Source organism: Rattus norvegicus, chromosome 2, assembly GCF_021556685.1.
Source record: "Rattus norvegicus strain SHRSP/BbbUtx chromosome 2, alternate assembly SHRSP_T2T, whole genome shotgun sequence".
Classification (NCBI taxonomy): Eukaryota; Metazoa; Chordata; class Mammalia; order Rodentia; family Muridae; genus Rattus; species Rattus norvegicus.
This window is the reverse complement of record NC_141535.1, coordinates 198,750,165-198,822,253: the sequence shown is the minus strand read 5'-3', so window position 1 is coordinate 198,822,253 and position 72,089 is coordinate 198,750,165. Positions and strand designations below refer to the sequence as shown.

General features: G+C 44.7%; 1 protein-coding gene across 2 annotated transcripts; it reads left to right on the top strand.

Moving 5' to 3' along the window:
• Positions 1-13,012: 13,012 nt before the first annotated feature.
• On the top strand, positions 13,013-67,947 carry Eeig2 (EEIG family member 2). Of its 2 annotated transcripts, XR_015666924.1 has the most exons (12): positions 13,013-13,435; positions 35,541-35,661; positions 38,835-38,864; positions 43,649-43,765; positions 50,228-50,274; positions 53,037-53,140; positions 58,300-58,395; positions 59,231-59,435; positions 59,534-59,661; positions 60,395-60,464; positions 63,557-64,359; positions 64,438-67,931. XR_015666924.1 is itself a non-coding variant. In NM_001163568.3 (11 exon segments), coding segments are annotated over 11 exon segments (1,098 nt in total). In that variant the 5' UTR covers positions 13,013-13,298; the 3' UTR covers positions 63,600-67,947.
• The last annotated feature ends 4,142 nt before the right edge of the window (positions 67,948-72,089 follow it).

Below are 72,089 nucleotides of genomic sequence, written 5' to 3'. Positions count from 1 at the left end.
AAAATTTACCTGAAGGATTTCAGATAAGTGAATTTTAATCCTTACCTTCCTCATCCTAGTTGATCTGAAGGTAATGTAAGACCTTTCGCTCTTGTCAACTATGTTTACCCAATCACATTGGTCATTCTTCAAACATACTTTGGTAAAGTATTTCTGACACCTTTTGGGAATGGTTACGTCTTAGTTACAGTGAATACTGCTGTGATGAAAACATCATTGCCAAAGGCAGCTTGAGGAGGAAGGAGCTTCCTCGGCTCACAGTCCACTGAGGGACCAGCGCATGAACCCAAACAGGGCAGGAACCTGGAGGCAGGAACTGATGCAGAGGCCATGGAAGGGTGGCTTGCTCAGCCTGCTCTTTTTCTGTCTGTCTGTCTTCCTTTCTTTTTTAATTATTTTATTTATTTACATTCTAGCTGTTGCCCCCACCCCCTCCTGGTCCCTCTCCCACAGTTCCTTATCCCATTCCCCCTCCCTCTTGCCTCCAAGAGGGTGCTCCCCCAACCTTCCTCCCATTCCTCTTCCCCGGGGCCTCAAATCTCTGGAGGACTAGGCACATCTTCTTCCACTGAAGTCAGGACAGAAAGTTTTCTGCTGTATATGTGCTGGGGGCCTTGGACCGGCCGGTGTATGCTGCCTGGCTGGTGGCTCAGTCTCTGGTTAATTTAAACTGCTGTTCTTCCTGTGGGGTTGCCATCCCCTTCAGCTCCTTCAGTCCTTCCCCTAATTCCTCCATTGGTTGGGTGTAATTATCTGCTTCTGTCTCAGTCAGCTGCTGGTAGAGCCTCTCAGAGGACAGCCATGCTAGGCTCCTGTCTGCAAGCACATCACAGCATCAGTAATAGCATCAGGCCTTGGTGCCCCACACCCCCATGAGATGGATCTCAAGTTGGGCAGGTCACTGGATAGTCTTTCCTTCAGTTTATTTTCCATTTTTGTCCCTGTACTTCTTTTAGATAGGAACAATGCTGGGTCAGAAATTTTGACTGTGGGTTAATAACCTCCATCCCTCCACTTGGGGCCATGTCTTTCTATTGGAGGTGGACTCTTCAAGTTCCCTCTCATCATTGTTGGACATTTTTGCCTAAGGTCACCCTCATTGAGTCCTGAAAGTCTCTCACCTCCCAGGTCTCTGGGATTTTCTAGAGGGTTCCCGGACCTTCCATCCCCAGAAGCTGCAAATGCCCATTTATTCTCCTGTTCCCCTCACCGCCTCCCACCCCATACCTGCTCCTGTTCCTCTTTTCCCCTCCCCCTCCCCTCTCCCACCCAGCTCTCTCTCTACCTGTGCCTCCCATTTCCCCTTCTAAGTGGGATCGAAACCCTCACTTGGGCCTTCCTCCTTTTTAAACGATTTAGGATCTGTGGGCTGTATCCTGGGTACTCTGTACTTTCTGTCAACCTGCTTTCTTATAGAACCGAGGAGCACCGACCCACCCACAATGGGCTCAGCCTTCACACAGCCATCACTAAGAAAATGCCCTACAGCCTGATCTTATGGGAGTGTTTTCTCAACTGAGGGTCCCTCCTCTCATGTGACCCTTGCTGTGTCAAGGTAACATAAAAATTAGCCAGCACAAGGGACATGGGAAGTTACAATGATTCTGGTCTCGTTCCTTTTCCACCCTACCGTCCGACCCCAACCTAGGGCTGATACCCAGCAAGTCCTCGCTACACCCACGCCACAACCCCAGCCACTGTTTGCTCATCCCCACCGTTTGTTTCTTTGGTTTGCTTTTTTAAATTGTGTTACTCTAAGACAAAGTCTTGCTGAATTTGTAATCCTCCTGTCTCAGCCTCCCATGTAGCTGAGATTACAGGCCTATGCCACCCGGTTCAGTTCACCCTTGCTCCTGCTGGCGACGACGTTGCTTCTCTCCAGGTGAAACTGCTTGAAATTGGCAACAGCAGCTGGTCCACCTTCTACAGGAAGCAGGCAGTCAAGGTGGATGTCACACCTGCCTTTGTCTCTGCCTTTGTTTCCCAACCCCTCTTTTACCACAAGCTTTTTCATGGGGGTCACAATGACCCGATGGTAATCTAAATTATTGTAAGTATTTTTCTTTTGAAGATTTGTGCGTGCGTGTGTGTGTGTGTGTGTGTGTGTGTGTGTGTCTGTGTGTGTGTCTGTGTCTGTGTGTGTCTGTGTGTGTGTATGTAAAAGGTGCCCGTGGAGACAGGAAGCTGCCTCATGGGTACTGGTATCTGAAGGCCAGCCTTCTGACCGATGCTGCACCATGTCGTCAGCCTCTGTAGTATGTTTTCTACAGTAATATTAAACTTAAGCTGAATTTAGCTGTATCAAAATGTTTATATAGCCATAAATCACTATAAATTTGTAAATTAAATACAATATAATACCTTAAACAAATATTACAAATTAACAACAATTGGAGGTTCACTTAGGCAATAAACATTTCTTTGAGAAGTTACTACCTGGTCCAGGCACACAATATGTATTTTAGTGGCTTGAAAATGTAAGTGATTCATGAGCACTTTGGATCTATATACTGCTATTCTCATAAAGAGATAGAAATGATATACTGTGTTTAATTTGTGTAGTGGGCATGTTTTTAACACAATACAGTTTATATTTCTGCCTTTACATTTCTAATGAACCAGTTCTGCAGAGGCTTTTTGAGTTTGTTCAGCCCATGACTTTGTGCATGACTTTCCTCTGTTCTGGACACTTGCACCCTCCACCTACTGCCTTTTAAAGCTGCTTCATGAAAAGGATCTAGAAGTTTCATGAATCACCTTTCCTCTCCTTGACACAAGTAGATGAAATGGTTGGTTCTTTATTTTTGGTTAGGCTGTTAAACAAAACTCAGTTACATCCCCGCCCCCCTCCTGTCCCCCACTGTGTTCACACGGCTGTTTTTGTAGTTTGACCAGGGCAAAACTGACAATCCAGACCTCTGCTGATGTCATTTCCAGTTGTTCTTGTGTCGTTACTGTTTCCAATGGACTGTATGAAGAACCTTAAAGTCCTAAATCATCTTTTAAAACAAGAAGAAAGAAAATGTTTAAGCACTGTGGTAGAGCTGTCATCCTAGCATGAGTGAAGTCCTGGGTTCAATCCCTAGGAAGACAAAAAGAAAAATTAAACATTTAACAGAAATAAGCTAGTCACAAAAGGACAAATACCATCATCCCATTTTATAAGCTGGCTACTCTAGTCAAATCTGTAAAGAAATAAAACAATGGTCCCAGGGGCTGTGGGAGGTACTTCGGTTACGATTCAATAGATACAAAGTCTCCTTTCTTCAAGAGTTCTGGGAAGAAGAGTGGTCTGCAATGATGAACTATATGTTTAAAAGATTTAAGATTAAAATGGTATGTTTTATGTATATTTTACTGTGTCTTAATAACAATTAAAGCCCTGCGAATATTGCTCAGTGTTGACCCATTTTCTTAGCAGACAAGACATCCTAGGTCCAACCTCCGGCACCACTAGTGATAACTTTATTACTGCTATTTTAAAATTAAGTGATAACGTCTCACTCCTTCCAGACCAATACTCTGGTCAGCAGGATTGGGAAAGCAAGTAGGGTCTTTGGGGACCCAGATTAGTGGAGGCTGGCTTACCTTGTCTTCCAAGGGTATCCTTGATAGCACCGTCTAACCATCGGGTAAACAAAGAACAGAAGGATCACATGCAAGAGGTTTGTGCGGGCCAAGCCTGAAACTGGAAAATGTTGTCGAACTATCTATTAAAACAAGCATATTTCATGATGACCCAGAAATTTATGCTATAGTCTCTCCATTTTTCACTAGAGGTAATGATTTGAATAGGTTTGGCCCCCATAGACTCGTGTTTCAGTTCCACAGGGAGTTAGCGCCATCATCAGGGTTGTCCTTGTTGGAATATGTGGGGCCTTGTTGGAAGGAGTGCATCACTCTGATGGTGGGTTTTGAGGTCCTATGCTCAAGCTCCACCCAGCCTTCAGATCCAGATCTCTCAGCTCCTTCTCCAGCACCATGTCTGCCTGGATGCTGCCATGCTTCCAGCCTTGATGATAATGAACTGTACCTCTGAACTTGAAGCCAGCCCCTTAAACGTTGTCCTTTGTAAGAGTTGTTTTTGTCATGGTGTCACAGCAATGGAAACCCAAACTAAGACACCAGATAAACATTTCATCCTCCTGACAAAACAAACAACACCCTCATTCCGTCACCAAGCGAGATGGCCTAAACTCTCATGGTCGTCCCATTTAAGCTCAACAGCACAGAACACTGAGGTAATGCCCAAGACTTTCCATGAGGTCTCCATATAATTCCACAACATACTGTGGTCCACTTCTTCTTGATGGGAGTGAGTTTGTCTCATAGTAGATATTAGGCAACATCTGGAGATACTTTTGACTGACGCACTGAGAGGGAAGGGCAGGCTCAGCGGCCAGGGATGTTTCTGAACATTCTACAGTACACAGGGCAGTCCCCACGACATGCTGCTTTGGTACGACATATCACTGGCTCCTGAGCCATGAGCTAAGGAAATAGCTTTCCCCACTCCTAAGCAACAGGACACGTGTAATGTGGTAAATACTTCAGGCTGTGAAAGCAAAGCATCTGTAAGCTCTAAGTCTGCCACCGTGACAGCATAATAACGAGGTGACTTCTTTGTCCATGGCCCTGGATGGCCATTTTTCTAGCCTCTGGAAGTTTCTCTCTACTGTTGGATTTGAAGTGAGTGTTAGGAAGCACAGCTTTCTTGGGGGAAAGCACGGCTTTTAAAAGCAGATCCTTGGTATGCTTAGCAGTGTACTCCCTCAAACACTGAGACTGCTTATCAGTTTGTTCCAGTCAGTTCCATGATCCAGTGACATGAAAGTACCCCACAGACACTCCTTCGTCTTGATTTATTCCTTTGCTGCTTTGTTCCCCGAGACTTTCCCTTTCGGTTCCAGGTGACTCCTTGGAGACCATTAGACTCTAATGTGGAGCCACATCCTAATCTAATCTTTACTGCGTGGCTGGGTCTTAATGGGCCTTCGTGGCCCAAAAGCCTTTTCAATCTTATTTTCTATTCTTTGAAAAATAGAGCAGCCAGTTTTTCCAATCCCCCGAGGCTTCGGGTTTCCAGTACTTTGTTTCCTTTTTATCGGTGCCTGGAAACCTGCTAATTATTGCCTGAGTCCATCTCATGTCTGTAGGATCTTGTTTGATGCAGCCAGGAAGCGTAACCTACTAGCATTCTCATTTTTCCAGCATTTTATAGAGCTGTGGGATTTGTAGGCATCACGGTCTCCTTCCAAATCTTTGCAGGCAACTCTGATCAAACGCCTTGTGCGGTGGTTTAAACTGTGCATTATTATGAAATATTAAGAAGGGGGACCTTTAAAAGAGGATTAGAGCACTACCCTCATGAATGGATTTATTCAATCATGTAATTAATGGATTGATGGATTAATGGGCAATCTAGAGTGAGTCTGCTATAAAAGCCAATTTGGCTAGGTCTCTTCCAAGTTTCTGGGCTCTCGCCACGCAAAGGATGCCCTGTACTGTTTGGTACTATGTCAGCATTTGACCTTGGACCAGAACTATGAGCCAAAATGAAACTTTATAACTTAGCCAATGCGGCAGCAACAAAAATGGACCAAGACACTTACCAAGAATTCCTATTTTTCAATCTCCAATAGGTTTCGTTGTTCCTGCCCAAGTAGTTTGAAATTTTTATAATTATACACTGTTTCTGTAACCGTTTTTGTATAAAGGTATTGCCAGCTGTTTGTCACAAAAGTACTTCAAACATTTTTATTAAAAAAAAATATATTTCTTGTCTTGTTAGGGTTTCCAATGCTATGAAGAGACACCATGAACAAGGAAACTTTTTTTTTCTCCATCTTTATTAACTTGGGTATTTCTTATTTACATTTCAATTGTTATTCCCTTTCCCAGTTTCCGGGGGCCAACATCCCCCTAACCCCTCCCCCTCTCCTTCTCTATTCCCCTCCCCTTTTATATGAGAGTTCCCCTCCCCTTACCGCCCTCCCCCCAACAATCACATTCACTGGGGGTTCAGTCTTGGCAGGACCAAGGGCTTCCCCTTCCAGTGGTGCTCTTACTAGGCTATTCATTGCTACCTATGAGGTTGGACCCCAGGGTCAGTCCATGTATAGTCTTTGGGTATTGGCTTAGTCCTGGAAGCTCTGGTTGCTTGGCATTGTTGTTCATATGGGGTCTCGAGCCCCTTCAAGCTCTTCAGTCCTTTCTCTGATTCCTTCAACGGGGGTCCCGTTCTCAGTTCAGTGGTTTGCTGCTGGCATTCGCCTCTGTATTTGCTGTATTCTGGCTGTGTCTCTCAGGAGAGATCTACATCCGGTTCCTGTCAGCCTGCACTTCTTTGCTTCATCCATCTTATCTAGTTTGGTCGCTGTATATGTATGGGCCACATGTGGGACAGGCTCTGAATGGGTGTTCCTTCAGCCTCTGTTCTAAACTTTGCCTCCCTATTTCCTCCCAAGGGTATTCTTGTTCCCCTTTTAAAGAAGGAGTGAAAGGGAACTCTTATAAAGGCAAACATTTAACTGGGACTGGCTTACGATTTCAGAGGTTTAGTCCATTATCATCATAGCAGGAAGCATGCAGGCAGACGTGGTGCTGGAGAAGGAGCTGGGAGTTCTGCATCTTGATCTGAAGGCAACCAGGAGAGCATGGCATCCTTAAGCAGCTAGGAGGAAGCTCGCTTCCACAGTGGGTGGAGCCTGAGCATAGAAGGAGACTTCCGAAGCCCATCCCCACAGTGACACACTTCCTCTAACAAGGCCACACCTCCTAATAGTACCACTACCTATGGGCCAAGCATATTCAAACCACCACATTTCTTGCTCACATTACAGTTCGATGTAAGCATTCTTGGCTAGGGGTGGAAAGGTAAGGTTAATCTCTGCCACCCAGTCACCTAGGGACCTAGGCTCTGTTATCTTTATTATGTAACTTCCAAAGTTTCTCTTGCCTTCAAAACCCAACCAACAGATTCCAGAAGTAAAGGAAGAGCACCTTTGGGCAGTTTTGGTGAAGCCTGGCATTGGGACTATGATGGGATTTAAATAAAACCTGACTGTGTATCTTCCAGGAAACATTCTCAGGGGAAGAGAACATACCTCTCTTCCTTCCACCTTCTTGTGTCCCTTTTGAGTCTTATTGACGACTGAACCTAGCTTTAACCTCCATAATTTCTACGGCTGCAGGTACTTTTCTTCAGCCTACCTGTGTGCTTTGGATAGGAAATGCTCTCCACAGGCTTAGGCTGGTAAGCACTAGGTCCCCAGCTGGTGGCACTATTTTGGGAGGTGGGGGAACCTAGGAGTTGGGTCTGGGAAGAGGAAATGAGTCATGGGAAGAAGGGTGGCTTTGTCTCTGCTCCCTTCTTGTTTCTTTCCGTCTGCTTCATGGCCACTGTGAGGTGAGAAGCCTCTACCGCAAGCTCTCCTACCACAATGTCCCAAGGCAATGGATCTATCTGTGCACTGAAATCATGAACCAAAATAAGTCCTTCCTTCTTTCATAACTGTCCTCCTTGGGTGTTGTCACAGAAACAGAAAGTCTGACTAACACATCACATCCACCTCTTTCTTTTTAGTGACCACCACACCCTTCTTTCTTATAGTAGAGGGCACTGTAAAAAACGGTCAACCCTGTAGGGATTGGATGGCCCCTCAAAGTTGATATAAGACACACCCAGACACCAAGTTCTCAGCAAGAAGATTTATTACCCTGGAGGGGCAATTGGGGGGTGGGGACAGGGGCTACATCTGGATCAAATAAAGACAGACAGCAGGCAGCAGTAGCAGCAGCACCGGGTGTTTGTTGCAGGAGTGGGTTTTAAGGAAAAAAAGGGGGAGCCTGCAATAGGGTGAGTTGGTGAGTCCTGATTGGATGTGTTAGCCAAATAATGAATTTTGATTGTTGGGCCTTGGTGTTTTGTCTCAGGAATGAGTCAGAGACCAAATAAGGTAGTGGACCTCAGGGACTAGCTTTAGGAATGTAACCTAACGGTTTTGAGCAGAGGAGAGGGAAGGGGGGAGAAGAGCAAAGCCTGCTGCTGGTACTGTGTTTGTCATGCTCGGGCCTATTAGAGAGCGGGTCACAACCTTTGGCAGCAAACAGCCTGGGAATATATCCTGGAGCTCTGTCATTTCACCTAAGGTGAAACACAGCTTAGGCCTGGTTCATAAACCCAAGTAATCTCGAGAAACGCTTATGGATATAAAACTTCACAGAACATACCAAGACGACTAACTCACCTAAGCATCTCTGCCTTTGAGGAGCACGCATCATGGGTGCTGAAGGTTGTAACTTTCCATTCTACTGTGCTATTAGAAGAGTTTGGAAAGGTTTTGAAAGAAAGAAAGAAAGGAAGAAAGAAAGAAAGAAAGAAAGAGAGAAAGGAAGGAAGGAAGGAAGGAAGGGAAAGAAAGAGAGAGAAAGAGAGAGAGAGAGAAAGAAGGAAAGAAAGAAAGAAAGAAAGAAAGAAAGAAAGAAAGAAAGAGAAAGAGAAGGAAGGAAGTTCACCCATGAGATGCCTTTGGCATTTGAAGCACCGGTTCAGATCAGTTCTGCTAACAAGATGCACTTAAGATAAAAACAGGTATAAGTAACTGCAGGCTATTTCCTGGTGTTTGTGGCCATTTGCAAGCAAATTACAGTGACATGGATATACTATGTAGTCTCCCCTTAAGGGCCTCATAAAGTGAGGGTCAGTAGCAGATTCCTGTTATCAGCTCCTCACCTGTGTTCTAATCAGAACAGACCTGCCTGGTGTCATCATAACACACAGTCTCCAAATCTCACTGGCCTGATCAAATTTCTCCCTCAACCCAAAACATTTCCTGGTGGTGTGGCAGTCGCTCTCTTGTTCTTAGTCAGAGGACAGAGCTCTTGCACCTTAGGGCGAGATGTCCCCCGTAAATATCATGCCAAGGGAGAAACGGTCCAGAAAGCTGCTCTAAGATTTACTCCCTCTCATCCTGGATGTGGTGCCTTATTTCTCATATAGTTGAGGCTAGAACAGTGCTTTTCAACCTGTGATTCGTGACCCCTTTGGCAAACTTCTCCAAAAAAACATTTATATTACAATTCGTAACAGTAGCAAAATGACAGTTATGGGGCAGCAACACAAATAAGTTTATGGTTTGGAGGAAACCATAGCATGAGAAACTATAATAAGTGGTCACTATATTAGGAAGTTGAAAACCACTGGGTTAGAACAAGACACATAGCCATACCTGCCTGCAAGCGAGGTGAGAAATGCAAACTTTCCTAGGTCAGCAAATGACAGAGGACCAAACAGGTGGTGTGTCTTGGCATCTAATATCCTGCAGATTTCCAAAAGGCATCTTATAGATCTCACAACACACACACACACACACACACACACACACACACACACACACACATTTGTGTTGGATTTCAGTAGGGAATGCTGGCTGAATGAATTGTGTGCTCACAGCTTTCTGGCCTCTTGCTTGGTTCTTTTACTACTACATGTGGTATTTCCCACGTGTCTGTCTCCTCTAAACCACATTTTTCAGGCTTGGAATCATGGGAAGCACCTGCAGGAGATCAGAACAGAGGAGGTAAGGAAGAACAGGGTTATTTCTCTCCGCCTCTCTGCCTGGGGTTGGCTCTGTACAGAATCCTTTCATTGAGCCTTCCTCTTTTAAATACTGGGAGTGCTGGTCTGTTTCCTGCCTTCATCCTGACTCATGCCAGGTGTTTAATAATCGAACTGTAGGCTGCCTTCCAGTGTTACTACAGCTGGAGAGCCTTACAAAATGCAGATCTGAATATATCCCACCTCTGGTTTAAGACAACAGCGGCTCTCCATTGCACGGTTTCCAAGTAGGACTCTAAACTGCAGACAGACGAAACTAATTTCAGTTCCCTCTGCAACATAGTATCTCTTCCTCTGAGCCTCCCAGCATGAGGCTAGGATAGAAACTCTTCCCCACCCCTACCATCACCTTCAGGCTTCATCTCTAACGTCACTAATCCCAGAAAGCCTTCCATAAGCCTACTTAACTGGTTAGCCCTCTTAACTTCTACCACAGTCAGTGTTATTTCCCATCACAGCAGGCTCCCTTCTCCATCACTCGCAGATAACTACCTGTTACACTGCACTCCACCTCTGCTTATTTTTCTATGTCCTCCATAGGCTGTAGCATCTGGGATCCACCTCTGATCTACAAGGTGCTCAACACGCAATAGGAACCCAGTAAGTACTAGAAAGTTCCTGAATACTGCTGCAAAGTCTGAAGCCTCCTTGAACTAATGTCAACCCTCATTCAATGACAAAGATTAGAAAAAAAACCCTTTTAGTTATCCTTCCTCATAGCTACATTCTACTTACTTGCAGGACCATTTTAATATCACTTTGCCAAGATCTTTTATGGAAAATTCTCTTGCCAAGGTTACCAATGACCTATGAGCTCTTCGATTCTATAGCTTCTTTTCAGGATTTGCTGTGCATACACACACACACACACACACACACACACACACACACACACACACACAAGCATGTATGCATGTGCAAGTGCATGTATGCAGGCCAGAGGGCAATATCAGGTGTTTAAATCAATCATTCCTCAATGCCTTTTTAAGACAAGGTCTCTCATTCAACCTAAAGTTTGCCAATTTGGTAATTTGGTTAGACTAGTTGCCCACAAGCACCAAGAATGCTCCTGTCTCTGCAGATCCATAACGAGTGTTAACAAGGTTTGAACTCTCTCTTGGCTTTCAGGCTATCTCTCTTGGTCTCTTTCTCAGGCTGCTTGTTCTTGGAAGCCTTCACAGTCACCTCCCCCTCCATCTGCCCATTAATACTCTCCAGGGCAACTCACTCTTACCCACCTTTTGGGCTCCCGCCATCTGCGACTACCACAATTCCCAAATGCATATTTTCAACCTTAACCTTTCACAGGCACAGAGGCTGAGCCTTCCTCCCTAAAAACAGCTCAGATTATCTCATTGTTTTCCCGATCCCCAGTCTGCCCTCCTGCTTGCAATGTTCAGTTCCCTCTGCTTCTGCAAGCTACAAACATCAAAGTCCACTAACTCTTCCCCCATCTCGTTCTGTCCCGGGAGGCAGTGAACTTCCACTACCAAATTCCCTACCCAAATCGTAAACCCTCTCTGGGTCTTTATTTCTCCTAGTTCTTCACCTGGAGCACCTCCTACTTTCTCCCAAATCCTAGACAGTCTTTAAAATTCATAAAGTCAGCTAATTTTCAATTCATCATGTCTTATTCCAACTTCAACTTAGTTTGAATTTAAGGGTTTTTTTCCTGTCTTAGGTTTTGTCTTTTTTAAATTGCTGTGTATTGTTATTATTGTGTAAGGGTGAGAGATGCGTGTGTGTGGAAGTGTGCATGGGTCTCAGAGGACAACTTTGTGGAGCTGGTTCTCTTTCCATTTTTTTTACATGGGCTCTCAGGATTGAAGTCACACGGCGGAAACTCCTGAGGTCAGGCTTGCACAGGTTTATCCACCAACATTTCACTGCAGCCCTGTGTTCTCTTTTGAATCTTTTAAAACTGTATTTATTTAATGTGAGTGTATTTGTAGGTGCGCTGCCTCACAGTGAGCCTGTGGAAGTCAGAAGTCAACCTGAAGGATTAGATAGTTGTGTGTTCCCACCATGTGAGTTCTGGGTTTCAAACGCATGTCACAGGATTGGCCGCAGGTTCCTTTGCCCGCCTGATCCATCTGGGCCAGCCAAGGACTTTAAAACTCTTACAAGCAGATTTGGGGTTTTGATCATGGAATAGCCAGTGACTGATGGTTTAGGCGATTAAAATATTTTATATGAATAAATAAATAAATGGGCTGGAGAGATGGCCCAGCAGTTCCTGGTTCAATTCTCCAATCCGCAGGGCAGCTCACAACTGTCTATAACTCCATTTTAAGAGTATCAGACACACTGTTTATGGTCTTTGCAGTTACCAGACACACATGTAATACACAGGCAAGGTACCCAGACACACAAATTGATTTTTTTAAAAAAGGTAATGGAGTGATCTACGAAGAAGAATATTTTTAATTATACCTTTTCAAAGAGTAAAAAGGCTGGGGATGTAGCTCAGTTGTGAGGTAGCTTGCTAGCTTGCATGGAAGTCCTGGGTTCGATTCCTAGAACTGCAAAAACATGACACGGCTGCCATGACTTTAGACCTTGACTAAAAAACAAAACACACAACAGTAACTATAAGCACTCCCTCTTAAAAACATCATGCAGCTAAGTTGATAACATGCATTTTAACAATAGTTACTCTGTGTGTGTGTGTGTGTGTGTGTGTGTGTGTGTGTGTGTGTGTGTGTGTGTGTGTGTGTGTTGGCAATTGTTATTCGTCTAAGAAGAATTTTTTAAAGTATGCTTTCAGAATCTGACTTCATGTGTATGGTTCACAGTATGGACAGATTTTAAAGGGAAAAGTATTTTTAACTCCTCTGGTCCTTTTTCTTTCTTGGGTGACAGAAATTAAATGAACAAGCTATCAATGACAGGAAACACAGGCGCAGCCCCTTGCTTGGGCATTTGCAGCGGCCACAACACATTTTAGCCGTTTCTCCTACCCGGCTTTCATCTAATGTTTAAGAGCTAGTGGATTTTAGAGACCCTACAGAAGATTTTTAGGTTTAGGATTCCATTTGTCTCTATTTATCTTCAAACCCAGAGGCCGCGAAATCACTGGAGGGGGAGGGGAAGAAAGGGGGGGGGCGGTGCAAACCCAGAAAGGAAAGGCGCAGAGGAAGCTGCAGAAGGAAGCTTTTTCGGCTGGGTTTGTCTTTTTTTAACCCCGGGGAGGCGTGCCGAGCTCGCTGTTGTCGCGTGTTAGCTTGCCCAGCTTCCCTGGCCGGGCGCGCGCCCGCCCCGAGCTCCTCCGCCCTCCGCGGACCGCCCGCTTCCGCGCTGGGTGCGCTTCCCGCACTGGCCGCTGGAGGCGCCCCGGGCCGGGAGGAGGCGGCGACCGTTCTCCTAGCGGCGCCTCTCTCCCTGTTCGCGATCAGACGGGCGGCGGCGGCGGTACGGAAAGGGCGCCCACTCCCCGGACGAGCTGCAAGGCGACCGCTCCTCGCGGGCGGCCGGGGTCCGCGCTGCAGCTACCGGTGCTCTCCCGCCCGGGCTGCCGCGACAGGCGGCCCCGGCTCCCGCCGACTCGCGGCGCCCCCCGGCTGCGCCCCCACGCGCTGCTCGCGGCCCGGGCCATGGGGCTGGGCGGATCCGAAGCTCGGCCGAGCTGAGGCAGCGGCGCCCGTTCGCGCAGCCCGCTCGCCGGCGCCTGACCCTCACGATGATGAAGAAGAAGAAGTTTAAGTTTAAGGTGGACTTCGAGCTCGAGGAGCTCTCCTCGGTGCCCTTCGTCAACGGGGTCCTCTTCTGCAAGATGCGGCTGCTGGACGGCGGCACCTTCACCGCGGAGTCCTCCAGGTAACGAGCCACGGGAGCTGCTCTCCCGCGCCCGCCCGCAGGCAGGGGCTTCTTCCACGGCCAGCATCCCTTTCCTTGCTTGGCCCCTTCTCTCTGTCGAACTGCCAGCTCGGTGAGCTCATCGTCCTCCAGAGACGAGTCTGAAATCAGTCAGGGCATCCAACAAACGGCACCAAGTGCTTCTCAGTGGGCTGGGCTGGTTGTCCGGCGCTCCTATCTCAGGTGGCCCCAGTTCAGAAATGGGAGTGGTGGAGACACAGAAAGGATGCTTCTGGTTTCTCCGAAGATATTCCCGTATTTGCAAAATACAAAGTAGAACTTAAAGCTTTGAGAAGCAAGAGCTCTCCACTCGGAAACGCCTGTGGTTGACACAATTCCTGAGACTTTACCGGGACTTAGGGTGACCACGATAGAGCTTGGGATACGCCTGGTCGGGCTTGGCTTGAGTCAAGTGTTCCTGGCAGACGAGGTTATGTAGTCTTTGGCTTGACCTAGAGCTACCCATCTTCGAATGGCCACTAGTGGGTCTCAGTGAAGGACTTAGAATCAAGAGAGCGCAGACCTTGTCCTCCTTTTAAAATGAGCACCTAGGCACTGGGAAAGACTCTGGCAGCAGGTGACAGAACGCAGTCATGTGTGCCAGGATTCCTTGAGAAATTTAAGGGCAAGTTACAGATTGATAGATTTGCTCTTAGATAATTTTCTCTACAAGAAAACAAAAGAATTGGAAGAAGTTTTGGAGTGAACCTTTAAGTTCCTAAAGTCAAGGAGAAGGACTAGTCGTCAGTGTATATTCTGTCTATATATACTTCATTTTAACCTAAAAAAATATTCTTCTTATCTGTTGTCCCATTAATAATGTAAAGGAAATAATGTCAATGGGTTGTGGGAAGGAAGCCAGAAAACTGCCTCCTATGGCAGTAATGAAACCTATGGAAGCCAGGAAACGCCTAATTGCCTAAATGAACAGATGTTCGAGGCGCTATTGATCCTCAAAATTATTTTTAAAAAAAATCCACCGAGGATAATTTTCAATATTAACCTGTGATGACAGACCTGTAGGCATTCAGCTCATTGATTATACAACCATTTTAACAGTCCTGTCAGAGAAGAATGTACTGTGGGAAGGAAAAATACACACATACATAGAGTACATGCACACATAAATAATATATGTGTGTATATATATTATATATATATTTAAATTAATAGCTCTTGCGATGGAAATCCTGAACGCCATGTGGGGGTCAAGTGACAGCCTTACCCTGAGGCCTAGACAAGGTTTCTGGAGGGTGCTTACCCCTTCCCCCAACTTGGAACAGATAGACTTAAGCCACCACCTCAACGGTGCCACCTGGTGGTCAGAACATGGCCTACCACCTTCTTTCTCTTCTACGTCCTTTTCCGCCTGGAGGGTTGATTTGGCTTGCTTCACCTCACAAGCCAGTTAGTCATCAAAAGCAGTCTGTCTGTCTATCCCCCACCCACCTCACTCCCAGTACACATGTCCACTGGGCCTTTTAAACATACTTTCTTATTTACTACCCTAAGCGAGGCTATGAGGTGGAGAGTCTTATTATCCTAGTAAATGAATTGAATCTTAGGAAACATACCTTCCCAAGATCCCCTCCTGTGTGATCACGTAATGCCAAGACTCTGGCCCAGGCCTAGCTTCAGACAGCATTGTGCCAGACAGGTGGAAAGGGTGAGTATACATTGTTGAAGACTTTCTCAGTAGGCAGCTGCCTGGTCATTTAAGGTACAAGAACTATAACTGATTTCTCCACACAGGAAAATTAAAACAAATACCTCCTCCAACTAAAATCTGGCTTTATCAAGAGAAATAAGGTTACCGTGCCCTAACTCAGGCTTAGAATGAGGTGGCAAACCTCAGTTCCACTGCGATGAATCTGCATGGGTTTGCTTAGGCATTCACAGCTAAAGTTTGGGAAATTGCAACAGTCGGTGGTTTGAGGCCATCCTGAAAATTTCTTAGGACAATGTGCTGAAACATTTAAAGTACTTTGGCATTCGGTGATGAAGAAACTTGTTGGATTTTCCACTAACTCCTTTGTCCTACTGAAGTGTTGCTTTAAGAATCATCCCTTGAGCCAGGGATAGTGGTGCAGACCTCAGACCCAGAACCTGAGGTGGAAGCAGAAGGATGCTAGCCTGGACTACATGAGACAGCCTTAAAACACACGTGTGTGTGTGCACATGAGCACACATATACACACATCAATAAAGAACACACCTTCCTTCACAGGGAGAATTAGAAAACCTGAAATAAGCAAAATTATGTAGATTGAATAGCGGGTGCCAGTCCAAATGTACCCCTGAGTGCTAGATTTTTTTTTTCCTTTTTCTTTTTTTCGGAGCTGGGGACCGAACCCAGGGCCTTGCGCTTCCTAGGCAAGCGCTCTACCACTGAGCTAAATCCCCAACCCCTAGATTTTTAACTTAGACAATTTATTCTAGGGGACCTGTTTGAATCATAATGGTTGAGACCAGCATTTCTCCCATGGCAATATGAAATGACTTCTGTGACAATAAGTTAAAGCAAGCTTAGAAAGGCCTGCTGACAAGAGTACTGTTGATCAGTGTCATGGTCTTCCGGTCTTCCTACCTGTATGACAAGCAAGGCTTACAGGGCTTAGACTGTTTGACCAACTTTGTGGTTCATGCTAAATGCCTTCCAAGAGCCTGGAGGCATCCCGCTAAGCAGAAGACACTTGCCTAAGCAGCCAGTCCTAGTTAGACATGATAAGCATCCCTGTTAGACGGCACAAGGCCCCAATCTGTTGTTACAGAAGCTGTGAGCTGATTCTGCTGCGTGTTCCAAAACTTTAATGTCTTCGGCAATGAGTACGGCTGTATGCTGAGTCCACTGAGTTCTAAGGCATTGCCAAACCCTAGGCAGACCCCACACAAAATAATATCTATATTGTTGGACACAAAGAAGGTTATACACCACACACGCACGCACGCACAACCTGCCTTTGTTCAAAGACTAAATGTGCAGATGATTCATTGCTCACCAAACACCACTTAAGCACTTAGCAGGTTTCGAGCTCTCTGTTGAGGGATATGGGGAGTGAAGCAAATACAAAGTCCATGGGGGAATTGACTGTAATTAATGAAATTAGATCATAGATGTCTAGTTGCTAAATGGTGGGAGACAGATGGCTTACTGTTAATCAGTGGGTCAGACACCGTGTGTTTTGAAAAGGAAAAGTCTTTTATTTACAGCTATGATGGCTGCTGAAATCTGCATTGGTATTTCAGCTGCACACCCCCAAGAGGATGGATTTGCACTGAGAAGAAAGAGGTGAGAGGCGAGCTTGAGCAAGCCATTAATAGGTTGGTGCTACATCAGCCTGATGGCAGAGAGTTCCCATGAACAGAAGCAGCAGATACTGTTAGAAAGGGGCTTTGAATGGCAAAGTAGGGATTGATTTCCCTGCTCAAAGGATAGATTTCAATGCCGGATTCTCGAACTGCATCGTAACGTGATTAAAGTAGGATTTAAGCCGTCCGTCTGGCTGGCCGGCAGCCTGCTGCTGTTTGGATTCAAGTGGCAATAGTAGATTAGTGACAGAGTGACAAATGAGAGGCTGTGAAACAAACCTGGGCCCGGTGAGACCTGAATGCAGGCTTTCCTGTCAGTAACTGACAGGTGATAATGCAGTGGTCGATGCCTTATGTCACTGATGGAAGTCGGGAAGTCTAGGGGATGGATAGCCTTTTGGTTTTGCTTGGGGGTCGAGGAGGAGGGGGACATTGTACATGGCCATAAAGCAGAGGTTCTTAACCTGTGGGTCATGTCAGATATCCTACATATCAGATATCTACACTGTGGTTCATAACAGTAGCAAAAGTATAATTACAAAATAACAATATACATACATTGTGTGTGTGTGTGTGTGTGTGTGTGTGTGAGAGAGAGAGAGAGAGAGAGAGAGAGAGAGAATTTCTCTGTGTAGCCTAGCTGTCCCGGAACTAACTCTGTAGGCTAGGCTCTACTCAAATTTAGGGATCCGTGTGGTTCTGCCTCTGCCTCCCAAGTGCTAGGATTAAATAGAAAAGGCATGTCCCACCACACCGATCGTAATGAAATCATTTTTTGGCTGGAAGTCACTACAGCATAAGGAACTATTAAAGGGTCACACCATTAGGAAGGTTGAGAATCACTGTTATAGACAAGATCAAGAGTTAAGGTGAATGTTTAGTATAGTCCATCTAAGCTGACAGGGGTCTGACAATTGGTCAGAGAGTTACCTCAGTACGTGTATTTCTTATATTCTTGGCCCTGTGGGGCCACACAACCCTGTGTATTCCCATTAGAAGATACATATACTGGTTTGCCTGTTTATAGTTGCTTAGTGAAAATGAATTTAAGAAGGATCTAGATTCTCCTGTGAAAGTTTAATAAGTAAAAGAAAGTTAGAAAAATTTCAAAACTCTTTATTTTGAGTGACACTAAAATGGTTAAGGCAAGTGGATAGGTCTCACCACAGTTAACAAAACATTTGGAAAGTACATTGCAAAGTTAGAGCAGTCCACTCAACTGAAGCCAAGCTGCTGCCTAATAAAATATTTTTGAAGACCTTTCAGAAAAACAGAACCTTATTTGAATTATTTGAATCTTTCCAGAACTCCCCTTAATAAAGCATGTAAATCACTTTTAAAGCTTATTGGAGTTATGAGGGCGTGTCTTAATTCTGGTCTGTTTAAGCAGAGGAATGATGGGAAGGAAATTTTCTACATACCTGTGATTTCCCAGTTTGCCTCCCCACCCCCGTTTGTGGTGTGTGTGTGTGTGTGTGTGTGTGTGTGTGTGTGTGTGTGTGTGTGTGTGGTGTTTGTGTTGGTAACTAAATAAGTTTCCAAGTTTCACATGAGCTTGTGGAAAAAACACATGTGAACTCAGGGAGTATCCGGGAAACGAAGAGCACATCTGTGTATTGTATCTCTGACTTTGTAAACAAGCTAAAAGGATTTCTTTTTTGTTTTTGCCAGAGAACATCTTTGTTTTCAAGATTTTAATTCACTGAACATCGTGTACTACTTTCTAGTTAATTTTTGCCATATTGCAAAAGTAAAAATGTTTTCATGTTAGAAAACTTAGAGAAGCAGAAATAGCAAATATTTTCCATAAATTAACCATGAAGAGCCTAGTATGTAACCTGGCCTCCATTGGTGCATACATGCATGCATGCACACATACATACATACATACATACATACACACACACACACACACACACACACACACATATACATACTACTGCCCCACAGTGGTCACTGATACATTTTTATTTGTTCATTTATTTATTTATTTTTAGACAGGGTCTCACCATGTAACTCTGGCTGGCCTGGAACTCAATATGTGGACCAGACTGACCTCCGACTCACAAAGATGCCTCTGTCTCCCAAAGGCTGTGTTTAAAGGCATACACCACCAGGCCTGGCTGTTGATCTTTTTGAACCAAAACGAGATCATGCTGTACCTAATATATTTTCAGATAATATATTTTCACGTTATTATTCAACTACAAAATATTTTAAATAGCTACATATTATTCCATTGTGTTCATTCCAATGATTGAACTAAATCCCTCAGAAATAATTTTCTTCCTGCCTTTTTATTAATAATTTTATAAACTGTAGTAAGCATCTTTGTAACCAAGATAGTACACATCTTTTCTCATTTAGGTTGGTGTATAGAAATGGAGTTAGCGAATTTCATAAGTTTTTTTTTAAAGATTTGTTTATTTTCATGCACATTGATGTTTCCAACTTCCCTTCCATTGCATTGAGCTGATTTTTAGATGAAGAAGCACTAAGAAGCAGCAAATATAAAAAAATAACTGAGATTTATTGTTTGGTGTGGTCTGGTTTTTGGAAACAGGGTTTCACTATGTAGTTCTGGCTGGCCTAGAACCCATTATGTAGACCAGGTTGACCTGGAAGTCACAGAGATCCCCCTGCCTCTGCCTCCCAAGCACTGGGATTAAAGTTGGGTAGCACCAAGCCTGGCTAAAGTTTTGTTTTGTCAAAGTCCTTCTTCCACACGAAGATCACAAAGTAACCAAAAGTAACCAGTATTTTCAAATGCTATCTGACCATAAACTAGGAACTCTACGCCCTGAACTCAGCAGTCCCTCTAGGTATATATCCCAGTACAAGGCAAGCAATATGTTGAAAAGATCCCTGTCCTTAGTAGCCAGGACATTGAAACAATGTAAGTATCTACAAACAGGTGTCTGAATAAAAGAAAGGTAGCACATCCAATGGAGTTTTATTCCGTCTTCAGAGGCAAAGAAATGCTGTCCTTCGTGGCAAGGCAAATGAGCCTGGAGAACATTAGGCTAAATGGGGAAGGCCCGATGCAGAAAAACAAGCACTGTAGAAGGTCATGTCCGTGAGTGCAATAAAAAAGGTAAGGTGATCTCTAATGGAGGCAGCCCAGTCTACATAGCAAGACTCGAAACGAAGCAAATTGTGTTCATGTTAGGGTGTTCATTTAGCATCATTTAGAGGACACTACCAAATAGAGACCCAGAGAAGATGCTAAATTCTGAGGGATCTGGAATATTGCTAATAACAGAGGACTTGGGTTAGTCTTAAAGTTCATATCGTCAAAGACTAAAATGGTGAACATGTATTTGTGCATATCTTACCTTCTTTTTTGTTTAATTCTTTCAGAACTACTTTAATAGAGATGGGAAGTCTATGCTCCTCCTCTTGGCTCAGGAGATGTATGCAGATCTTTTTAAAAATAAGTGATTAAATAAAATGAGTTCTGTCTCATATGACTTCCAAGCTGCTAGTGTGGTTCTCCCCTATCAAATTGTCAGGTACCTGGACCTACCTTATATTGCTGCACTTGGGTATCGGTTCATCCCTGGGGACAATGGCTCACCCCGCGTCCCAGTCTCAGCCATGGGAGAAGAGAAAAGGGGGGAGACCCTTCTGTCCACAGTCTATAGGCCTGATCTTAAACATGTTTGACTGTAAGGATGGCTGGGAAATGTCATCTTTATGGGGTATCACTGGACCTGGCAATAAATAAAATAAATAAGTGGGGTGGGGGGCAGATATCAAGGGGTGAGAATTTTCAACATCTAAAAGAACACAACAGAGAAAAGCTACCACAGTAGTGCTAACAGTCAGATGGCCTTGTCTATTTATTAACCCTGGTGTTTTTATTTTTTAAGATTTCCTTTTTAAAATATGTGTTCATTTTATTTTGTGTGTGTAAGTGTTTTTGCTTGCATGTATACAGGTGCACCATGTGTGCACATTGTACTTGGAGAGGCCAGAAAAACAAAACAAAACAATCATCAGAGTCCCCTCCCAGACCATCTCATATAGCCCAGGCTGGGCTGATCTTCCTGAGGTCCTGAGTTCAGTTCTGAACAAGCACGATTCCGAGCAGTTCACAACCATCTGTAATGGGATCTGATTCCCTCTTCTGTTGGGCATGCAGACAGAGCGCTCATATACACAAGATGCACAAATCAGTACATCTTTTGAGAAAACATCTCCATGGGGAATGCGAGAGGAAGCTGAGCAGAAGTGAAGAGGCAGGATGAGAGCGAGTCAACCCTGGTCAGGGGCTGGGGTGGAACGGCAGAATGAGTTGGGAGGGGGAACAGTGCCAGGAGAATGGGTCACCAAGAAAGACGAGCAGAAGTGACAAGGGCTCTCACTGCCATCTTTTTCTGTGGCTTGTATGGGTGAAAGATACAGACAGAGCTGGGCTGTAGTCCCAATGATTCCGGGGGGGGACATGTAGTGCTTCAGTGTCCCACCTCAGCTCAGGCTGTCCAAGGCAGTGCCTCCAGTTCCCAGTGTCTCCAGCCTCCTCATGTATTTTGTGTATGTGACGCTCTGTCTTCATGCACACCAGAAGAGGGCATCAGATCCCATTAGAGATGGTTGTGGGCCACCACGTAGTTGTGGGATTTGAACTCAGGACTTCTGCTCTTTTTTTTTTTTCCTTTCTTTTTTTGAACTGGGGACCGAACCCAGGGCCTTGCGCTTGCTAGGCAAGCACTCTACCACTGAGCTAAATCCCTAACCCCAGGACTTCTGCTCTTAAGCAGGAGAAAAGTCAGGTCACTTGGGCCCTGTCTACTCCCTAGGAGGTCTCACCTCCTTTTATTGCCTTTGCCCTGACTTAATAGTCCTCAGCTGCAGCCTTTTCATTCCTTTCCAAGGAAGGAATCAAGCAGAGCAGGAATCTGGAAACGGGAGTTAATGAAGAGACCATGGAGGGGTGCTGCTTATTGGCTGAATTAACAGCCTTTCTTGAATTTTGTAGATGAGATTCCAGGGTGGTTTATAAAAAGGGTAGATTTTTATATTTATTTTACATGTATGAGTGTTTGGCCTCCGTGGATGTATGTGCACCATGTGTGTGTCTAGTACCACAGAAGTCAGAAGGAGGCATCAGATCCCCTCCTTTAGATGGTTGTGAACCATCGTGTGGATGCTGGGAATTGAACTCAGGACCTCTGCAAGAGCAACAAGTGTTCTTAATCAGTGAGCCGACTCTACAGCCCCGGGTTCTCTCACTTTTGTTATCTTGTTTGTTTGTTTGTTTGTTTTGATTTTGGGCACAAGGTCTCACTGTGTTGCTCTGGCTGGCCTAGAACTCAGTGTGGAAACCAGGCTCACTGATTGGCTAGACTGGCTGGACAGGAAGCCTTGGGCATCTTCCTGTCTCTTCTCCCCCAGTGCTGTGACTACAGACACACAGCACATCACCACGCCTAGTTTTTACACAGGTTCTGGGATCCCACATTGAGGTCCTCACGTTTGCACAGCAAACTCTTTCCTGACTGAGCCATCTCCAGCCCCTGAACAGAGGTTTCCTGAGGAGAATTCTGTAGTCTGTACAGCCGGCAACAGTAAGCACCATCTTAACCCACCCATGGTGTTAGAAATACAGAATTTACTGGGTTTAGACCCACCTATAGTGTTAGAAATACAGAATTTACTGGGTTTTAAAGATTGACTACCATTTTGTTGTGGTTATATACTGTATTTGTGTAGAATGTTGCTAGCGACTGAGGTGATTTCCATGTCTTGGCTATTGTAAGTGTGGAAACAATATGGAGAGCTTTACAGATGCGGATGGCATATGCTCACCAATTGACAATAGAGTCTACACAGGAAGGCAAGCATAGATGAAAGTGGTTACCGGCTCAGTGTGAAAAACTCAGAGCCCGGTTCCATTGGATCTAAAATTCATCCATTAGAGATGATTCAGTGAGTATGACCTTGGCAACCCAAGTGTCCAAGGGCCTGGGTTTAGATCCCTAGAGCCTACATAAAGCTACATGGGAGCACATGTCTGTAACATAGTGCTCCTGTGGCAAAATGGGAATCAGAGACAAGGGATCCTCAGCCTGGCACACGCAACATCAAACTACAGAGATGGAGGGTGCTCACCAATACCGGAAGTCGTCCTCTTACCTCCACACCTGCACTGTGACGTGTACAGCTGCACACACACACACACACACACACAGTCACACAGTCACACACACACAGTCACACACACACAGTCACACACACAGTCACACACACACAGTCACACACACACAGTCACACACACAGTCACACACACAGTCACACACACAGTCACACACACACAGTCACACACACACAGTCACACACACAGTCACACACACAGTCACACACACACACAGTCACACACACACAGTCACACACACACAGTCACACACACAGTCACACACACACAGTCACACACACAGTCACACACACAGTCACACACACACAGTCACACACACACACAGTCACACACACAGTCACACACACAGTCACACACACAAACACATACACACACAGTCACACACACAGTCACACACACACAGTCACACACACACACAGTCACACACACAAACACATACACACACAGTCACACATACACAGCCACACACACACAAACACACACACACAGTCACACACACAGTCACACACACATACACACACACACAGTCATACACACATACATACACAGTCACACACACATACACACAGTCACACACACAGTCACACAGACACAGTCACACACACAATCACACACATACAGTCACACACACACAGTCAACACACACATACACATACACACACAGTCACACACATACATACACAGTCACACACACAAACACATACACACACAGTCACACACATACATACACAGTCACACACACAAACACATACACACACAGTCACACACATACATACACAGTCACACACACAAACACATACACACACAGTCACACACATACATACACAGTCACACACACAAACACATACACACACACAGTCACACACACACACACACACACACACACAAACACACACACTGTATTAGAAAAGAAAACCTGTCCTCTTTCCTTTATACCACATGGATGAGGGTTACAGGCACCCTAAAGAAAAGGAATAACATGAGGTTGGACAAGCAGGTGGATAAGGGACAGTGGGTAATTCCAGTAATGGAGGGATCAGAGATCCAATTTACAAGACAGTATGCAGAGCCAGGCCTGGCGGTGTAAGTACCAACTACTTGGGAGCCGAGGCCAAAAGGTCATGAGTTCAAAATCAGCCTAAACTATACAGAGAGGTTATGAGCAGATGAAGGGTTGACCCTTAGCCTATATAAAGAGTCATATGTTTCTTTTATATGTGTGTGGAGAGGGATATGGCTATGTAATGTGTGCACACATGCGTGTGGATGTCAGAGGTCAGTGTTGGATGTCCTCCTTCATTGGCCTCCACCTTAGTGTGTGAGCATACATGTTCATGTGTATGTGTTTGTGTGGATGTGTGGATGAAAGAGGTCAACGCTGGGTGCCTTCTTCAATCACCCTCCAGTTTGTTTGTGAGACAAAGTCTCTCGGTGAACCTGGAGCTCACCAGTTCATCTAGACCGGCTAGCCAGCAAGCCCTGTGGATCCCGCTGCCTCTGCCTCCTCAATGCTGGGACGTGTAACTTTTCACATGAGCCCTAGGAATCCAAACGCAAGTCCTCAAACTCTTGTGGCAAATACTGTTTACTGACCCGGCTGTCTCTGTAGCCCTAAAGCCATAAATTTCTCTATCTGAAACTGGTTCATTGGATCCACAAGTTTTAGAAACTGTTTGTAGCCATTTTTCTACATTTTTCGAATAGTCACAAATGGCACAAAAAAAAAAAAACCGTTTTGTTTAAAAGGCATAGCCTAGTAATTCAGTTGCTACACTTTATCTTAAAATCTAATTTTTGTAATCATTCCTGCATTTGCATTCAGGAAGATTATCTGTGTGGTGGGGGGGGTATATTTAAGTGGTAGTCATATTTTTTCTCAGTTTTCATCTCTAAAAGAGAGAGTTCACCTTTTCAGAGACAGTGCAAAGTTTTGACCGTGTATTGAATCTGTAGTTCACAGCGACTCCTAAATTCTGTAAAGTTATTATTCCCTTGTTTTAAGGGATATGAAAACATAATTTTGTTCCTATACATATTGTCAGGTTTGGGGCAGACTTTATTTTTAGAGTAGCTTTAGTTTCACAGCAGAATTGAGCAGAAGGCACAGACATTTGTCATGTGGTCTCCTCTAGTATCCACAGAACACAGCATTGTCTGCTGTTCCTTCTGGAATACAATGCCCTCATCACAATCGATGTTGTTACTCTACAGAACACGCAGAATAGTTTTGCTGCTTAAACAGCCTTGCACCCCAGCGATTTACCCCTTTCTCCTTCCCTCCAGGCCCTGTCTTTTCACTCTGCATACTTTTGCCTTTTTCAGAATTCCGTAGTCCATAAGTGATTTTCATTTCCTTCCATTATTTTTACCTTATTGAATTTGGGGTTTCATATTGTTTTCCTAGACTGTGATATATATTCCTGAATTCCCCACATGGGGTCTTTTCTTAGATTATTATTATAGAATTTTTTCCTGTTGCATTTTTGTGTGTCATCTGTATCTATATTGTTCTATCTAAAAAGAATGGAAGTGGTGGCAAGTGGAATTTATAGTAACAGAAAAAGAAATTTATTTTCTTGAATGAATTTGAGAATTTTTAGATTGTACATGTAAGAGATGTTCGATATTTCTCTTTCTTGTCTGGGTATTTTCACTTAGCATACTGTCTTCAAGGCCACATTACAAATGGGTACATTTCCTTTGAAATAAATGTAGTGTGTGTGTGTGTGTGTGTGTGTGTGTGAGTGTGTGTGTGAGTGTGAGTCTGTGTGAGTGTGCATGTGAGTGTGTGTGTGAGTGTGTGTGTGAGTATGTGAGTGTGTGAGTGTGTGAGTGTGTGAGTGTGTGTGAGTGTGTGAGTGTGTTGAGTGTGTGAGTGTGTTGAGTGTGTGTGAGAGAGTGTGAGTGTGTGTGTGTGTGTGTGTGACATTTTCTTTACTCTTTCATCTTCTTCAGGTTTTTTCCTAATCTTGTCTATTACAAATAATTCTAAAGCAAACATGGGATTGCAAATGTCTCGTTAAAATACTAATTTGAAGTACTTATCCGGGGTTGGGGATTTAGCTCAGCGGTAGAGCGCTTGCCTAGCGAGCGCAAGGCCCTAGGTTCGGTCCCCAGCTCCGAAAAAAAAAAAAAAAAAAAAAAAAAAAAGAAGTACTTATCCATAATCCAAGCACTTGAAACCTGGAACAAGAGGATTATGAATTCAAGACCCAGCCTGGGCTACATACAAGACCCTAACTTCAAAACCCAAGCCAAATATAATCAACCAAACCAAGAACCTTGATTCTGCTTGCTTTGGATACGCACCAAAGGTATGTGTGGTTGCTGGATCATGTCATGGTCCTGTTTTTAATTTTTGAGGAACCTACATACCATTTTTTCATAATAGCTTTACCAAAACCACACCCCAGAGTTCTCTTTTATCAACTCCTGTCCTGTTTGAACTCCTTGGTGACAGCACCTTAGTTAGCGTGGGTGCCATCTTGTTTGGGTTTATGTTTACAGTCCCCTGACATTAATGGTAAGCACGTCTTCATTAGCTTATTGGCCAATTGCACACACGTTTGAGAAATGATCACTCAAGCCTTTGGCCCATTTTTAATCAAAGAGCTTTTTCTTCTTTCTGTTGCTATGATTGAGTTGTGGATCCTTCACATGTTTTATATATTAAACATGTATGGCTGATAAATTTGCTTCCATTCCATACAAGGAATGTGTTTTCTCGTGTGTAGGGGGGGGTACACGCACACGCACGGACATACATTTTCACATGTATGGGGAATGCACATGTGTCTTCGTCAGGATAGCTGTCAGCCACTAAAAGCAACTTTTTTCTTTTCTTTTTTCTGGAGCTGGGGACCGAACCCAGGGCCTTGCGCTTCCTAGGCAAGCGCTCTACCACTGAGCTAAATCCCCAACCCCACTAAAAGCAACTCTTACATGAAATTTTAGAGGCTTTTTGCAATATTTATAGCAGATTTTAAGTAAGCTAGTATTCGGCAAACACTTGTTTGAGTGCCTACTATGTGCCAAGGAATGCTGCATTTTATATGGAATTTCTCACTAGAACAATTCAGGACAATAAAGAATTACCTGCTGACACCTTTGTGTGATTCAGTCTCATTCTTTGCTTCACGTCAAGAGGTGACCCCTTCCGCTGGGGGCCGGTCCCTAACTATAGTCTGGTTTCTACTATTTCTGACATCTCGGGGATCAGTCTTCTCTAAAGACACGATTCATACCCAGCCAGATGCTCAGTTTGGTTCCTACACTATTCTCCCCTATCAGTACTGAGGCATGCTTGTCTTCCCTCCATGCTGAAGTGAAATCTTCCTTCATGACATGTGCTCAGCTGGATGCAGCCCTAAGTTCCCTACTCTCGCTTCACTCCTAACAGATCTGAAATGACTTGCCCACGTCCCTGTATCTATTTTCCATAGTAACAAGCTTCGGTCCCACCTCCTCACCAACACTGCACTCACCAGCATCATGGGTGACTTTTTACTGCTAAACCCAGTGACCCGTTTTTGGTCTCTGCCATAGCTGAGGTTGCCGAGGAGGGCTTTCTTAAGACTTCCCCATCGCCATCGCTGATACCCTGCTTCTTTTCTCGTCCTGTTGGGATGCCACCTCCTTGCCTCTCCAGCCTCTCTGCTGCTCTGATATTAGGCTCTTCCCTTCCCTTTCTCCTTTGCCAGTCTCCTCAGTTGACTTCATCCTTTCCCGTGGTGAAGACTCACGTTCACGTTTTCAGTCCTCTTGAGTTCTCCCTAAACATCTGTCTGCAAACTGAGTGTTTCCAAGAGGAAGGATGTGAACTGGGCTGGTCCCTCCCTCACTACCTAACCCACTAGTAAAATGAATCAGCGAATGAGTAACCAAAGCAAAAGCGACTGCACAGTCTTCCTCCATGATGTTACTGCCCTGCATTTACTTCAGCTAAAAATGCTGCTGGAGTTGACACATTCATGTATCCTTTGTGTTGCAATTCAAAGCCAGTCCTACAGATCCAACTACTCTTTACAGTCTGAAAATGCTTGTTTCTGCTTCAGTTCACAAAGGTTCCTTCTTTGTCGGAATCTACATGTCTTTTAAAATAGACAGATCTTCGGTGTATCAAGGAAAAGATCTCTATAAAGTTGACCATTCTTCCACTTTGGCGGGCAGATTGAAACAGACTCACAGGTACATGGAGCCTTGGGTATAACAACCGCTAACATTGATTAGCAAGCTACACTGTACCCAAGGCACTGTTTGGAGCAATGTGTAATCATTTCCTTGGTCTCCCCGGGTTCCCGTGAGGTGTAGATCCCATGAGGAGAAGACACTGTACATATGGCAAATTCACCAGAGTGGCAGCTGGCAGGAGCTGAGCCAGGGTTTGAAGCCAAAGAGACTAGTGGGATAAGCACCTAACCTGCACGCCGCACGACCTGGCAAGCAGCTCCCACTCCTCAGACTTTCTTATATCTGTCTCTGAAAGATGGAAAGCATCTTGAATAGTCAGGACCTGGTGTAACTCTAAATATGTGCCTGGAGTATGCATTTGCTGGTCCTCGGGAAATGGATGACATTGGTATAATACTTAGTCACAAAGACTGGCTCCATCGACTTTCGTTCCAGTTTATGTTTAAGTTTTCAATAGCATCCTAGATTCCTTTTGATTCTTTGAACCATAAACAACGGTCATGGCAACTTTATCTTCTTCCGAGTCCTCTGCTTACTTCGAGTTCATTCCAACAGCTTTATCACGTTATCTTTGAAATGTTTGGCTTTCCGTAGTGGCAACACAAATCACATTCCTTTGCTTTCTTTCTAGACAGTGGTTGAGCAACCGTCCAAAGCTCATAGGAAGTCAGTGACTCACCCAACAGAAAGCAGTTAGTAATGTGACTTTCATCTCAGTTGCCAAGTAGTTTGTGTGGGTTTCCATGGTAACCCATCAGTATAACAAATGTCACAAACTCACTTTGCAGCTTTTTGGATTTGTTTAATTTGGACAGCTTTTTCCCAAGGTCTACGTGTACACATGAACGATTGCCACAGAAAACTCTGACTAACGGCCTTAGGAACATAATACACTTTCTTTTTTTTAAAAATTGGTTTGGTTTTTTGAGACAAGTCTCTGTAGCCTAGGCTGGCCTCAAAAACAAAAAAAACTCACTTAAGCTTTTTTTTTTTCCTGCCTTATTTTCCCAAGGCTGGGATTGCGGATTGCAGGTGTGAACCACTCTCACGAGGAGATCTGAGGGAGATGGATTTGAGCAGGAACCATTAAGGAGGCTCTTACAGTGATTCAAAGGAATGATGTTGAGAATTTGAATTTTGATAATGATGCTAGACACAGAAAGGGCTTGATTTCCTAATAATTATAAAGTGGTGTGGCAGGAATTTATGGCTGATTTTGGACTCCTTATCAGATGCTTCCTAGGGCTGGCAGAGTGGACTCATGGGATTATGAATACTATTCTTGTATCTATTTTATGGGGCTGTTTGTGTGTTGTGTCCAGTTCATTGTCTTGTTTCAGTTTGGTTTGGTTTTGGGTTTTCAAGACAGGGTTTCTTTGAATAGCTCTGGCTTCCTGGAACTCACTCTGTAGGTCAGGCTGCCCCCAAACTCCCAGAGAGCCACCTGCCTCTGTCTCCCAAGTGCTAAATTGGATTAAACACATGTGCCACCACTGTCCAATTTGGCCTCTTTTTTTTTTTATCTTTTTTGGGTTTCTCTTCAATAAGGTGTCTTCGTTAGACACAGCATGAAGTAGTTAATAGACGTTGCATAAATCCAGCTCATACGAGCCTGATCTCCTGGTTGACTAAACAGCCCTATACAAGGACCTGCTCCTGCACATGTGCTGCTGCTCTGATCTTGGAGACAGAATCCAGGCAGCTGGAGTTTTCATCTACAGGAAGTGAACCTGGCTTGTTTGTGGGTAGGGCTTTCCTAATAGGCCATTTGTAAGATCAAAGCGTAGATCCATGCAGCAATCTTAGAATATCGCTCTGTGGCACAGACTAACCTTGGCTCATGATCCTTTCGCTTCAGCCTCCCAAGTACTGGGACACAGTGATCCTCTATGATGGGGAAAGGACTCTGGATTCCGAGAGCACATTCCACAGGGAAAGAGTAGTGGGACTCTCTGGTTTCTAAGTATAGGAGTGATCAGACTTTGGGTGTGCAAGAGTTTAGCTCACCTACACAGAACGAAAATTAAGACAAGCATTTTAAATGATAGATGTGGGAAGTGTGAATGGGGACAACTCAGGCTTCATGCTTATCCACCTTCCATCACCAAACGGTTTTTCACGTCAGCAGCCTCATGATCCAATATGGCTTCTGACTCTCAAAACCGTTGTCATGACAGTTTTCAGACAGAGAAAGGAATAGAGGGTCAAAGGACAGTCCCCACAGGCTCTCCCTTACTCTGCCTGTCCAGAAGTCCCAGCCATTGGTCTCTAAGGATTCCACCTTAGCATAAAATCAACTCCCTCCTCCCCAGAGCTGCAAAGACTTGTAAAATAGGCTTAACTGAATACACATGAAATTACATGTTAAAAAAGAGAGACACTGGATAAGCAACTGATGGTCTCCTCATTGCTCCTGAACAAGTGACTTGACCGGTTTAATGATCTAGCTCATGTCAGTTGACTGCTGGCGAGTACCATGATAAACAGGTATGTGACGTAAGTCCTAGGCCAGGGCACCAGGTAAGCCCAAGAGTTAACAGAAGATTCTGTGCATCCAAGCACTAAGGAAAGAAGCTTAGCTGTATATGTGTGTGCATATATAATATGTAAGTGTGTGTATAATACTCAAAACATTGGAGTAAAAAGGCACCAACATGTTAAGGAGACAGGAACATGAAGTTAAGAACAAATAGCCACAAAATTAGGAAAGGACAGAACTCAGTGAAGAATGTATAATAAAGGTCAAGATGACGTCAAGAAAGCACATCAGGGGCCAGCAAGATGGCTCAGCAGGTAAAGGCGCTTGCTGCCAAGGGAGATAGCCTGAGTTCAAACCCTGGAATCCACATAATAGAAAAAGAGAACTGATGCAAGTTGTCCTGTGATCTCTAAACACATGGTAGGGCATGTTTATGCTGACATACATACACTCAAAGACACCAAATAACTAAAAAAAAATTAAAGAGCCCATCAGACTAGGCAATCTGTTGCTCACTAGTTTCACTGAGGAGCTGGGGTAGAAACCTGATGGGATGTTGAAAGTTAACTGGGAAGTGGAATGGATCTACTCTACACAGTGCCTTAAATTCAATTTAACTCTTTTTCCCCAGTAGTCAAGTTGGATAAGCTACTTAGTTTCTCTCTGTTCCTATACTAATGGAGTGGTGTTACAATGTGTAAACCGTGTAAGCACTCAGTAACTACTGTCAACATTGTCATTAAAGCGGAAGTCAGTGGGTAGGGATGGAAACCAGAAGTGTGGCTTTCTCCTCTAAGATGTAATACCATACTCTTAAAATCCGTTCCTTACATGCTACAGTTCCTGCCCATGTTTATACTGCTATTATTAACCTGGTTTTTCCCCAAGTCTACCAGACTTCCTGCTGGTTTCCTCCACTCTCTAGATAAGCTAGGTAAATATGAAAGACTTCCCACTTAATTGTTTAAGAATCACAGGTACATGCAGAATCCACTTGGTATCTTTAACGTTGTCACTCAGGCAGAAGCTGTACTCTGTCTGTGCAAATGGTAGCGATGTATGATTTGGTACATGAAATCATTATAGATTTGCCACATTGTAAAAGTGTTTTAAAACAGACAGAAATGTAGTATGTGTTTCTAATTAGATTAGTTGGGGAATTGCTGATATTTCATAAACAAAAAACATAAACCAAGGTTCTGGGGCTTTGAAGTATTTGTTTTGTTTTTATTTCTAGAATAGTTAGCTCAGTAACCTTTTAAGGCCCAGCTATGAATTGGATCCAAAGGACCATGTGGTGCACCTAGCTCGGCACTCTTAGGAGGTAATGGAACCTTTAAAAGGTAGGAGGGCTTTAGGTCATTAGGAGTCATGTTCCCAAAGGGATCGTTTAAATCTGGCCGTTCCCTCAGTTCACTTGCTAGCTGTGGATAGGGAGGCTTTCCCTCCAGCACCTGCTTCCACTATGATAGGCTGCCTTGCCACAGGCCCTGCCCAACAAAGCCAATCAGTTGTGGACTGAAACTCCCACACAATGAACAAAGTCAACCTGTCCTCTTTAGATGTTAATTTGACTCAGACATTGGTTATGGTGACAGAAAGTTGACCAAAATGAGGTTATTTCATTTTCATATATTAGACAATAAAGAATATTCACCGGGTGAGTATTTAAAGCAACTGGAAAATAATGGCTTTCAATGTTAAATACTTCTTTTTGAAAAAGGTGGTCTTGGAGTGCAGAACAAACTGGTATCAAACAAGTATTCTTTCTCCTCCAGTCTCCTTCTCAGTGCCGGAATTACCGGCACGGTCTCCATGCTGGTTCTCCCTTACAGAACTGTGTTCCATTTTGAGATTTTTCAGTACTTAGTAATATTCGTAATTTTCCAGTTTTTACTTTAGCAGAGGTCTACATGTACTTATTTTAAAGTCTAAGCTTTGTCATTAAAGGGGAAGTCCACAGGTAGGGGTGAAAAACCACAGTCCCCTACAACTATTCATTTCTGATCCACCTAGTAAGGAGTCAGCCATCGGATGTCTGCGCTGTCTTTGCTCCCAACCTGCCCTCAGCCTTCTGGTGCTGCTCCTTTTTCACAGTGAGAGGCAAACGGCAGGAAGCCTGGTTGTGCAGTCCTTGAAGGCCAGTCTGGGCTATGACAATGGTAGAGTAGGTCCAAAATGACTAGTGAAAGTCTGAGCCCAGGACTTTTGTTTCCATTAACATGTTTAAGGGGTCCTTGTTCTAGTTAAAGAGCATCCTAGTCCTGTACAGTAGATGTGATTTCTTTTTGTTATTACATATATCTGTGCATGTACGTGGGGTCTGGGGGGTGGGGGTAGGGTGCGTGCACACGCCTGGGTGAAGAGTTGAGATCAAAGGTCAGTGTGGGAGTTGAGCCACCCCTTCAGCCCATAACTTCTCATTCGAGAACTTCTCTTCCTCTAGCATCAGCTGTTTGGACAAAGTCGCCTTTTGTGCTGTTCACTTTGGCCTGTTTTTCCCAGCAAGAGCTTCTCCTAGGATGCCGGTTTAGGTGTGACCGCAGCTCTGAGGCTGACAGAAACTCTGTGCTGGTGGAGGGGGCTTGGCATCATGGGTCTTTACTACAGTTGAGATGGCGGAACCATTTTGTTGGGAGTCCTCAGTGTCCATCTCGTTAGTTTTCCTGATAAATGCATCCGGGTCTCCAGCATCGCCAGAGCCAGCTAAGGAGGAAGGGTCAGCACTGACTCATCTTTCAATATGTTGTCGTCACACCCCTGAGGCCTGCCTCGGGTCAAAGGCCGGAGAGACATCTGTTCCCTGTCGGGAGAATAAGCTGAGCTTCCTCCCGAGAGAGTCCGAGTCTGGCTGCTTCTAAAACAGCGTTCGATCAACCCTCCCACCTCTGGTCCGTCCTTCATTTTGTTTCAGGACCAATTTAAGATTCCACTCCTGGCTTCCCACATTACAGCGTCAGGTTCAGATTTCCTCGGCTGCTAAATTAGTTACTACTCATGTCTGCCCCTGACTGCTTGTTTTTGTCTTCCAATGAGATGATGCCTTAAAAAAAATCCAAAAACAAACAACAACAAAACAACAACAACAAAAAACCGAAACTCGGTAACTTTTGGGGAAAAAGCAGTAGAAGGTATCTCTAGTTAGAAGTTTATCTGTGTTTTTCTAAGGGCAACAAACTGTCCTGCCGTTGTTTTTTTAAATCCGGTTCTTGATACCTGATCCTACACCAGTGGTGTTAGTGACAGGCACAAGCATACCTGGAGGATATTCCTGAAGGTCCCAGGACACCAGCATATCTGCATGCCTGTTTTGGGAGCTCCGGACACATGGCTGATGCTGTGAGGAAAGCAAGAGCTAAAACTCCTGCGGCTTTTTTTTTTTTTTTCATGAATCTCTCTGGGCTTCTTACAAGTTTATCTACAAACCCAACTTTCGGAGATGTTGACGCACATCCGTTTTCTTCACAGAGGCAGCCACGAGCTGGCCCGCTGTTGTATTCATTGCATTTGTCCTCTCCTTGGTTTTTTTTAATCTGAATTTATCTAAATTCTTACCTTAGCCGTAAGTCTCTATTGCTCCAGAGAAATGAGCCCACTCTGTATTCATTAAGGAGATCAACCTCACTATACCTGAGCTCTCAGGAGCCATCACAGAAGAGGGGGCGGGAAGACTAAGCCAGAGGTCAGGGAGGACTGGACAGAAACAGTATCTTCTGGTCTAACGGGAATATTGCTCTCATAAGCTCACAGCATGTGGTGGCCTGCACACGATCAACCCTGTCAACGTTCCAGCATGGAGTAGGGAGGACCCCAGATCCTTCACCCCCAACTGGGGAGCTAGGCCTGACGCTTCTGGGATATGGGGTGTCAGGCTTTCTTTAGAGATGTGGCTCTGTGGATGCTCCTCTACACATGGGTATAAGGGCTGCACACATTGGATTCAGTGACTCATGAGAAGGGGAAGACGAGGAAGAGGAAGAGGAAGAGAAGGAAGAGAAAGAGGATGACGTCATGAAGTTGGAAGGGAATGGGAAGTGGGACTGGGTGTGGGAGGAATTAGGGGAGGAGTAGGAGTGATTATGATCAAATATGTTTTATGTGCTTGTATGAAATTCTCAAAGAATTAATAAAAATGTCAAGGTCAGGTGGGATGCTACTTGGGAGGCAGGGGCAAGCTGAACTCTTTGAATTCAAGGCCAAAATTGTCTACATGGTGGGTTCCAGCTAGCAGGACTGTACAGCCCCTGGTCCACACCCTAAATCTGTGAGGGAAAGGCCAGCTGCATTTTCGAGTTGCCGTGGGATTAAGTGTCATGTCGTGAGCTGAAATGATAGTCCGCATTGCTGAAGGAGCTAGAGGAAAACTGGGGTATTTACATGTATTTCTGTCTCTCACACAAAGCCCTGCGAGGTTAGAAGTTCTGCCCTTTACCTTGCATTTCAAGCATTAGAAGTGTGCTCAACACACAGAAAGTACACAAACATGGAGGACTCATTGCTAACTGACTGATGAGTGAGTTAACTCCTTGGCATTTCTAAGAGCCCATTACTTCTGTTCCACTCTCGCAAATAACGGCTTTTGCATCTGTATGTGTCTCTCTGTGTGCTTGAGTGTGGAAGCCCAGTGTGTCAGGTAGCGCCTGAGGTGCTCTTCACCTTCTGTGTAGAGTCGGGGTCTCCAGCTGAACCCAGAGCTTGACATTTTGGCAAATCAGCTTGCTCTGGGGGTCCCTGTCTCAAATGCTGTGATTGCAGACACCGAGCTTTTATGTGGTCCTTGAACTTGCAGCAAGCAGTTTCCTCACTGAGCCGTCTCGCCACACCTATGAATACTGACGTCTAACTTTGCTCTGTACATTTCAGTAAGAACGTGTTTTTAACATAGTAATTAATTGGCTTTTCGGGTTTTGTTTTGTTTGTTCCCTATTCAGGGAGGTGGTGCAAGCAAATTGTGTTCACTGGAGAAAGAAGTTCTCGTTTATGTGCAAAATGAGCGCCAGCGCCTCCACCGGCATCCTGGATCCCTGTATCTACAGAGTGTCTGTACGGAAGGTACAAAAATAGCCTTTTATTCCTCCCCTTTCAGAAACCAGGATTAGCTACAGTCACCAACTCACTTTATCTAGAGCTGCTTTAACGGTAGAACTCACAGCCATAAGCTAAATTTAATAAGTTTCCTTGGAATATATGGTAGAAAACCTGAGGTTATTATAACTCAAGATTCACAGAAGGGTCACGCACCGTACTGAGTATTAACCACCCAAGTATTGGTTTGGGAGTGTGCCTGTCTGTAATAGGAGTTTATTAAACTCCTGTTCTTCACTTTTTACATATTTTAAAAATAATATTTTCATTAATTCCTTGAAAAACCCATACAATGTATTTGCTCATACACTGCTCCCCACCTCTCCTGCACATTCCCTCTGCGTTTCCGCTGCCCCACCCACCTGAGCTTTCTTAGGTTTTTTTGATCCAGTTCAGCTGCTCTTGGGGAGTGGGGCCTGCACCAGAGGGTGGTGCACCATTAAAAAAAACTGACTCCCTCCTCCACCCCCCCTCCCCCCGCAGCTACCAAATACCAACATCTCCTCAGTTTGTCAGCTAGTAGCTGGATCCCCACCCCCACGCCCTCCCCCAATGCTGGGATTTACCCTGAATGGAGCTCGTGCGGGTCCTGTGTATGCTGGTCACAATCGCTGTGAGTCCTGTGTGAATCTGTCCTGTTGTACTTCCCTGAAACTGACCACCACCACTTCTGTCTGCCACCTCTTCCCCACACGCGTGGGTCTTGTGGGGAGGGGTGTGATATAGACATGCGGTTATGGTCGAGCACTCCCAAGTTTCTTATTCTCTGCATATTGCCCAGCTGAAGGTCTTCGTGTTAATTCCCTTCTACTGCAAGGAGCAGCGTCTCTGACGAGGGCTGAGAGAGGCTCTGATCTGGACCAGATTCCAACAAACCTCTGTTCTTTAATCAGTGTTGTTCAGGGGACTTAGACCAGTTATACACCTTGGAATCGGGTGTCCTATTCTTTATATTCAGAATCGTTAAGGCTCAGAGAAATGAAGTAGCTTGCCCAAATTTACACAGGTATTACCTCATTAATAGTGCTAAAGGGAAGACTCAACCCAAACCCCGTCCTTGTTTATAGGTATTTGTTTTTCTGTATGAGACTGAGGAAATGGACATGTAAGATCCTAGCTTCATTAATCACTGCTGTCGCTGAGTTAACTATCAGCTATAAAATAGGAACTTCACAGCCAAACGTGATAGTGGCAAGCCTGTATCCATGGCAACTGGAAAGGCAGAGAAGGAAGATCCCAGGTTCAAGACTAGCCTGAGCTACATAGCAAATTTAAAGCCAGCCTAGGTTATGTCACCTGACTTTGCCTTTATAAATGAAGACCCAACAGTGTGACTTACATTCTGTACACATCTTTTTGTTCTGATTTTTCAGAAACAAAGGCTCAGTAAATAGCTAAAGCTGGCCTGGAACTCACTCGTGGCCTGGACATTTGCCATCCCACGTTGTGAATGAATTGTGGGTGGCCACACCCCAGTCTCTTTATATTGCTTAATACTTGGCAATGAGCTTCGTTTGGTCGGTTGGAGCACTCTGTTGATGGCAGGTTGTTTGCTTGTTTCTATTTTTGTTTTTGAGGCAGAGTTTCTCTGTGTGATACTTGCTCTCCTGGAGTCCTGAAACTTACTCTGTAGATCAGGCTAGCCTTGAACTCAGAGATCTGCCTGACTGTGCCTCCCAAGTGCTAGAATTAAAGGCATGCTCCACCACACCCAATGCAATGAAATAATTTTTATACTGGGTGTCACTACATGAGGAACTGTATTAAGGGATCACAGTATTCAGAAAGGTGAGAACCACCATTTCATAAGATCCTGCTGCTGCTTTGGTGGTGGAAGAGTTGGTTTTAATATCTCAAAGTAGAAATACTTAGGTTTGAGGAAAGCAGTTTTACACAGAGATAGTCCATTATTTGGCGCACCCAGATACCCAACTAAAAGCACAGGTTTCTATTACATGGGAAGCGAGAGCAGATAACTAAGGTATAGCCAGCATTCTTCCTGTAGAAGCTAAATAAAGAAGTGCATGCAGGAAAGGAGAGGCAGGAGGAACAGCAGACAGGGAAGCAGTAGATGTGGCACCAGGAAGGTATGGCATCAGGGAGGCGTGGCATCGGGGAGGTTTGGCGCCGGGAGGCGTGGCATCAGGGAGGTGTGGCGCCGGGAGGCGTGGCATCAGGGAGGTGTGGTGTCGGGAAGGCGTGGCATCGGGGAGTGGCATCAAGGAGGCGTGGCATCAGGGAGCTCATTGGTTCAGCCATCACACGCTTCAGAGGGACTAAGATGAAAACAGAGGGCTTTTAGCTTCTGCGAAGCGAAGATCACTCGGGTCCCGAGCTACTAGAGATAGAAAATGAGAACAAATCCAGCTGAAGAAGGTTGACTAGAGTCAGGTAGAGGTTTCAGCCTTTTGAATGACAGCAATGAAGATACGCAAGTTGGGGAGCCACAGAACACCCAGAGGATGTTGACTTTTGTTTGTTTAAGGATGGCACCATTAAAGGACGTGAGGACGACCCAATACTGATGAAATTTTGATAGCGCATGGACTAGAAACAGTGGCAGGAAAGGGAATGAGCACTCCTAAGTGATGGCAGAGCTCGCTGTGGACCTTCTGGACTTCTTTAAACTCAATGTGTAAACGACAGGTGTGATAGTGTATCAGAGTCAGAAAAGGGAAGTGACAGCTCTTCAGTAGACATGTTATCAAAGTGACTTTGGAGAAAGGAAGCTGGTCTGTGATAATAAGAGGAAACAGTGCACGGTGTACTAGCCATTGTTCTAAGAGCTTTACACTTGGCCCTCACAGTGTGTGACACCCTAAAGGCTAAAGTGTGGCCTACAGTCCCATTACCCAGAAAGCTGAGGTGAGTCCCTTGAGGTCCAGGAGCTCAGTCTGTGCAGCATAAGAGACTCAGAATCAAAAGCTAAATAAATAGGTAAAGTTGCAAGCAAAGTGAAAACTTTGGTCATTTTTAAGACGTTATTATTGATTTGAATAGTTGGGCTGAAAATCGTTCTATTTGTATTGTCTGTGGTATTTACTAGCATATAAATGTCTGCTCTGGAATTGTTTGACACATTTAGTCTTCAATCCCTCGTCATATAATGCCCTTCCTTATACTGTTTTCTGTATTTGCAGGAATTAAAAGGTGGGAAAGCTTACGCAAAGGTAAGTAAATGTCCTTTACCCCCCTTTGCAGGTCGTAATGTTGTTATTGCAACCTGTGGGATTTTAATTGTTACTAGGCTTGGCTCATTTTAGGTACAGCAAACTAGAGATTGAATAACTGGATCTACCAAACATTACAATATTCTGTCTGGGGACTGGAGAAATGGCTCAGTGGTTAGGCACACTGCCAGTTCTCAAAAGGACCCAGGTTGGTTCTGTTCCCATGACCCAAACGTGAATAGAACTCTGTCTGCAACTCCAGTTCCAGAGGCCCCAACCCCCTCTTCAGGCCCTGCATGCACATGGTGCCCAGACATACATACAGGCAAAATACCCATACTCATAATAAAAATAAATGAATCTTTAAAAAAAAAAGACTATTCTGGGAGCTTATTGTGAGCTGTTACCTTTTAGTATTAGCCTCCCTACTAGAGAATGTTCTCTTGTTTCCTTGAAATCATAGCTTACCGATAACTCAGAATAATTAGATATAAGATATTGCTGCCCCAGTGTTGATTAATCTGCTGACTAAAGGACATGGTCAGTGATCCGTTATCCCCTTCCCTCAGTGGTGACCTTAATCTTGATTACAATACCTCAACATCAGATGTCTAGTTGCTCGAATTTTTTTTAATATAATTCATGGTTTTTGCACAAAAACCTAGCTGGTCTCTGTATATTATTTTTGTTGAGTAAGTAAACATTTCCTAGATGCTCTTAGAAGATTCTACCATATGTTTTATTGGGTATAACTGGGCCTTATACCCACCCCTAACCATCTGCGGTAGGGAAATAGGTTGCAATTGTTAAATTAGACTTGCCACAATGTAGCAATGATAGGAGGCTCAGTTGCTCCGTGTGCACCAGGATAAGTGTGGAGATTGAATCTCTGGGGGAAAGTGGATTAGCAGGGCACAGAACGTTAGGCAGACAGACAAGCAAGGTCTACTGTTGCTGATAACTGTTCATGATTTTTTTCCTCTTCTAAGAGTTCTTAAAACAATATTCTCTCACCTTTTACAAGACTTGCCTTTGACTGTGCCTGTGTTATTTTCTTTTTTTTTTTTTCTTTTCTTTTTTTTGGGGGCTGGGGATTGAACCCAGGACCTTGCGCTTCCTAGGCAAGTGCTCTACCACTGAGCCAAATCCCCAACCCCCCTGTGTTATTTTCTATTGGCAGCCCCTGTTGGCCACCTGCTTGGTCCAGTCCATCTTCCTTAGTCCCACCAGAGTGATCTTTCTAAAATTAAAACGTGATTATATCATTTCCCACTTTTAGTCTCTCGGTAGTTATTCACTGACTGTAAAGGAAATGGAAATCCTATAAGCTGATAAATAAGACCCATTGTGGTCTGCAAATCCATTCTGCTGCTTCACTACCTGCCGCCTGGGTTCTCTGTCTCTCTCTTCTCCCCCGCCCCGCATCCTTAGGAGACATCTTGCCATCCTACCCTTCCGAGAGTATCTATCTTGTGCTATTTTAGCTTCTTCGCCTTGTGACTTGACACCGTGCATGTATTTCTCCTTCCCCTTTTCCTGTCAGCTCACAGATCGTTGAAGATTCAGCTTAGTCATACCTTCCCTCTGAGAACTTTTCTTCTCCTCTCTTGTCATTGTGTCTTCCTTTACCACAGCACTCATCAGACAGCACCGCAGGAATTTGCTTTCTGTTTTCCCCGTACTAAACTATGAAAGCAAGAGTAAAGGACTCAGGGATAGCTCAGGGCACAGCATGAGATAGCCCTGGGTTCCATCCCTAGCACCAAAAATGAGAAAAACATTGTATATTCCCAATTTATGCCTAATATTACCTGGAATAAGAATGTTGACAATTATTTCCTGAATCCATTAATGTCTATCACTAATGTGGTATATATGCATGATGCATTTAGGAGACATATATGAGAGATATTCCTGTGAAAAGTATCTTGATGGAGCCGAAGAAAGTCAAAAGGAAATATGGATTCTGTGGCATATTGCTATAATGTGTGTAATGTGAGTTCTTTGAAGACAGAATAATTTTCCTTTTACCTCACTGTTCTCCTGGGTCTAGATAAGAATCTGGCCCATAAAAGGTACATTGGCGTGTTGCTCTCTTACAGGCAACTGTCTTGTTTGGGTCTTGTCGCTATATGGAAGTACAACAGCCTGGATGACTTAAACAAAACACATTTAGGTCTCACCATTCCAGCAGATCCCATGTCTCTGGAGAACCTGCTTCCTGGTTTGCAGATGACAGGATTCTCAATGTGTCACCATATGGTGGATTGCAGAGAGAGGGAGCAAGTTCTCTCCTCTGCTTAAAGTGCGTTCATCCAGCCTTGGTGCAGAGGCAGATCACAAACTGGGACATGTGCAAGGCCCTGGCTTGATCCCCAGCACTAAAAGTGGAGGGATGCATGAATCCGTCTATGAGGGCTTCCATCTCATGACCTGACTACCTCCCAGAGCCTTCACCAGTCCATACCATCCTACTGAGGGTTCAGCCTTCAGCCTAGGAATTCTGGAGAAACAGAAGCATCCAGTCCATAGCAGAGATCTTTAGTGATCATATAAACAGTTTTGGAAACGTAGGTGCAAGTTGATGGGCAGCTAGCCTTTCTTTAAGACTCCTTTATTGGCGTTGGAACCTTAATGTGAATAGAACTGAAAAATATTAGGTTGTCTAAGAGAGTGAGTGTAAGAGCATTAGTGTCATTGACTTAACTTTGACACATCATGGCCAGAAGAGCTAAGGCATGAGAAGGGAAAGGGGAAATTAATTTGTCAGGATGGTCAGAGGTGACATAAACTCTTTTGAGAAGTGTTGCTCTTGTGGTTTTTCTTTGCTTTTGTTTTGATGGAGGATGAACCAAAAAGTGATTCAGTAATCCGGAGAGAGGTGGAACAAGTCTCGGTTTGTTCTTTATGATAGGAGAAGACCCAGCATGTTTCTGTACTGGTGGGAATGGTCCAGTAGAGAGGGGTAAATTAGCAGGAGAAGCTAGAGAATAAATACAGCAGACACGAGGCCTCAGGAGCACAGTCACATCATCAGCCATAGTGTCTGAGTGGGAGGGCAGTGGAGGCCCAGGTGCAGGCAGCGAGTGGCTGTGGCTGGCAGAAAGAGCTTCCGGAAAGATGCTAAGTGCTCTCAATCGCCCTTGGTATCTGAGTCAAATAGGCAGCAAGGCCAGAAGCAGGGACAAGAGCAGGAAGAAGCTCCGAGAGCTTCGAAGGGGAGAGACGTGTAGGAAATAGGACATGTTGGCAATAGATGATCAAGTGAGTCCCATGTGTCTACACATGCTTACACAAATGTTGCTTTGCATGGATCCAGCCTGGCCTTTCCTCCTATGTTGCTTCACTAAAAGGCAGTAAGACCGGACTAACCATGTGAAAGTTAAGCAGCTGTTATCTGTGTCTTGAAGTGTGCCCAATTTACTGGATTGTGGGCTTACACTATTCTCTAGGCTTTTACTCTTTACTCTTTGCACACCAGTTCAAAACCATTGACCTAGTGCTCCAGTGTGCAGTTAAAACCACCCCCTTGCATGACCCTGAAAGAGGGTGGGGGGAGATGGCTCATGAGGAAGGTTCTTGCTGCATGAGTGAGTCTAGAGCCCCAGAACCAAGCACGGTAGCACACAGTTGTGCTACAGTGAGATGGGAAGTGGAGACAGCAGACTTCCTACAGGCTCGAGCCGGGTAGGTGCAGACAGTGGCAGACAGCAAAGAGGCCCTGCCTCAGAACAGGTGGAAGGTAAAGAGCAGAGCCTGAGGTTGTCCTCTGACCTCTGCACATTCACTGTTGGAAGTGCATGCCTGCATAGACACATACAGACACATACATTATACACACACAAAAACCTTGCCGCAAAAGACCTCAGCAGCGTTTGACACATCTAGTGTGGTTTACTGCATGCGTGTAGACAGACGCTTAGTTCCCATTTTGTTCAGCAAAATTGTATACACGTAGTTATGAAGAAATAGACTGCTGAGATAACGATAGAGGGGTACACTTGAGTCTGGGTTGAGCAACATCAGAGAGAAAACTAGAACAAGCTTTGGTAATGGCAGAAGATGGCATTTCTGGGTAGCGATGTAGAAGCAGACAAGTTTAAACAGAGAAGATAGAGGTGGGACAGAATTGTGAGCTTGGGAAGAAAACCTTCCATAGAGAGACCCAGCTGAAGATCCTTAGCAAGGCAGAAGTGGAAGACGAGAGAGAGAGAGAGAGAGAGAGAGAGAGAGAGAGAGAGAGAGAGAGAGAGAGAGAGGAAGGAAAAGGTGTCCCTGCTGACAAAGGGACAAGCTTTGCTGGGTCCTCTCGTGGGCGTGTGAACAATGAGAACTTAACTTCACCCCATAACCTCAGGCCCCAGTGGTTAATTCAGCGTAGAGTAGGATCCAGAACAGGAGTCCGAGAGTTTGTACGTAGCTGCCCATGAGCACAACTGCTTGTCTGCCACGGTGTGGAATGAGTGTTGGTGCTCCTGTGAGTGAGGCTACTTGTCTGATAGGCCTTAGTCGGACTATCACAGTTACATGTTTATTTGGATGCGAACAGAAATGCCTTTAGCACAGCACATCAGATCCATGGTAAAAGATGGGTAGAATAGGGAGCAGACTTTTATTAAAAGGCAAATATTTAAGGACCCATGTAAAGTAAATGTTAAAGCAGGGAGCGGTAAACAGCAAGAACTGAAAGTTCTGAGAAAACTCACGGGCTGAACGTCTATTTTAAGGAGATATGCTAGAGCATCCCAGATAGTCTATTAATACGATTCTCTTTCTTTTCATAGCTGGGCTTTGCAGATCTAAACCTGGCAGAGTTTGCTGGATCAGGAAGTACCACCCGTCGCTGCTTACTGGAAGGCTATGATACCAAAAATACAAGACAGGACAACTCCATTCTTAAAGTAAGCACCCTTCGTCAAGAGTTACAGCCGACACCGAAAGACCTCATGCCTCGCACTAAACACAGGCCTCGGTTGTCATCCACACGATGGGAATCCATACCACGGTCATAAGCCACCACACCACTAGGGAAAGACCCTTCCACACCACAGAAGCAGTAAAAGTCATGGCCATCTCTATGGTCCAGTGTGCTTCTCCTTGGTGCCGTGAACAAATAAATACACCACTACTGCAGCAGACGTGCTCGCTGGGGAGAGGGGATGTGAGGACTAAACACGTGGCTTAAAGTATATATACCTATCAGGGCTAGAAAGACGGCTCATAGTTAAAGCCATTGTTCCACAACCACAAAGAGTTAAGTTCAGACCCAGTGCACGAAAGAAGGCAGGGGTGGTTTCTGGTCATACTTGTCATCACGTGCTGTGACGGGTGAGACAGAAGGATGTTAGTGTTTGTTGGCCTCAACCCAGCTGTGAAATGCACGCTCCTGGTTCAGGGAGAGACCTTGTCACAGAAGAATAAGGCTGAAAGTGACGGGAGGGATTCTCGTGCACTCCTCTGGGCTTTGCGGATGCATAGACTCATGCTCTTACACAGACATTCACCCATGCTGCACACATGCACGCACACACACACAAACACACACACACACACACACACACACACACACACACCTCAAGAGAACTTCCACAGAAGCTGTGATGCACTCGTAGGTCACTGGGTTCTCTTGTCACTAGTGAAAGTGACAGGCAAACCCCTTGTGGGGCGTATTTCTCCAAGACTCGGGTAACCACAGAATGAATGAGGTTGTTAGAAGTATCAAGTAAGATCCATTGGGAAAATATCCAGAAAGCATCGTGTACCTATGAGTATCTTTTTCGCTGGATTTTGCTGAGTTAGTAAATTACCTAATGCGAAGAAAGATACCTGTGTAAAAACCAAATGGTTTTAATTTCAAAGTTGGTAAAGTAAAGAATTACTTTATGCTCGTAGTTTAAGCTGTTTTCCATGAACTTCTAGCTCTAGCAATATAGGAATTCATGAACTAGTTCTTATAGGTAGTCCTCCCTTGCACACAAGTGGCTTTAAGAAAGGCAGAATGGGCAGTTGATATGAAGAAGAAAATGACAGGAAAAAAAAACCAAAATGAGGAAATGTCAGGCGTGGTGGTACACCCCTATAATCTCAGTACTGGAGACAGGGCAGACCAAGGGTTCAAGGCCAGCCTTAGATACATGAGACTCTGTCTCAGAAACCAAGGTCGGAAAAGAGGAGCCATGCTATGAACTTGGAGTCTATTTGATTTGGCTGATTTCGACCTCTGAAAACATCTCAGGGCACTTGCGAAAACCACCATGAGATTGGCAGATCTAGACGGGTGGCGAACAGTTTTATCCCTGATTTATAGGTGAGACTCGGACCAGGTGAGGTGCCTCCTATAAGAGAAGCAGTTAGTGACAGAGCTGAGCTCAGCATGCACATCTGCTGTTTGGTGGCCTTTTCCTGTCGCCATGCCCTCCAATCCCTAGTCTCAGAACCCACTGACTAGACTGTTCATTTAGAATGACCCCAAACAAATTACCAACATTCAACCTACTCATCCATGCCTCACATTAAAAAGCAGATAGCCCACCAAGTGGTGATAGTGAACGCCTTTCATCCCAGCACTTGGAAGGCAGAGGCAGGTGGATCTCTGTGAGTTTGAGGCCAGCCTGATTTACAAACGGAGCTCCAGGATAGTCAGGGCTACACAGCAAAACCCTGTCTGGAAGAAAAATGAAAGCACATAACTCCTCTCTGAATAGCACTGCTTTTCAGGGTGTGTGTGTGTGTGTGTGTGTGTGTGTGTGTGTGTGTGTGTGTGTGTCCTCTTCTATGTGACCAGTGCTTTAACCATCCAGTCATCTCCCCCACAGCTGGGGTTTCAACCCTACCCCTTTCTCATGATCTGCCAGCCCTTCACTTACTTCCACTTCCCCCTCTGGAGCTCAGAGGTCACAGTTCGTGATTATCCTACATAAACTAACATTCCTGGCTCTTTTGCCCTTTGCTGCCCCTGAGTGTCTCCAACTCTACTTGGTTGGACTGTGTCCTCCCTGAGACTGTGTCCTGCTGCTGAACATTGCTGAGGGACACACAGCCAAGTGGGCGTTACTGGCTCACCTCCACTTGGCACCCATACTCTGCACAATTTAGATTTCTATATCCTGTCTTTTTCCCAATATATTTTCATTCCCCATGTTTTAGCTCCACCACGTTCTTCCTTTATTGAAAGGATAGAACTCACTAAATGTATCCCTCATCGTCCCAGCATAGAGCTTACTCGTCTACTTGACTCTCCACTCTGATTACAGTGCACCGTCTGTTGCCTGTAGTTACAATGGCTGACATGACCCTCTTCCTGTTAGAAATCATTGCTTCCCTTTAGGCTCTAGAATCCCCACACGTATAATCAAGAGTTTTCTTTTCTCCTTGTCTCATCTGTTCTATTAGTCATCTGTCCCTTTAATGAACCATACTTGTCAACATACAAAGAAAGAGTTGACGTGTACCCATGTCTTAAGAACGAACTCAGCCTCCCACCTCAGTGCCCTCCCACTCCTCTGATCTGACTCCCACACAATTTCTTTCATCCTAAGACATTCAGATAGTCCCAAGTGCTGTCCTGTAGAGTTGGGAACCAGGATGACAGACAATTAGAAACCCAGAACAACAGGATGGGTCTGAGACTTAAGGACAAAATCAAATAAGAAAGGGACAGACTGGCCGTCCTGGGTTAAAGAGGTATGAATCAAATAAGGTTGTAGAAGATACATGCCAGCCATTAGCTGGAAAGTATGCGATTGTCTCTGTGTGTCCTGGGTGTCTTTAGGACTAGGACCTCAGTATGTGTAGTCCTGGGTTCTATGCATGCCAGCTCTGTGATTCAGAAAATATCTCCTCATCTCCATGGTCTCAAAAAGAGAATGTTACTTTCCCATGGGATTGTTGAAGATGAGACGAAGTGTAGAGAACACAAAGTTTACATCTGGAACATAAAATTCCCCCACTCAAGCCAAGTATAAATGTGCCTGTGTGTAATCCCAGCACTCAGGAGGCTAAGGCACAAGGATCATAAATTCAAGATTATCCTTGGCTACCTAGCAAGTTCGGCGAGGGTAGCCTGGAACACAGAGACTCTCTCAAAGACCCCAAAGCAAAATAAATTCTCAAGTCATTATCCTTGTGAATACTGCCATCATTATTTTCACTCCCATTAGAATGTGAATTTGGGGCTGGGAGTACAGCCTGGTTGGTAGGATGTTTGCCTAGCATGCAAGAGACCCCGGGCTCAGTCCCCACCACCACATAAACAGGGTATGGTGGTGCACGCCTGGGATCGAAGCAGCACCAGCATGGAGGAAAAGGAGAAGTTCAAGGCCACCCTCTGATGCTTACCAAGTCCAAGGCCAGACTCACTCCGAATAAATGAGATTGTCCTGTGGTTGATTCTTTTTTTTTTTTTTTTTTGGTTCTTTTTTTCGGAGCTGGGGACCAAACCCAGGGCCTTGCGCTTCCTAGGTAAGTGCTCTACCACTGAGCTAAATCCCCAGCCCCAGCCTGTGGTTGATTCTTTTTTTTTTTTTTTTACTACTGTACTTTATTGTGTTCAACCAAATCACCATGTTACAAAAATAGCAAGCTGCCATAATAAAAAATAAGGCTCCTCTATCCAGCACCAGATAGCATCATTTTACTTTCAAGCCTAGAAATTGCACACTTGTATATAAACCAACCGAAGATGAGGACTGAGAGTTCATCTTGGTGGATTTTTCCTTTGATGAATATGAAGTGTCCTTCCTTATCTTTTTTGATGACTTTTAATTGAAAATTGATTTTATTTGATATTAGAATGGCTACTCCAGCTTGCTTCTTCTGACCATTTGCTTGGAAAGTTGTTTTCCAGCCTTTCACTCTGAGGTAGTGTCTGTCTTTGTCTCTGAGGTGTGTTTCCTGTAGGCAGCAGAATGCAGGGTCCTCATTGCGTATCCAGTTTGTTAATCTATGTCTTTTTATTGGGGAGTTGAGGCCATTGATGTTGAGAGATATTAAGGAATAGTGATTATTGCTTCCTGTTATATTCATATTTGGATGTGAGGTTATGTTTGTGTGCTTTTCTTCTCTTTGTTTTGTTGCCAAGATGATTAGTTTCTTGCTTCTTCTAGGGTATAGCTTGCCTCCTTATGTTGGGCTTTACCCTTTATTATCCTTTGTAGTGCTGGATTTGTAGAAAGATATTGTGTAAATTTGGTTTTGTCATGGAATATCTTGGTTTCTCCATCTATGTTAATTGAGAGTTTTGCAGGATACAGTAACCTGGGCTGGCATTTGTGTTCTCTTAGGGTCTGTATGATATCTGTCCAGGATCTTCTGGCCTTCATAGTTTCTGGCGAAAAGTCTGGTGTGATTCTGATAGGTCTGCCTTTATATGTTACTTGACCTTTTTCCCTTACTGCTTTTAATATTCTTTCTTTATTTTGTGCATTTGGTGTTTTGACAATTATGTGACGGGAGGTGTTTCTTTTCTGGTCCAATCTATTTGGAGTTCTGTAGGCTTCTTGTATGCCTATGGGTATCTCTTTTTTTAGGTTAGGGAAGTTTTCTTCTATGATTTTGTTGAAGATATTTACTGGTCCTTTGAGCTGGGAGTCTTCACTCTCTTCTATACCTATTATCCTTAGGTTTGATCTTCTCATTGAGTCCTGGATTTCCTGTATGTTTTGGACCAGTAGCTTTTTCTGCTTTACATTATCTTTGACAGTTGAGTCAATGATTTCTATGGAATCTTCTGCTCCCGAGATTCTCTCTTCCATCTCTTGTATTCTGTTGGTGAAGCTTGTATCTACAGCTCCTTGTCTTTTCTTTTGATTTTCTATGTCCAAGGTTGTTTCCATGTGTTCTTTCTTGATTGCTTCTATTTCCATTTTTAATTCCTTCAACTGTTTGATTGTGTTTTCCTGGAATTCTTTCAGGGATTTTTGTGATTCCTCTCTGTAGGCTTCTACTTGTTCTCTAAGGGAGTTCTTTATGTCTTTCTTGAAGTCCTCCAGCATCATGATCAAATATGATTTTGAAACTAGATCTTGCTTTTCTGGTGTGTTTGGATATTCCGTGTTTGCTTTGGTGGGAGAATTGGGCTCCGATGATGCCATGTAGTCTTGGTTTCTGTTGCTTGGGTTCCTGAGCTTGCCTCTCGCCATCAGATTATCTCTAGTGTTACTTTGTTCTGCTATTTCTGACCGTGGCTAGACTGTCCTATAAGCCTGTGTGTCAGGAGTGCTGTAGACCTGTTTTCCTGTTTTCTTTCAGCCAGTTATGGGGACAGAGTGTTCTGCTTTCGGGCGTGTAGTTTTTCCTCTCTACAGGTCTTCAGCTGTTCTTGTGGGCCTGTGTCTTGAGTTCACCAGGCAGGTTTCTTGCAGGGGAAAAGTTGGTCCTACCTGTGGTTCCAAGGCTCAAGTTTGCTCGTGGGGTACTGCCTAAGTCCTCTCCGCGGAGGCAGCAACCGGGAAGATCTGCGCCGCTCTTTCCGGGAGCCTCCGTGCACCAGGGTTCCAGATGATGTTTGGTGTTTTCCTCTGGCGTCTGGATGTGCACAGAGTGCAGTCTCTTCTGGTTTCCCAGGCGTGTCTGCCTCTCTGAGGGTTTAGCTCTCCCTCCCACGGGATTTGGGTGCAGAGAACTGTTTATCCGGTCTGTTTCCTTCAGGTTCTGGCGGTGTCTCAGGCGCAGGGATCCTGCCGCTCCTGGGCCCTCCCCTACGGGAACCCAGAGGCCTTATACAGTTGCCTCTTGGGCCAGGGATGTGGGCAGGGGTGGGCAGTGTTGGTGGTCTCCTCCGCTCTGCAGCCTCAGGAGTGCCCACCTGTTCAGGCGGTGAGGTCTCTCTCCCACGGGGTTTGGGAGCAGAGAGCTGCTGCGGGCCGGGATCCGCGGGTGTCTGTGGTTGATTCTTAAAAGTTACTCAGAAACCAGGGGATAGCAACGTCTCAAACAGAAACAGCAAGGCTTTAGTTCCTGTCCAAAGCTGAGGCACAAGCCAGAGACTCTCTGCTCCTTAGAGCCTGGAGCAGGTATCCCATGAAGCCTCGTTCTGTGGAGCTGGAGGGCCTGCTTATCCCACAGGAATCTGGAGTCAACACAGACAACCAGCCACATGTTAAGGAAGGATTGTTACTAGGGAAGTGCTTTTCATTCTTACCTTTTCAACAACATTTTTATAATCACAAGGTTCTGGACACCAAAGATAATTTTTAATCCATCTCTACATAAAGCAGTAATTGAATTTTGGGTACACCCTCATTAAACATTTATTTCACTTAATGCTTTCTGGATAGAAAAAAAGTGTTAGACTAGGCCTTTAACAGAAGCTGGCTTCTGGGGGGAGCATCTGTAACTGTGACATTTGTTGCTCTTTTGTTTAGGTTTTGATCAGTATGCAGCTGATGTCCGGTGACCCATGCTTTAAAACGTAAGTTGATAACCAGTAAGAGGATTGTTTTGTCTAAAAGTACGATACAAATTGGAGCACTTTTGTAGGTAAATGGTCCCTTTCGTGGTAGAGTGGCCTGAACGTCATACAAGTGCCTGTCGCCTGGTATCAAGTAAGCCACTCTCAAAAGGATGCAAGTTAGGAGATCCTTCCCCATTTTTGGGTTTTCAGGTTTAAGGTAGAATTAGACAAACGACAGCTTTAATTTGCTTTCTGTTTTCTTACTTCTTCAACACCTGGCAGGTGCCTTACTGCGCGTGGCTGCATTCCAACCTGCAGTGAGCAAAACAGACTGTGTTCTCCCTTTGTAGAACTTATACTCAAAGAAACAAACAACCAAGTAGCAATAGGCCAGAAAGGAGCCTGGGAACAGATGCTGTGTTGGTGAGGGGGGCCCTAAAGAACTGGTGCTGTCTTATTATGGAGTATCAGGGGAGACCTTCCTGGATGAGATGACATTTGAGTGAACTTGAAGGAAGTGGGAAGCAAGGTTCACAAATGTTGGGGGAAAGAGTATTCAAGGTAGAAGGATATGGACAGAAGTCTTGAAGGGGAACTGTACCCAGCATGCTCAGGTAACTTCCCGGAGACCAACATATCTAGAGCCGTGGGAGCAAAGAGCTTGGTAACAGGAGATGAGGTCATCTTGTGAGCCATTCAGATGGCCCCACTTACCTTCTGAATGAGGTAAAAGCTGCAGAGGTTTCCGCTGAAAAGGAATTTACGAGGCGAGGTAGAAAAGAGACCGAGGGAAGGAGCCGTGGTGGGAACGAGGGCGGAAGAGGCAGATTGTGTGACCGACTCATTAGTTAATGTTTTCTCTCCTGAGAAGCCCCGGGAGAAACAACTCAGAGCTCAGACGTCGTAAGACACAGTGAGACCCACATCTAAAAAAGGAAACTGTAAAACATCCCAGTGTGATCCTTATCCTGCACTGAGGAAGCTAAGACAGAGCAATTGTCTTGGCCAAGTCTGTCTGTGCGGACCCAAAGGTACAGAGCTACTGCCCTGCTCTGCCAGACGCCTGGGAGATGTGCACACAGCACACACTAGTATAGGGGTAGAGAGGGGAGAGCCACTAATCACCACTGCTCCTTGAAAGCCAGAAAGTCCTTCCTGCAGCACTGGGCTGAGCTTTAATGATGAATAAGAATGTACTAAGTGCGGAAGGTGAGGAGAGACATTCCAAGAAGAAAAGTCAGTTTGCACACACACCGGGCAGTGTAATGGTGCATGGAATATTGGTGGGATATCCAGGATATCATGTCATTCTAGGAGGCCACTCTTCACAGACTCTGAACATTGCTATAAAACCAACATAATCCCCACTTCTTTAATCTGCAACCGTCCTACATCGAGGGATCCCGATAAAGAATATAAAACATATTTCAAACAAAAGAAGTAAAAGAACTGAGCCAACACACTGAAATTGTGTTGCCCTGGGCAACGGAACTACTGCAGGCCTAGCTAAGATTTCAGATCCTGAGTCTGGTGTACAAACAGCCCCCACCCCACCCCACCCCCGTGGTTAGCTTGTTCTGCCTGAACACTGGTTGCCTCTGACATAGAGCACTCAGCAGAAATGACTCCCGGTGTTTTGAGATAGCCGGACAGGAAAGCCAAGTGTAAGGGAGCGTTAGATGTGTTATGGCTGTAATCCCCTATGGAAGGGGAGACAACTGACGTTTAAATATTGAGCCATGAGGGCACAGTAAGGTCACTAGGGATTTATGACTGTCACTATGGGCCCCATTCTTTGTGTGAATCATATTTTTTTCCAGTGAAATGTTCAATGAATTTTTAACAGCGTTTGTTGTTGTTGTTGTTGTTTAAACATATAACTCAGCAGGGCATAGTAGTATGAGCTATATCTAATCCTAAGATCTGAGGCAGGAGGATTTTCATAAATTCAAGGTTAGTCTGAGCTACATACAGGTTACCAAGCCAGCCAGGGCTCCTGAGCAAGATTATGTCCCCTCCCCCCAAACCCCTTAAAATATTACAACAGAATTTAAAATACAGCTATTGATAATTAAGGAGGTTGGTTCAAGTCAGACTATGAAGAGCTGTGGGTGTCATCCTCAGAGCTTGAGCTTTGATCCAAAGGCACTACTGAAGGGTTTGCTTTGGCCTTAAGACCAGGGGCCCATGTACCCCAGGTTGGTACCCAGCTTGCTCCATGTCCTAGGATAATCTGGTCCTCCTGCTTCAGCCTCCTAGTGCTGAGTACAGAGCTGTAACACCACCGTGGTTCTCTCTCTTCAGAACTCCGCAGGACAGTGCTCTTTCTATCCTCAGTATTTGTTGTATAAAAATCTTTTCCCACAGGGCAGGTGGGATGGCTCAGTGGTTAAGAGCACTTGGTGCTCTTTGCAGAGGACCTGGGTTCCCAGCACCCATGTCAGGTGTCTTCCAGTCAGCTCTCGCTCTAGCTCTAGGAAATCCAACACCCTCCTTTGGTCCCTGTAGGCACCTGCACATGTGTGCACGCACACATGTGCATAAATAAAAATAATATCTTTAAATAAAAATATTCCCCACATTTATTACTCAGGTTTTAAGGTTCCAAAGGATACTTATGGATTATTTCATGTTTTTTTTTATTTCATCCTCAAAAGGATAAGGCTAATGAAGAGCTTACTAAGGCCAGCTGCTGACCACACAATGAGTCTCTAACAGTAGTTCAAGCCTTCAGGCTCACACATAGGTCAAGATCTGATCCTTAGGATATCTGTTTACAGGCCTCCTTCCACATCCATGTCAATACCAATTGCTGGGGAATCGGAGTCTCTGGAAGAGGATAGGAAAGGCGGCGAGACCCTCAAAGTGCATCTTGGGATAGCAGGTATGGGTATATAATAGCTTCCTGGTTGTTCGGTCTCTGAAAAACAGTACAATTTTATTTCCTCAAAGAGTCTAAACCCTGAGGGGCTGGCAAAATGGCTCCGTACGTCAGGGTGATTGCCACCAAGTCTGATGATCGGAGTTCCATTCTTGGACTGACTTCAGTTTAGTAACAGGACCGCTCACCCCCTTAGATAATCTAATATTTTTCCCTTCTACTCCCCTGTCTGCTCTGCTTTAGTGCTGCGGCTAATTTGGGGCTCGGTAGATCCAATCGGTGCCTTGAAACTCTATAACACTCACTGTACCCAGCACAACTTTAAGATCCATTTCTTGGGCAATGATGGCGCACACCTTTTTTTTTTTTTTTTTTTTTTTTTTTTCCGGAGCTGGGGACCGAACCCAGGGCCTTGCGCTTCCTAGGTAAGCGCTCTACTACTGAGCTAAATCCCCAGCCCCGATGGCGTACACCTTTAATCCCAGCACTCGGGAGACAGAGGCAGACAAATCTCTGTGAGTTCAAGGCCAGCCTGGTTTACCGAGTGAGGTCCACTTCCCTAGACAAACTTCCAGAGGAGGCAGAATCTGCTGTAGTTGCTAAAAGCAGGGTGGGCAAGATGCCACTCTGTCTGCAGGGAAGGGCATGGGAGTCCCCTATCTCCTAAATGATGGGAGCAGAGTGTATTGTGACAGAGTGGGAAGAAGGTGACTTGCTAGGATTAACATTTGCACTACCTTTTCAAACATGCAAGGATAAGGTTTCTTCTAAGTGATCGTGAGTATATATTTCTTGCTATGAAATCAGCTCATCGTATGGATACTGTCACTCTTTCCATCAACTCCTCCCTTCATCACTGAGACATCCTGAGCTCTTGTCTATGCTGAGAAAATATAAAGTAAACCCTATCACCCTCACATCCTTCTCTATCTTCTGAGGTCCTGTAGAACCGAGCAGTCCGGTTTTGGGTAGACAGACCGACAGGCAAGCAGACAGGCAGACATGGAGAAGTGTCACCAAGAGAACACATATTTGATGCACACATCACAGTATATGTAGAAAAACTTCTAGAAACCAAGACTGCGCACATCTGTTACTTTTCTCGTTGCTGTGACTAAAGAACTTGAAGGAGATTTGGGCTCTTGGTTCCAGGGGATGCAGCCTGTCGCTGTGGGGAAGCTGCAGTTGGATGGGAGGTATCTGGTTGCATTGCACCCAGTCAGGAGACTGATAAATCCTGACGTTCTGCTAACTCCTCCTCTTCCTTCAGCCCAGGACCTCAGCGTAGGAAACGGTCCTGCTCACACTCAGGGTGGGATCTCAGTCCTCAGTTAAACCTCGCAGACAGGCCTGGTTCGGTGGCCCTTAGGTACATCCTAGTCTAGTGGGCTTTCCAGTGAGAGTTAACCATTGGACTGCCCTCGCATCAGTTGTTAAAACTCGCCTGCCTGCAATCTGGTTTGTGTCCTGCCATGATGTCTACAATTACATGACTGCCAAATCCTGTCGGCATGTTTCCTCTTCTCATATGACTCAGCCACTAATTCTTTCTTGAAGCTTTCTCTTCCCTTGTCTCCTGCCTTCATGACCCTTCCTCTTCTAGATTCTTAGGGACTCCTTGAGCCAACAAGATGGTCCAGTTGGTAAAGGCACTTGCTGCCAATCCTGAAGACATGAATTCAATCCCTAGGACCCTCCATCTAGTTAACTAGTTGTCATCTGGCCTCTACATGTATGCTGTATGTTCTCTCTCTCTCTCTCTCTCTCTCTCTCTCTCTCTCTCTCTCAAACAAATAAGTAAATAAATAAACATAGTGTTTTTCTTAAGCTGGGAATCTGTTGGTAACTGATGACTATTAGGGAGAGAGCAAGTTTCTTCAGGAACGTGGTCCCTGAGAGGCTCCGGCAGATGCTCCTCACTCACGCACACAGAGGCAGCGCTAAGTGGGTTCTGTGCATTTAAGAACATAGCACATAGTAGGGAAGAGAGAGAAGTACGGGAAGAATTGGAGAGGAGGGAATAGACGGTGAATTTGACCAAAACACATCATATGCATACATGAAATTCTCGAATAATAACAAAAAATTAAAAGAAACTCCCCTAAGGTCCTAGGGCTGTTGCTGTGGTATAGAGTACTTCACTGTGTGCTTGAGGACCTGGCTTTGGTCCCCAGCCTTCAAAAACAGAAACTGAAGCATAAAACCTTCCCTGTCTTCTTTGACCTCCTCTCCAGTGTTGCTATCCCACAGGAGTTCAGTTCCCTCTACTCAGTTTTCTGAGCAATGTCATCTGCACCCCTGGATTTACCTGTCTCATAAATATAATTTCTTTATATGAATGTGTGTTAGGTAGTTTCCATTCACAAATATATGTTTCCAGATGTCTTGGGGAAGGTCTCCTTCATGTCACATATCCTACTGAAATCCATCTGCTCATTTTTCTCCAGAGCCGGACTCTGGGTTCTTCATGATCAGGGCCTTATATCCCAGCATAAGGCTAGGGACAGGTCAGCATGTGACAAGTATCACTTGTCTCCCGATTCCACATATCATTGTAAATCTGCCTAAGTCTTTCTCCTACTGGTCAGATATCCCAGCACAAGCTTCTGCTTGGTACCTGACTTGGGCCATCTATGCCAAACACCTCACATTCTTAACTGGGTTATAATGAAAACCTCCTCTCTTCGGTTCATCCTGTTTATCCCTTTACTCAAGTGATCGTCACCCAGTACAGACTGCAGTGCATTGCCCTTGCTTAAAGTCTTCGAAATATGGCCTTCACTTAGCTTCCAGAAAGCTCTTCACCAGCTGCATCTTCTTGGGCCATCGTCAACCTCTTTCCCATCAGACATCTCCCCACTCCTCTGTATACCAACTCACCATTTGCTTCCCTACAAACAAGGCTTGTTATGCCCTATGCTGGTCCCCACTCAGCTAGCTGAGAGGCTCCTCCATTGGCAGATCCTGGGCTAGCCTCCCCTGCAAGGTCTCCTCCCATGTGGTATCAGGTGCACTGGCCTTTGGGGTCCTTGGTGCCTTCTTTTGGTTAATGCTGGGCACACTGTATTTTGCCCACATATATTTTGCCGCATATTGTGTAGCCCCAGTGTTTGTTTCATCTACACCACAGACAACTGAGTTGATAATGAAAGGTAAAAGTTTTAAAGTTGCCCCCCTAGACACAAAGTTTAGAGCAGAAGAAAAAAAACAGGTTAGGCCCCAGAATTGTATGTTCCAAGAAGCCTCTCCTAGGGCTATAGAATGGGTAATTACATTGGCCGGCTCAACAGCTTTCTCCCAGAAACTAGCTGACCATAAATCTTAGAGAACAATCTTGAGAAGCAGGAAGCAACTTCTCCTAGGAACTAGCGAACCATGAAGTTAAACAATCTGAGAAGCAGGAGACAGCTTCTTCTAGGAAACAATCTTGAAAAACAGAGTTTTTCCTTGTGATTTTTCACTGTTATTCTACACACTTTCCAATGATGCCATCCCTGCCCCCTCAGGTTGTGTTTTTCCCTTTAAATACCTCTTCTCCCAGCCTTTCGGGGTCGAACTCCACTGCCCCTACGTGGAATATGAGTCTCGACCCCAGTGCACTGGTTGCTATCGATAAACCTCATGTGATTACAACAAGGACAGTCTTGTGTGAGTTCTTGGGGGGATCGCGTCATCCCGAGACTTGAGTGAGAGTCTCCCCACTCTGGTGGTCTTTCATTAAGAGCTTAATAAATTTTTATATAGAATACATTTTGGAAACCAGAAGACAGACAGATAAGAGCTGAGCCAAACACTGGAGTAGACTTCTGGGTGTATAGGAATCTCTACAAACTATCACCAGGACAGGGTTCCATTGGAGCTAACCTTTGGGTTTACGGCTGCCATAGAGATAACACTGGAAACCTTGTAGTCTGCCGGGACGTGAGAAGCCTTTTCAGAGGACTAGTTGTTTGCATGTTTGACAGCATCTGCTGGCCCAACCGTGCAGCACCTCAGTTACAGAACTGCTGCCGTGGTAACTGTCTCACTCGGCTGCTTTCCCTCTGCTCCACAGTTAGCAACAGTTCTAGTTTCCAAGGGCTTTCCACTAAGACAAACCGCTCACAGTTGTGTCTTCCATGGAGGATGACCAGTACTGCAAGTGCATAACTGCTATCTGTGCACGTGATCAGGGAGCCATGAGAAACAGTTTGTGGTCCCAAATAGTACCTCACAAACTAGGTACTATCCTGTTTCTTTTGTCACTTTGTTTTTCAAATTTTATTTATCTCATTTTTTTAGCGTGTGGTTGTTTCACCTGTGTATAGGTCTGTTCACCAGGTGCACGTGATGCTGTAGGGGCCAAAAAAGGGTGTTGGGTCCCCTGAAACTGGAGTAACCACTGGCTGTGAGCGCCATGTAGGTGCTGGGAACTGAACCCAAGTTCTCTGGAAGAGCAGCCAGTGCTCTAAACAGCTGCGTCGTCTCATCTTTATTTGTTTTTTAAGAACTTCCATCTTGGATACTATACCCTATGCTGTGTTGATAAAAGTTACAGCATTCCAGTAGCAAAGCAAAACCAGCTGTGCCAGGGCATTGTGCTGTACACCTGCAATCCCAGCACTGAGAACAGCAGGAGAGGAGAGTCAGGAGTCGACTACTCTGCTACTGACTGAGTTTAAGGGCAGCTGGGGTTACGAGACCCTGTCTTACAGGTAGGCAGGTAGGTAGGTTGTGGGTGGGTGGATGGATGGATAGAGATAGATAGATAGATAGATAGATAGATAGATAGATAGATAGATAGATAGATAGATAGATAGGTGGGTGGATGGATAGATAGAGATAGATAGATAGATAGATAGATAGATAGATAGATAGATAAATAGACAGACAGACAGACAGACAACACCCAAGTCCAGCATTTTCCTGAGAATTATAAGAATAAGCCTGACTTATCGGAGAAATGTTGAGGAACAAAAACTAACGGTTTTCAGACACACTGCCAGCAAACATGGTGAAAGTACCAAGCATCTGTTTTCGTTGTGCCACTCTGAAGGACTCTATCACGTTATCGTTTATTTTCCTTGATTATGAATTTGCAAAGTAATAAAATCTGCAGGTTAGAATATAAATTGGCCATTGACTTGATGGTGACAGTAACATCAAGTTGTGACTTATTGCAGATCTTTCAGCGAAGAGTGCCTCCGTTCCAGATGAACTTGGTGCCTGGGGACACTCTAGAACATCAAGCTATGCAAGCCAACAGTCCAAAGTATCAGGTACAGGCCCACAGTGGCACTCGGTGCCTTCTTCTAAAGCCGTGGTTCTCAACCAGTAGGTCATGACTCCTTTAGGGGTCACATTATCAGATATCCTGCATGTCAAATGCTTACATTGTGATCCGTAATGATTGCAAAATTACAGTTATGAGGTAACAATGAAAAGATTTTATGATTGGGGGTCACTACAACATGAGGAGCTGTATTAAAGTCTCGGCATTACGAAGGTTGAGAACCACTGTTCTAAAGGGATTTGAAGCCAGGTGTGGTGACACATATGTTATCCTAGCAATGGGGAGGCTGAGACAGAAGGATGGCAAGTTCAAGGCCAGCCTCTGCCAGCTGTATAGCAAGTGCCTGTCTCCAGACAAAATAAAATTGAATAATAAGCTCGGAACTACTATAACGGAAAGGCTATTGTTGTGGGATAAAGAAATTACATCTCAGAGATGGTAGATGACTCAGTAGAATGTTTGCCCTACAAGCATGAGAACTGGAGTTCAGTCACCAGCACTCACATAAAAGTCAGACATGACAGTTCATACCTGTAACCTAAGCACTGGGAAGACAAAGACAGGAGGATCTCAGGGACTACTGTAGCCAAATCAGTAAGTTCGAGGCTCAGCAACAGATCCTGTCTCAAAGCATAAGGTGGCCAGGGACAGAGGAGATACCAGATCAACAACTGGTCTCTATACACACGTCCACACACATGCATCTGCACACACGTGTGCATGCACCTCTATGAACCTGTACACACATACGGAGAGAAGATGTTAGATTGTGGTGTGTCTGATAATTGGCAGTATATCCGAAGTGAATTTTCCTCTGGCAGGGTATAGCACATGCCACTCGCGGTCATCCAGTTTCTCCGAGTTCTGCCACAGGAGAAATACCTCAGTAGGAAGCACGTCAACAGGGATTGAAAGTATTCTTGAGCCATGTGACGAAACTGAGCAAATCACAACTGAACCAAATCCAGACCCCGTCTCCGCTGCCGCTGCTGTTAAGGAAGAAGAAGCTCCGGAGAAACTCCCCAGGTACCCTCCCACGCGACGTCGTTATGTTTCAAAGCGTCTTTAGTCTCGTGCCATAATCAATGCAAAAGGAGGGAAACCAGCCATGGCTCTCTTCACAGATGCCCAGTGAAGCAGGATTCCGTTGAGTCTCAGCTGAAGCGGGTCGACGACACCAGGGTGGATGCTGATGACGTCGTGGAGAAGATCCTGCAGAGTCAAGACTTCAGCCTCGACTCCAGCGCAGAAGGTGTGCCAAGGACGGATGAGTACAGGCGCTGTGGTCCGCCGCTGCGGGGCCGTGTGGGTGGGCTACTGCTGCAGACGCACGAACTCAATCCCACGCCCACAAAAGCAAGGGTAGTTCTGTAGCTTGCCCCTGACAAAGGCAGACTTTAGTGAAGGAGCCAGCTGAAGGAGGTGTCGTTCGATAGTGCAGCAAATTCCTAGACTGTATGAGGCCCTGGGTTCAATCCCTGGAGATGAGTCAGCCTGGGAAAGCAGAGATCAATTTTAAAGAGAGCTTTTCTGTCCATACACTTCGTGCATGCTGGGTCTGTGACCCATGGGGAGCCGGCGTGGTTGTCCTGAAACCAGTCGTGACTAGAATCGTGCAGTCTCTCCCAGCAATTTCCACTGAAACTGAAATTTTATCTGCCACCAACTTGAAAGGTGCAATTACTCATGCTGGTGTTAGCAGAGAACACTTAACAGTAGACTGTGTTGTTGTGTAACTGGCTGGAAATAGAAATAATTAAACCTCCTGAAAATCTGTAGAAAGAGCCAGCCGTCATTACTGTTGAAAGGAAAAGAGCTTTGGGGAGGTCGATGAGAAAGAACTGTTAGTCAGGCTGGCTTCGCAATTGTCTCATAAAACTTTGATACACTTGATAAATGTAAAAAGTGGGGTACTACCATGTGCATATTGTTTGAGAGTGGCCAGGCAACTGTGCACTTAGCAAGCACCCAATCGTGTGTTGCAGAAGAAGGGCTGAGGTTATTCGTGGGACCTGGGGGAAGTACAACCTTCGGCAGCCACCACCTTCCAAACAGGTATGTCACACACCTGGTCACTTTGCTGAACCACAGATGTCCTAATTCATGGGAAGAGGGAATGTAGTGAGAAGGCTCCCCTAGCAAGAGTGAAGCCCTCCAGTCTGGAAAGGGCCTGAGAAGTGAGAGCAGAAAGTTCAGGAGTTCAGGGTTATCCTTGGCTACATAGTCTGAAGAGTGGGAAGCTAGCCTGGGCTCCGAGAAAAAAAGAATAAATAAAGGACAAAGGTTGCAGTTTTTATTATGTTGAGGCTAAAATAACACAAATGCTGTATTTCCACGAGAGGAGTTGGTTATGACTGGAATATTCTTTCCTTCCCTGGATGTCTTCAACATTATATTTTATGTTAGTTTGTAGCTTTATTTATATTTTTAGAATATGTTGGACAAATAGAGCACTTAACAATTGGAGCATAAAAAGAATTTGTAGAACATATTTTAGCCCAATATTAGACAGAGCAAAGCAAGCATTTCCAGCCAGTGGTCTCACCTCTGTGGGTCCCTGTATACCCACTCAGCAGCACAGGCTGCCATTAACCTTTCTTGGCCTTAGGGGCATTTCTTCTTTTTTTCCAAACAAAAGGGCTGTTTCGATTTCTGTTTTTAAACTTTATATAATTTATATATATGGCTGTTTTAAAGGGTTTTTTAGTATGTGTGTCTGTGTGGGTATATACAGGGTAGGGGTGGCCACAGAGGCCGGAAGAGAGAACATTGGCTATCCTGGAGCAGATTTACAGACAGTTGTGAGACACCTGATATAAATGCTGGAAACAGAGCTCAGATCCTTTGGAAAACTGGGAATGATGCAAACTCCTGATCCGTCTCTCCAGCCACCATCTAGTGGATATGTTTTAAGATTTTTTTCTTTGAGACAGGGTCACAATGTATAGCTCTGACAGGTCTGGAACTATCTATGTAGACCAGGCTATCCTCAAACTCACAGAAGCCCACCTGGGTGCTGAGAATAAAGGCATGTGCCAGCACACCGAACAAGATTTCCTCCTTGTTGCTAGTTTCTTAGAAGTAGGCATATAATCTAACTGGGTGTGTTTCTCTGTCTTTATTCTGTCTGGGTTTCATTGAACTTCTTGGATCCCTATACTTACTTACAGATTTCATCAGATTTGAAAATTCTCCACCCATTCTTTCTCTCTCTCTCTCTCTCTCTCTCTCTCTCTCTCTCTCTCTCTCTCCCCCTCCCCCCTCCCCCCCCACACACACGCACGCTTCCTTCCGGTATTCTGATGTTCGAACACCAATTTTTATCTTCTATGCTCGAAGATAAAGCATCAACAACAGACCAAATTAACAGTTGGTGAACTGATGAACCAGTGAGCTTCCTGGGCTTACAAAAGCAAAGGTCACTCAAAACAGCTGTATCACCAAGAAATCTTACTCCATCATGGTTTACAACCTCCAAGAGGCCTAACATTGTTAACCATCCACCCCCTCTATGCCCTAGCATCTTCCAAGAGCACATGCAGGTGGGTGGAATCCTGGGTGAGAGTCTTTTATTGCCCCCCTCCTTCTTTCTACAAGTGGGAATTTAAAGTTCAACCCTATTCCTATTCCCATAGACCTTGCTGCACTGTATGGGTTTATTTTGTTGCCATGACTACAGATGAAGCTCACTGGTTCATCAGTTCACCAACTGTAGGAATGGGATAATCACATTATACCTAGAGAGAAAGATACACCATAAATACCTCAGAAAATACCATTAAGGGGTGAGACCAGTCACTGTAGTCTCCAGAGTTATTAAACTCCATACATTCAGGGTGAAAAAGCAGGTGGAGGGGAAGGGGGATGTCTGACACCTCAGCAAATGAGGAAAGGGGTACCTGCTGATAACTTTTAACAGTAAGACCCTCACCTCCATGTACCACCAGTATTGAAGTTCTCCTGATCATCCAGGATGCTTTGGGGAAGAATAAAATGATGGCCCATCCAAAAACATAAAGCTTGCTGCTGTCTAAAAGACACAGTGAGAACCTTTATTCTGCAAGACCAAGAAACAGTAGCAGGGAGAAGCACGCTCCTTCCTCAATGCCACAGAGCCATGGTCCTAAGTGTATCAGCCACAACAGCAGCAGCAGAAGGTCTCCTGTCGGTGAGACCATCACTTAAATAGGCTGTCTCAGAAAGGCTTTATTCACAAAGCCTGCAAGCTATTTAGAATACTCCATCATCCTGTTAGTATATTTCATTATTAGAGGTCAATTCATACCCAGCTTATTATAGAACTCCAATGCAGAAACCCAAACGCAATGGCCAGGCTGATTATTCAACTCTGTCCCCAAAACTGATACACTGCCTTCTTCTTCTTTCACTGACCTGGACTGCTGGGGTAGCTGCCAACCCAGGGTAAGAATTTCTTAGACGCTAGAGAGATGGTAGTCAATATATCTTCTTGTGTTCTATGTGGGAAAATTTAGTCACGTGGTCACACCTATCTACAGGGGAGGTAAGGAGACAGTCTCCAGCAAGGTTCCCTGTCCCCAGCTAAATTATGAAGAAGAGAAAATCGGGGGGGGGGGGTCAACCAAGACCACTTTCCCTTTTGATCTACGTCACAATACTGGCCACATATAAAGCCATGCATTGACTAAAAGAACTGTCACCCAGAATCCCAGCACTTGGGAGGTAGAGGCAGGAAGAACTGGACTGCAAAGACAGAGAGGTGTAGACCAGCCTAGGCTATATGAAACTCTGTCTGAAAAAGAGGAAGGAGAGAGAGGGGAAAAGGAAGAGGGAATAAGAGAAGGGGGGGGTTGTTCCCCTTTCTAGAAAGATATATTAAGACCTACAGCATTATTACTTAGGTAATACTCATCATTCTCCAGGAAAACCCTGTGTATTGCCCTGGCTGACACTGATTTTAGGATTGGAGCTGGATGGCAGTGGCGCACAGCTTTAATCCCAGGAAGCCGGGCCAGACTGGTTTTCCAGGACAGCCAGAGCTACACAGAGAAACCCTGTCTCCAAAAAGAGGATTGGAAACCAGCGGCTGTGCCTGGGAGCAGGGTTCTGCCGAGGTTGCCACCTCTACAGTTCAAGGTCTGAAAGTTTTCCTCTCACTGCTGTTTCAGGGTAGGATCTGGAGCCTATGAGCAAGTTGTAATCAAACGCTAGAAGTGAAGCAGGCGGGCGGAAGCTTCCCTGTGTGGACAACAGGAGTTCCAAGGTGTATTAGTCAAGCATGTAAGAAAAAGAATGTGCCTGTTTTCAAAGTGAAGTTCATCCGTGAAGAGGAAAGCAGAGCCGATTCCTTCTTAAAGCATCCCCCACCGTCCTTTCCCACCTACTCACCCACTGTGGGAGCACGTGAAAGGATGGGGGCGGGGCTTGGGGCAGCGAAGGCCTGGCCTGCATCAGCACCCCGGAACAAAAAGTCTGCTTGGGCTTCTGAAGCACCCGGGAGAAAAACTGCACTGGACACATCTGAGGGTGATTTTATTCCAGCGTAAATATCTAAGTTGGGGGTGCTCAACAGGTTTGGGCTGTTTTTAAATTTTATATTTAACAGTGTTAGAGGTCAGTTTAAACCCTATAAATTCTATCAAGATAGTTGTAATTCCTCTGAAGTAAATCTTCCATGTCCTGTTACCTACACCATTGCACTAAGTGTATTAGCTCCTTTTATGCAGCAATTGGTAGAAAGAGCGAGTGTTCATGCTTTGGGAAAATATTATGCTATAACTTACGCATTTTAAAGATTTTATAATTCTGGACATCTCAGACTTAAGTCAAATGGCAAACGTGTCCAAATCTGCCACAGGTGGGCGGAAGGAAGGCTGTGATGGTACAGCATCTATTGTTACTGTCATTAGTATTAGGTGAGTTGCAAAGGCCCCAGTGCCACAGTATAGAGTCAAGTTAAGCATAATAATCAGTACGTTAGGGGCTGGGGATTTAGCTCAGTGGTAGAGCGCTTACCTAGGAAGCGCAAGGCCCTGGGGTCGGTCCCCAGCTCCGAAAAAAAGATCCAAAAAAAATAATAATAATAATCAGTATGTTAGGCTACCATGGGCAAGCTACAAGAGCTGTTTCATAAGCCATTCAGTACTAAGACTCTCTGGTCTCGGCGGTCAGAACAGACGCAGAGCTGTTAGATGGTCAGAAAGATAGCATTTTTCTTAAGGAAGCCAGACTTCTGTGAACTGACACTTAATCTTGCTGTGCTGATGGACAGATGGCTGGGCAGCTGAGTGGCATCCATTTCACTGACAACACCGGACTCGCACTTTCCTATTTGAGCCTCTTTGACCAGAGACTGTTTCCTTCTTTACTGTGTCAGAATTGAGCTGTTTGAAGCCAGAGTAGACTGTAACATACCTCTAATACAGCTTTTAGGGTCCGAATATTCAGTCTGGATCCATGTTAACACCACAGCACACAAGCTGTATTTTTTCTGGTCTTAGTTGACAGTACCCATGTAGAAAGGGCTAAACTTCCCTTTGCTGAAGAGAAGAAGGTTATACAGAGACATCAATGCCCAAGTCCTCACCTTCACAATCACATCCTAGAGAACGATAAGTCAGAACAGAATTGCTCTGGCCAGGGTATTTTTATGTTGACAAAATATTGTTGCAATATTTGAATCTCCAGATTGGGAATCTCCAGGCTGAAATTGTTTGTGTCAGAATTTTTATTTTAATGTTTCAAGAATGAGGTAGTCTACATTAATCCAAACGATCTTTACACATAGACTCTGAATTTTAAAAAAAATGACACCTTGTTTTAGAATATTTTGAATACTAAAAGAAAGGATTGTCTGAGTCAGATTAAGATACCCAGAGGGTAGGATGCTGACCTAACATCTCGAGCAGGTTATCCAAATAGGTGAGGACCTGCTGGCTGCTTCTGGGTGAGCAGAGCCACTGCACATCACAGCAAGATCAAAGCAAGGTTTATCTAGAGTTAGTTAAAGAGTTTCAGTCTGACAAATTTTAAAGCATATTTTTCTATTTTAAAAATATAATTTCTAGGCTATATTTCTATTGGCGCTTCTGCAAATGATTTTGGATTCCACAGACAACAATAACACTAGGTTTTGAGCATGGTTCAGTGAGGCCGCTCATCAGACACATGCAGGTGCTGTAGACAGGACCGAGCTTAGCCTTTAGCCGGCTGCCCTTGGCCCTGTATCTTACCACAGGATTAGGTTTGTTATTTTAAATGGTACAGAAACGTTTACAACAGTATAATGTGTGGGGCTGGGGAGTGTAGCTCAGCCGGTAGGATGTTTGCCTAGACTACACAGTTCTGGGTTTAATCCCCACCCAGTACATAAACCAGGCATGGTGGTATACACCTATAATCCCAGCACTTGGGAAGAAGAAGCAGGAGGATCAGATACGTTTAGGGTCAGTCTTGGCTCCATAGAGAGTTGGGGGCCAATGTCCGCTATGTGATACTCTATCTCAAAAAGGAAAAGGGACAATGTGAAGACATTTTGAAAAGTGTAAAAATCATGCCTTTTAATTTTAGCAGCTACTAATCTTGATTCATATATTGGTATACTATAAAAATTCACTTAAATAGAAACATGGAGTTGGAAGGAGTGAGAATAGCTGTGACTCTCAAGTCAACTGAAGTCTGGATTCTCCTTCCCTAGTGTTTGGGAGTATATTCTGCATTCATATTTCAATACAATCCTATCAGAATGTGAAGCTGCTGAATGTCTGCATTTCTGTTCTTTCTGTACAGCATGTACTGCCCTGATCTCAGCCACGAGGCTGGTTTGAAAGCTCTTTGCTGAGTACCAAGTCTACTTTTAACTCTGCTTTGAGTTTAGAGAGCAATAGACTTGGAAAAGTAGGCTCTCAACAAAGTAATTTTTTTAATATTTAGTTGAAATTTTAAACAGTCCCATCTTGGAGAAAATCTTAGCTGTGAGTTTTTTCCACCTCTGTCCTAGAGGAAAGACAGACAGCACCCTCTAAAGCCAGTGTTGGTGATGAAACAGAAGGAGTAGTTCATTCAGAAGAATGCGCAGGCCAGTTCAGGAGAGCTTCTCCTGCCCCAGGCTGGTGACAAGACTGTACAGGATGTGACGTACAGGGAAAGCAAAGAAGGCCCAGAGCCATTAGTCTACACCTGAATGCTGGGCTCTGTTTCATGGCAGTGTTAAAAGGCTTCTGTATACAAACAACTAGTGTATATTAACACCTTGACATTAAAGTCTTGGCCAACAACCCCAAGCTCTACCTCTCATTCCAGCATAAAACCATGAGAGTATCCAAGCTAGATTCTTCTGTATATGTTTCCATTTTTAGTTTGTTTTTGTTTTTGTTTTTGTTTTTTTTTGTACAAAACTGAGTCACAGAGGCAGAGCACTTAACTCCTTTTTAACTAGAAGGAAAAAGAAAATACCTTCAACTAATCTCCATTCAAAACCATTCAGGGCAATCTGGGCCCCATGGTAATCATGAACACAAAATGAGACCCTGACACAAGAAGCAATTTTTTTTTAAATCAGGCAGCACTGAGTTTTGATAAGTCAACAAATCCAGAAGAAATTCCAGACGCTCAGATTTCCATGTTAAATAAGCCTCTTTTGAAGCATAAGCTGACAGTCTCATTAAATACTTCACAGAAACACTTCTGAAACCTCAGGCTTCCGTGTTTACAGCAAATCTCCGAGAGACACAGTGAGCTCATATGACGAGATTGTTCTGTTTTCTTCACAAGTCTTTCACGTGGACATTTCAGAAACTCAGTTCTCATAGATGGTACATCATGTGAGTATGATCAAGTAGGGTAGCTGAGACTGTATGAGGCCACTGTGCATCCTGGCTTAGTCAGGTACTGAGCATAACGTTAGTAGCCAAGCTGTACAGACGAAGACTCAGTAGTAAGCCTAAGCTGAGACTGCCCTGGAAAATGAGGCCTTGTTCCCTTCACCGTGGGGTTTTCACCAGAAAATGTAAAAATGGTAATATGAGTGGTCTCCCCATAGAGCAAAGATGATAAAAATTTTGATTTACAATGTGTTCTGTATCTTGAAGTGAGTGTGATTATCTTATATACATTCTTACACTGCTATTCATCAGCCAGATTCAGTGCAAGGAAAGACAGACTGTAGATGACTTCGGTGAACTTTGACAATATGTCTTGAGGATTACCTTCCTCCGGGTTAGTTTACCCCTTTAGAGGTTAATACAGTGTTTATGAAAAAAATGTTACTGGTAACTGAAGGGCAGCACAGCGGTAAGGAACCTTCCGGCATGTGCAAGACCCTGGGGTTGGTCCTGAGCGCTGGAAAAAAAAAAAAACGAAGTGACTCCATTGGTATTCTGTTCTAATACTTGGAGAATGACCTTCATACTTATATATGTCTTATGTCTTAACCATACAGTGATAAAATCCAGGAAATGTTTTTTAACAAAACTGTTTGTAAAATGTTTATAATTATATAAAAGTGGATCTTCTACATGTTCAATAAAAAGCAATATCTCCAAATTGTAGATGCTCTTAATCTTAAGATTTTACTTCTATTGTTTTTATCTACATGTAGGGGGGTTGTGCATGTCAGTGTGGTACCCACGAAGGCCTAAAAGACTTTAAGCTACTGTTAACAGATCCTTAACCACGGAGCCATCTCTCCAACCCTTTACTTTTTAAAATATGAGGAAGTGAGATGTGGTGGCTCAGGCCTGAAATCCCAGCACTCAGAAGCAAGCGAATCACCGTGGGTTTGAGGACAGCCTGGGCTACATATTGAGTTGAGACGGCTAGGACTATGGAGTGAGATTGTGCAAAAACAAAACAAAAAACAACAGAACCAGTAAAAAGAGCATCGCTGCTCCCTCGGAGCCCTTGACTGGGGTGTGCAGCCTTGGAAGAGCTCTGCTGTGTTAGGAGGAACTTGACGAGGGTCTGCACTGCAGCCTGGCACCAGGCAAGAATCAACCAAGTGCCCACGACAACTACAGATAACCTGCAACTCCAGTCAATGGAACCCTTCCTAGGGTTCCCTGTCTCTTTCACGGAACTGGGTTTATAAGTGTGCCAAAGCTGTTCTCAGTGAAAATTAAATCAGGTTACAGTATATTCCAGGGCAGTTAGACTTCACTGGCCAACAGCTGCTGAGCACCAGCGTGCTACCTTCAAAGAAGCTTCCCAACCCATGCTGTGATGAAAGGAGAGGAGGAAATGGGCAGGAATTTGAAAGGGTGATGGGACAAAATTGTTCCCTGTCACCTGATCTCAAATACATGGAATACATAGGAGACCAGTTAGTTCTTAGCTAGGGACAGTTTACCATGGGTGGTGGACCATAAAGTCTTACTCCTTCCTGTTCAGCATAGGAATGCGGCTATATATTCGGGATGGCCCAGTAACCTTATAACCCAGTGCCCCAGCTAAAGATTTCCCTGCCTCATGGGGTTGGGGATTTAGCTCAGTGGTAGAGCGCTTGCCTAGGAAGCGCAAGGCCCTGGGTTGGGTCCCCAGCTCCAAAAAAAAGAATCAAAAAAAAAAAAATATTTCCCTGCCTCACAGCAATAGGTTTCATGTCTGGGCAATATCTTTCCAATTATATTTCCAATGAGCTCTTTTTAAATATTTATAAGTGTATAAGTGTTTTTGTAAATATCCACATTTGTAAATGCTTTGGGGTGGGACCAAGGGCTCACATAGATTTGAAATTTGTCATAAAGATACTTCTTAAAGTTTTGCCCAAAAAAAAAGTTAGAAATTAGGATTTTTAAAAATTACATTCAGGGTGAGAGAGATGGCTCAGCAGGTAAGAGCACTGACTGCTCTTCCAGGGGTCCTGAGTTCAATTCCCAGCAACCACATGGTGGCTCACAACCATCTGTAATGGGATCCGATGCCCTCTTCTGGTGTGTCTGAAGACAGCTACAGTGTACTCATAGATATAAAGTAAATAAGTCTTTTTAAAAATTACTTTTTGAGTCACCCATATCCTTGTACAGACCTTTCTTACCATTGGTCAGAACCAGCTCTTAGAGAGGAAATACAACAGCAGCACCCTCTCTCTGCTGCTGACTAGGAATCAATGTCAACAAAGAGCTGTGGTTAGGAGTTTGAGACCATATCCCTTTGTTCATTGCCAGGGCCCCTGGACAGCACAGATTATACAAGCTTTGACCACTGAACATCCTACTTGTTGGCGGAAGGGGATACAATGTGGGCGCTGTAGGGAGGAGACTCAAACCCACACCCAGGACACAGGATAACTTGGCCCCAGATCATAGCAAAACCAGGCAGAACCTCTGACCTCTTTGCTACATCTTCAGCTGCAGCTCCCACTTTTCTCAGCAGCTAGTGGTTTTCTCCAGTCTCCTGGCCTTTCTCCTGTTCCTTCTTTTACCTATTACAACCTGTCCACCACTATGCTAGCTAGTTTTTTGACGGTGTGACACAAGCTAGACTCGCCTGGGAAAGGGAACCTCAATTGAGAACATGCCTCTATCAGATTGGTCTGTGGCACATTTACTTGATTAATGATTGACTTGGGAATGCCCAACCCATCTGGGCGGTGCCACTCCTGGAAAGGTGGTCCAGTCCAGGGTTCTATAAAAAGCTTTCAGGCTGAACAAGCCAAGGCACGCAAGCAAGAAAGCAGCATTTCTCCATGCTTCAGTTCCTGCCTGAGTTCCTGCCTTGAGCTCCTGCCCTGACTTCCCTGATGATGCGCTGTGCTGAGGAAATATAAGCCAAATAAACCATTTATTACAGCAACAAAAGAAAGCAAACTAAGACGACCACTTATCTAGTAGTAGCACATAATGAGAGTTTCCATTTGGATGTGGAAAACCATTGGTGAAATTCATTTAGCCCGTGACTGTGTAATATGACAGAAAGAAAACTGGGAAGGTTCGCATTTAGAGACAGTCCCTGGATCTGTGAAACCCTTTAACAAGGGAGTGCCGGTCAAAGGCATCCCTGATTGAACCATTTTAGACTCATTCCTGTGTAATTCCAGCTCTGCTGAACTGGAGCGGGCATCCTAGGTTAGTGTTTGGTTGGCTGGTTTGGCTTGGCTTTCTACAGTGTGAAGTTGGAGCTGCGATGTTTGCAGTTAGGAAAAGTGTGACACCTCCTGGCATTGAGCTTCAGTGACTCTCAGGTGATCCTCTGTCTGCACATAGAGTCTGCAGAACAAAACCAAAGGAAAATACGTATATAATTGGCAGGTGTAAAAGCCCTCCAGATGTTCTTAGCATAACTGACTCCATGACAAAAATGACTGAGTGCAAAGACTGTGCCAAAATGAAGCAAAGACCAAATCCAACCAAGTCCACACAGCTCGGGGGGAATCTCTAAATGCACTAACCTTGTTTTTTGGCTTCTACACTTCTGCTTCTGACTATCTGTTCTCATTAACTGAAGTTTGTCAACCCAGAAAGTGGGTCTTTGTGCTTAAAAATTCACCCTGAGGAAGGCTCTGTGCTACAGTGGGATCCTGAACACCCAATGTGGTCACCACCAGGCTGATACAGACTTCCTATAGGTTTGAACTCATGTCTGAGCAACCTTCTCTGGTGAGTATCCCACAGCAGCAGGAACATTAAAAACCCAGCAGATCCACAGAGGGCATGGAACGGGTGGTACTGTATACAACCAGCATTAAATTAGTATTATTTACTATACAAACTTCTATAACTCCCACTAGCTTATTTATCGTGTGTCAACATTGTGGCCAAAATGGTTTTTTTCCTATTCACAAAGATATGCATCATATTTACATAGACTGTGCTTGTGTAGCTTCCGGCACAGTGTGGAAATGCATTGTTCTCAAGGTCTTTGGAAGATTCTGCTCCCATTGCTGATGGCCATCAGCCCACGACATCCTGAAACCGCTTAACATAAACCACAGAATCAGATGTGGTGAGGGTTGCTGTTGCAACCCAATCCAGAGGAGAAAACTACTTTAATTGGAATTGTTCCTGGGCCACCGCTGACAGGACTGAGGTCTGAGGACAATGTGTGGGAGCTGAGCTGTCTGCCCTAGAAGGGAAGATTGGACATCGGAGCAGACAGATGGGAAGGGTGGGGAGAACAAGAAGGCCTGAGAAAGGACGTACGCTCTGTGAGGAAAGGTTATGGAGACACTGAAGGGGCTGGGTCTCACATGCAGATGATACGGAAAACAACTTGAATTCAAGGAAATGTTGAGAAGACACATCACAGAAATCTTTAAAAGTTCTTGCTATCATCACGTCTCTCAGAGGGCTTCAGGGAGTCGCTGCTGGGAGGTCACGGAACCTTTAAGAGGTGGAAGAAACATCACGGAAGATCTTAGAGCACTGGGGGGGCGGGGCAGGTTAGGGAATGCCTTTGCAGAATCAAGACCATGGTCTCTTTCTCTCTTTTGCTCCCTGCAAGAGAGGAGTCTTGTTGTACCATAAGGTCTGACCAACGTACACTGCCTTGCCACAAGCCTAAAACAACAGTGAAATTATCTCAGACAGGAATTTCAAAGACAATAAGCCAAAACACGACTTGTTTCCTTTTAGAGGCCTCAGGGGGTTTGTCATAATAGCAGAAAGTCAACTTTTAGGCTGTCCGGACTGGAAATAGTTGGAGGCTGTGGCTGGTAACACATTTCACATATAGTCTGGGAATGGGGGCCCTGTGGAACAGCATGAA